The sequence below is a fragment of the Microtus pennsylvanicus genome, chromosome X, assembly GCF_037038515.1.
Source record: "Microtus pennsylvanicus isolate mMicPen1 chromosome X, mMicPen1.hap1, whole genome shotgun sequence".
NCBI classification, from domain to species: domain Eukaryota; kingdom Metazoa; phylum Chordata; class Mammalia; order Rodentia; family Cricetidae; genus Microtus; species Microtus pennsylvanicus.
The window spans coordinates 132,877,362-132,946,016 of NC_134601.1; the positions used below are offsets into that span (position 1 = coordinate 132,877,362).

The window sequence follows — 68,655 nt, forward strand, 5'->3', positions numbered from 1 at the left end:
AAAACAGAAGGTGAAGTTCAGAGTTAGAGTAGGCAATAATTTGACCAAGAAAAAGAGAAAAATTGAGGTGGTTAGAGATTGGGGATGTGCTTAAAAATGCAGATTTTCCAAAAGGAATCCTCTGGACCTTGAACTGTCTTTTAACCTGCAGAGACTCTGAGCATCGATGATTATTAACTGTGTGACCTTGTGCAAGTCACAATCTCTCCGGAGACTCATTTTCCTCGCCCGTTAAAACAGGACTAATAGTCACTGCTATATAGGGATTAAAGGAGAGAACACAGTGTAACAAACACGGCACTCGGCTTGGCAAGATATTATAGAACTGAGTGGTCCTCCTATCCCCAGACCGCTACCTATGCTTTCTGAAAGGACCCTACACTTTAAGATTTACGGATTCCAGCCTCCAGGATGGAATGGCTGCAGGCGAGCTGGGGGGGGGGGATGAGGGGGTACCGTGGTGCGCAGGCGCTTGCCCGAAAGAGAGACAGAGTGAGAGGGGCGGGGCTGCCGCCGACTGGGCTGTTCCGACGATCGCGCGCCGCCCCCGCCGCGCCCCGCGTCCGCCCTTGCTAGCAGGCACCTTCCGCCCCCTGCATTGCTGATGCTGCTTCTGGCAGACATGGACGTGGTGAATCAGGTATGCGCTTCAGCACCATGGATAGAGCCCAGCGCTGGCTGGAGCCCCGGTGGCTATGGCCCTACCAACCCTAAGAGGTGTTGGCCAGGGTAGCGGGATGCGGTCACTGGGGACTAGGATGGAATTGGGGGGTCTGCAGCAGGCTAGGGGAGGGAGGGAGGTGGAGAAAAGGAGTGCGCTTTTTTGCCGCATCGAGGACTATCCTCACTGCCGCAGAGGGGGCCGCCAGAGCCCCATAAGAACTGTCGGTGGGGAGAAAGAGGGGAGCCCGGGTCTAGGAAGAGGGCAAAGGGGTAGGGGAGGGGGAAATGAAAATAAGACTTGGGGGGCTGCAGATGAGCTAGGAAATAGAACGACAGAAGGTGTGGGGGCGGGGTGGGGAAGAGCTGGCATCCGCCCCTCCCAGAGATTTCACCCCGTAGATGACCACCCTTCCGTCCCCCAGCAGATCTAGGGGGACGATCCGATTTTGCCTCTCCAAAGCCCCCAGGCTCCTCATTCCCAGCGCATATCCAGTGAATCCATGCCCCAGCTCTCCCCCACCTTAATCATTCCAGACCATCTCCGCCATCTCCTTCTTCTTCATCGCCTCAGAACTGGCTTCCTCCCTAACCAGTAGCGACCCCTCCCCACCCGCATTGCCTCAGACACAAGCACCATCCTCTGACTCACGTTTACCACTGCAGACCCCTCCCCTATGCTGTTGTGACTCACCTTCATCCCTCGGCGCCCCCTCCCCCACTCGAATGAACCCCATCTTCTTCCACTCAACCTTTTCCCCTTTTACCTTTCTGAGTCACCTTTAAGCAGCTCAGACTCGCCTTCCCTAATTAATCTGGACCCCATCTATTTTCTACCCCCGACCTCTGCCGTGTGACTCATCGGCTCACACTTCACCACCCCTGAACCCTGGGGGTTTTTCTCTGAGACCCTGGTGTTTACTCCTTCCCCAAAGTGTCATTTTCTCCTCCTCACTCCCTCTCCATATGTCACCTACTTCTAGGGGTCACATGCCCTATCTCCAGGGATCAATGCTTGGCAGCCTGGCCCCTCACCTCTGTATTCCCCACTACCTCCCTCCCCCACTGTTTTTCTCCTCAGCTGGTGGCTGGGGGTCAATTCCGGGTGGTCAAGGAGCCCCTTGGCTTCGTGAAGGTGCTGCAGTGGGTAAGTGTGGTCTGGGTTGTGGGGTGGGTGGAGTGCAAGGAGAAAGGGTGGTAATGGGGTCCTGGAGCAGGGGTGCTGGAGGATCAGGGAGCCAGACAAGAACTGGAGTGGAAGAAGATGAGGGAATTGGACTCTAGAGTAAGGTCCCAGGTGTTTAAGGGACAGGGAACAGATAGGCTATGACGTCACATAAGGCCGAGGGTACCCCTGTTGTGGAGTGACAGATTGTGACGTCCTACCTCCTCTCTTGAACTAAAGGAGGGAGGGATGGGAGGTGGAGCCTGAAGCCGACTGCTGAGAGACAGAAAGAGAGAGAGAGAGAGAGAGAGAGAGAGAGAGAGAGAGAGAGAGAGAGAGATATGCAAAACCAGAAAAATCCAGAGACAGTGAAGGAGACAGAGAATGAGAGGCAGGGAATGGTAGAGACAGTGATGTAAATGCCAAGAAAAAAAAGAAATGAGAGCCAGAGAACTGGGCATGAGGCAGAAAAACGTGGTAGGGGAAAGAAAGGCACACACAGATAGATGGACACCCAAAAGAGAAAACAGAGAGCAACATACAGAAATGGGCACAAGGGAGACGGGGAACCATAGAGACCTTGTGGCAGGCAGAGCAGAACAGACAAGCAGACCAAGAAACAAGTGTGTAGAGACATACAGTCATACAGAGTGAAAAGGAGGGGATGGGGAAGAATATGCATAGAAACACAGATACTGAGAGAAAGAGATGCAAAAGACAAAGATGCAATGAGTGACAGAAGAGAAGAGAAAAGGAAAGGGGAGAAGGGACAGGGGGAGGGGAAGGAAAGGGAGGGGGGAGAAGCCAGAGCACCCAGAGGTAAAAGCAGAGACACAAGGAGAGAGAAACAGTCACACCCTTGTAATCAGCTTGTGCTAGGACCCAGTGAACCCTGATTAGGGGGGTGGGGGTGGGGACCTCTCCATCTGCTGCTGTCTCTGCTGCCCCCCTCAATCTGTCCAGAGGAGGGCACTCCCTCCCACATGCATACAGGCTCACTACAGCCATCCCCTTCCCTGCTACCCAAGGTCTTTGCCATCTTCGCCTTTGCTACATGTGGCAGCTACAACGGAGAGCTTCGGCTGAGCGTGGAGTGTGCCAACAAGACGGAGAGTGCCCTCAACATCGAAGTTGAATTTGAGTACCCCTTCAGGTGTGCCCCTGCTCTAGTATCCTGAGACCTGGGAGAGGCAGGGCCGGGGTGAGGGTGGGTCTGAATAATCCTTCCCCATGACCTTTGCACAGCACACACAGGTCATGGCCACTGGGATCACTGCCCGTGTGCTGAACACCTACTGTGTAACTGGCACTGCTCCTGATCTCTAGGACAATGTGATGTGCGAGACAGACACAGGGTGTCACCCTCTCTAGCTATATTCTGGGGGGGGGGAATACAAGACAGGAAATAAGTACGATTCATAAGCAAATGGCAAAGTTGGGGCTGTAGCGCAGTGGTAGGGAGCTTGCACAGCCTTGGCACGGCACTGGGATACAGAGAGAGAAAGAGAGCTACATGTGTATAAACACATATGTGTACGCTTGAATGCGGTAAATGCTCAATTAATGTTCATTGCTGGGTGTGGTGGCAAATGCTTGTAATCCCAGCACTTAGGAGGCTACGCCAGAAAGATTGTGGTGAGTTCCGGGCTACCCTCAGATCCAAAGTGAGGTCTTGTCTCAAAATAAGGGGAGTGCAATGGCTCAGCAGGTAGAGGCCCTTGCCACTAAGCCTGACAACTTGACTTTGATCGCTAAGTCACATGTGGTAGAAAGAAAGAATAGACTCCCTGCAAATCATTCTCTGACCTCCACACATGAGCTGTGACAAACATACACCTACATACATGTGGGCATGCACACACTAAATACAATTTTTAAAAGACATATTTTAAAATAAGGCTAGTTAACATTATTTACTTCTCAACGTGCTGGAGTTTAACCGGGACTAAAGCAGATCAAATTCCCAGTCCTCGTGACTCTCCATTAGAACAAACAAAAGGGGATAACTATTGATGCAGATAAATACTAGAGGCATATCCTCATGCAGGGGTTTGGCTAGAAAATAATGGGGATGCTGTATAGATATGGAAAATCATGAGACCAAATTAGAGGTTCCCAATGTTTACTGAGCCCCGAACATGTGGCAGGCATTGTGCTAGGTGTCAGGTGTACATGTGTATGGACAAGCTGGAGGAACTGCTACATCTTAAGGATGGGGACACAGACCCACAGCTTCGCTTGACTTTCCTTGACGACTGAAGCAAATCATGTCACAGTTTGAGTCTCAAGTTCCTCGTTTGTAAACAGAGATAATAATATTGATGCTCCACAAGGGGATGGGACATCTTCACTAATTCGATACTTGTAAAGCATTCAGTGCAGTGTCTGGGACCAAGAAGTGCTCTGCATGTGCTTGTTAAGTGTAAGAAATCAGATTTAGGAACTTGGCGAAGAATTGGGAGTTGGGCAACACCAAGGGTAAATGGAGGCCTAAAAGATCACACAGTTGGGAGAGGGAAGCCAGCTCGGGTCCTGACCAGTGATAGAAACAGGAGACGGCAGCAGAGCATGACCGAGAGAGACAGAGAGCAGTCAGAGCTATTCAGATTCATGTAAGCCACGGAGAAAAGAGTTTGGGGACTGAGGGTGTAGCTCAATAGCAAAGCACTTGTCTAGCATGCCTTGGGTCCCATCTCAAGTACCTTGGAGAAGGGGGAGGCACACACATGATGTTTGGGGGGTGGGGTGAGGGGTAGTTGGCAGCATAAGAACCAGCCTTTTGGGAATTCCCTAAAGGCCACAGAAGCCCTCTATGAATCCCCCACCCCCACCCCAGCATCTTCTATGCTTGGGATCTCTGCTATAGGAGACACCAGTTCTATTTGTTCAGTCCTGGGAGCCAGTCTCCAACCTGAGGCCAGAGCTATGGGCTCCCAGGCCAGTTCTATTCTGCCCACACATGAGGCTTTCCCCATCACAGCACAGGGAAGGCCTTTGACTCAGAACACCTTCCCAGTCTTCCCTTCACACAGCCTGTTCCAATATCCCTCTACTCTTTGGTCTTTTCCTGTTTCACAGCTGTTGGGCTTCTCTGCCACGCATACATTTTTTTTAATCTCAGGGACCTAAAAAGAATCTCTAAAAAGAGAAAAGCATCAACATGATTTAGGAGGAGATGGGATTCATACAGCAGCTCTGTCCTTCCTCTACTAACTGCGTGACTATACAAGCAAATGCACTTCTCTAAGCCTGTTCCCATCTCCGTGCTTCACCCTAAAAACACTGCTCGAGAACCTAATTGGTGCCAGCACTGTTCCAGACCCTTGGGATCTGTCAGTAAATGAAAAAGGAATAAGCCCTGCCCCCTCATAGTTACAGGGGAAAAAATCAAGGGAAAATAGTAAATCCCGAGCTGGGGAGCTAGCTCTGTCAGAGGAGTGCTTGTCTTACAGGTGTGAGGACTTGAGCTTGACCCCCAGAACCCACATTAAACAAACCCAGCATAATGGCTTGTGTCAGAATCCCTGGCACACCGTGGACAGCCAACTTAGGGTAATTGGTGAGTTCCAAGCCAGAAAGAGACCCTGTTTCAAAAAGAGGGGTGATGGTACCTGAGGAACAACACGTGAGGTTAAAATTTGTCTGTCACAAGTCTGTGCAACTGCATACACACCAACAAATGTGCACCTGCACACACACGCACATCCAAACACAAACACACACATGCATAAGGTCCTATGTTCAATCATCAGCACCAAAAAGGTTTTAAAAGTGTGATGGGGGAAGTCTTTAATGAGAAGGTGATTCTTAAGCAAAGTGTGAAGGAGCTGGAAGAATAAGACATGAGGCCAGGCCTTGGTGGCACACACCTTTAATCTGAGCACTAGGGAGGCAGAGGCACGTGAATCCCTGTGAGTTCAAGGCCAGCCTGGTCTACAAGAGCTAGTTCCAGGACAGCTAGGACTGTTACACAGGGAAACCCTGTCTCAAAAAACAAACATACAAAAAAAAATAAGACATGAAGCTATGTTAAGGAAGGGCATGCTTACATGCTCTTCCAAAGGGCTGAGAAACAACAAGGGGAGAGCATGCCTGTTAAAGAGAGCATGTAGCCAATGCAAAGACCCTAGAGTAAAAAGATATGATACCTGGTATGTTCTAGGACAAATTCAGAAGCAGAAGTGCCTGGGTTGCATGGGGGAGGGATACCACATATCTTACCAGGATGCTTTCAGCAACTAATGGTACATTGTCAATGCTCAGTGCATGGTCATTTCCTCCTCTTCCTGGGACTCGAAACAATCTGGGAGACCCATGGTTGGGAAGGTGAGAAAGGGATTCTTAGAGTCTGGGCCCCACCTACACAACTCTCTCTTCAGGCTGCACCAGGTGTACTTTGATGCACCCACCTGCAAAGGGGGCACCACCAAGGTCTTCCTAGTTGGAGACTACTCCTCTTCAGCTGAATTCTTCGTCACCGTGGCTGTGTTTGCCTTCCTCTATTCCATGGGGGCCCTGGCTACCTACATCTTCCTGCAGAACAAGTACCGAGAGAACAACAAAGGGCCCATGATGGTGAGTCCCCACAGCTGATGCCATACATTGGCCAAGGACATGAGGCTGCATGAGGCTCACAAGCCAAACCGACTCCAGGACAGGCCCATTGCCAAGCAGCCCAACACTGCTGTTGTCTCCATGACTCGACAGTGGGCATCTGGCTTGTGAAGCCATAAAATCATAGAGAAATACACACAGCCCACACAGAATGCCAGGCCGGCCCACAACCTGACCCTACTATCTTTCACACAGCCACAGAGACTAGATCAAAGGAAGTTCACTGTGACAGAAATACATGTCACCCTGCCACACAGACACTGATTCCTACACAGAGATATTCTCACACCCTCATCCCAGACATAAAATGACACATATTCCCGCATGCAAATAAAAGCGGTAAGACACACTTCTCAGAGATTCAGAAACATCCCACAGACTTAGTTCCTCCCTCAACATCCGCACCCACACAGCACACTCCCACAGTTTCTGTATCATACACACTCACAGGAACTCAAGCTGAACACACTGGGAGCTTCCGGGCTGCAAAGGCAGAAGAGAGGCAGGCCTCTTCTAGAGGACCCCTCCCACAAAAGCGTGTCACCTCAAAAGGGCTGGGGGCTCAACTTGAAGCAGTCCATTCACAGTGACATCTTCCTCACCCCTGCCTAGGACTTTCTGGCCACGGCTGTGTTTGCCTTCATGTGGCTAGTTAGCTCATCTGCTTGGGCCAAAGGCCTGTCCGATGTGAAGATGGCCACGGACCCAGAGGACATTATCAAGGGGATGACTGTGTGCCGCCAGGCAGGCACCACGTGCAAGGAACTGAGGGACCCTGTGACTTCAGGACTCAACACCTCAGTGGTAAGGCCTGGGAAGCTGGCTGGGTGGGAAGAGAAAAGCTGAAGGACACAGTCTGGGATGGACAGTGGTGGAGACCGAAGATGAGAGGAGAGTCAGGAGATCCATGGGGGCTCCCAGGAGGAGGCATGCCAACAAAAGCAGGCTGAACAATGATAATCGTTAAGATAGCACACGCTGTCTGTCCCCCATTGGGGGGAACATGAGGCCCTTCAGATTAGGCCGGGACACCTGGACCCAGCCCAGTATGGTTAAATCTCCTGAAACTCAGTATCCTCCCAGGACTTGTTTCGGAAACTGCCAAAGAAAAGACTGTTTTGAAATGGTTCCCGTCTTGGACGCCCCCTACTGGTTAGAATCAGTCTGAACATAGATCCTGTCACTTGCAAGCTCTGTGACCTACGGCTAGCAACAAACCTTTCCGGGATCATTTTGAGCATGTAATTGAAGGCTAATAATGATAGGTCCTGCTCCAAAGCTGAGTTCTCACTGAATTCACACCACACAAAGTGCTTAGGAAATAACCTGACACAATATCGCATCCTATATCACTATTGCAGATGCTAAAATTTGAACCATTCTTTCCTGCCTCTTGTTGTGCTATCTTGGGTAACTTAGCCTCTGAGGACTTGACTTTAAAATAAACATAACAAGGCTGGAGAGGAGGCTCAGTGGTTAAGATCACCGGCTGCTCTTCCAGAGGACGTAGATTCGAGTCACATGGCAGCTCACGCCTGTCTGTAACTCCCGTTCCAGGGGATCCGACACCCTCACGCAGACATACATGCAGGCAAAACACCAATATTCATAAATTTTTTAAAAATTAATTAATTAAAATAAATAAATAAAGTGGACATATCAAGGGTTGAAGAGATGGCTCAATGATAAAGAGTACTTGCTGCTCAGCTGGGCAGCAGTGGCACACGCCTTTAATCCCAGCACTCGGGAGGCAGAGGAAGGCGGATCTCTGTGAGTTCGAGGCCAGCCTGGTCTACATACAGATCGTGTTCCAGGACAGCCAAGGCTACACAGGGAAACCCTGTCTCAGGGGAGGGTTGCAGGAGGATGAGGAACACTCGCTGCTTTTGCAGAGCACAGAGATTCAATTCCTAGCACCCACACTTTGGCTCTGACCCCTCTATAATCCTAGTTCCAAGGAACTTGTACCCTCTCTGATCTTCTCAAGGACCAGGCATGCAGGTGGTACGCATGCTTATGTGTAGCCAAAACGATATATCCCTAAATGAAATTTGAAATCTGGGGCAGGAAGACTGGCGAGAGTTTGAGACTCTGGGATATATAATGAGTTTCAGGATAGCCTAGGCTGCAGAGTAAGATCTTGTCTCAAAAAAAAAAAAGAAAAAGAAACTAAAAATACTAAAAATAAAATGGGATATCCACTGGGTGTAGTGATGCATGTGTGTAGTCTTAGCTACCAGACAAGTAGAGACAGAAGATCAAGCACTTGAGCCCAGGAGTTCTGGGCCAACCTGGGCAACATTTCAAAGCTATCTCAGAAAAAGAATAAAATAAAATGTAGGTTTTACTTCCTGTCCAAACATGGAACTTTAAGTGAACTAATATTGTTTAAGGTACTCAGAAGAGGGTTTGACATAATAGTAAATGGCATATAGCATTTTGTTTTTTAAAGTATTTTATGTGTTTGATATATTTATTTATAATTTTAAATTGTTTTTCTTTAAGAGCATATACTTAGCTAGGCATGGTAGCATATATCTTTAGTCTCAGCATTTGGGAGCAGAGGCATATGGATCTCTGTGAGCTTGAGGCCAACCTGGTCTACATAATGAGTTCCAGGTCAGCTAGGACTACACAGAGAAACCCTGTCTAAAACAACCAAAACAAAACAAAAAAAGCATTTATTTAGAGTCAGAAATGTTAATACATACCTGTAAACTGAGCACTTAAAACACTAATTTTTTAAAAAGATTTATTTTTTACGTATGAGTATTTTGCTTACACTTGTGTATGTGTACCACTTTTATTCTTGGTGCCTGTGGAGGTTAAGAAGAGGGTATCAGAAGCCAGACATAATGGTGCAGGTCTTTACTCCCAGCACTTGGGAGGCAGAGGCAGGTAGATCTCTGTGAGTTCGAGGCCAGCCTGGTCTACAGAGGGAGTTCAGATAGCCAGGGATACACAGAGAAGCCTTGACTCGAAAAAGCTTAAAAAAGAAGAGAGTGCAGATACCCTAAAACTGGAGTTATGCGTGTTTGTGAGCCATCATGTGGGTGCTGGAAATTGAACTGAGCCTAAATCCTCTTAACCCTGAGCTATTATTCCACCCCCAGGGCTAATTTAAAGCCAGACTAGCCTACATAGTGAGCTCCAAGCCATCCTGGGGTAAATGGACAAGCTCCTGTATTAAAAACAAAAATCAAATGAGCACACCATGACTCTTGCACTTTCAAACACAGACACACACACACAAACACTATAAATAAATGAATTTAATAAAAAGTAAAGCCACCAGGCAGTGGTGGCACACGCCTTTAATCTCAGCACTCGGGAGACAGAGGCAGGTGGATCTCTGTGAGCTCGAGGCCAGCCTGGTCTACTGAGTGAGTTCCAGGACAGGCTCCAAAGCTACACAGAGAAACCCTGTCTTGATAAATAAATATGAGAGAGAGAAAGAGAGAGAGAGAGAGAGAGAGAGAGAGAGAGAGAGAGAGAGAGAAGAGAGAGGAATGAAACCAAGGATATTTGTTTAGTAAAAGGTGAAAGATTTATACGATCTGAAGAGAAACCAGAGTATAAGGATATTTGTTTAAAAAGTAAAAGAAAACAGGGGACTGGAGAGATGGTTCAGTGGTTAAGAACACTTACTGCTTTTCCTAAGAATAGCAGTTCAATTCCTATCGCTCGGGAGGCAGAGGCCAGCTCAGCCTGCATAGTGAGTTCCAGGACTGCCAGTAAAACCACAACAACCACAAGAAGCATTTGGAAGGCAGAGGCAGATCTGAGTTCAAGGCCAGCCTAGTCTACATAACAAATCCAGGATGGCCAGAACTACCTAGAGAGAACCTGTCTCAGAAAAATATATAATATATATATATATATATATATATATATATATATATATATATATATATAATATGAGGAAGAGGAGGGCTACTTGTTCGTCCCGCTGCCCAGAACCAAAATAATCACACAGAAACTGTATTAATTAAAACACTGCTTGGCCCATTAGCTCTAGCTTTTTATTAACTAACTTTTTTTTCTTTTTTTTTTTTGGATTTTTCAAAACAGGGTTTCTCTATAGCTTTTGGTTCCTGTCCTAGAACTAGCTCTTGTAGACCAGGCTAGCCTCGAACTCACAGAGATCCGCCTGCCTCTGCCTCCCAAGTGCTGGGATTAAAGGCATGTGCCACCACCGCCCGGCTTATTGGCTAACTCTTAACACTAATTTAACCCATTTCTATTGATCTGTGTATCACCATGTGACAGTGGCTTACCAGCAAAGATTTGGAATGTCTGACTCTGGAGGCTCCATGGTATCTCCCTGACTCTACCTTCTTTCTCCCAGAATTCATTCTAGTTTTCCCCTCCTACCTAAGTTCTGCCCTATCAACAGGTCGAGGCAGTTGCTTTATTCACTAATGGTAATCACACCACATAGAGGGGACTCCCGCATCATATTTTATACATGTACATTTCTAAGTTTTATACATATGCATCTGTGCTAATTTGTACATACATGTGTTTACAAACATCAATTAGTGTTTATTTAAAATGTATACTTATACATTTTGCAAATTTAAGTTTATTATATTTTGTATATGTATAAACATGTATACTTAATAAGTGTGTACCTAAATACATTTTTTAAATTATGTTTTTCTTCTTTTGAGGCAGGGTCTGTCTACATGGCCCTGGTTGTCCTGGAACTCACTCTGTAGACCAGACTGGCCTCAAGCTCACAGAGATCCATCTGCCTCTGCCTCCTCAGTACTGGGATTAAGTCTTGCACCACCCCTGCCCTAAAAATTAGTTGTTTGAGGCTCTCATGTAGCCCAGGCTGGCCTCAAACTATGTAAGGAGCTAAAGCTAGCCTTGAATTGATTATCCTGTCTCCAGCTCCCTAGAATTACAGTTGTAGGCCACCAGGCTCAATAAATACTTGTACATCTAAATTCTAACTAATGTCCCAGTCCCAAATTTTTCTGTACACTGATAGTCACAGAGACTCAGGAATTTAAGCCCTAAAAATGCCCATTCCTGTTCGCTCAGCCTTAAAATCCCGGGGGCTGCCACGGTAATGAATGGGTGAGGGACAACAGTTTGGCCTTGTCTCCCTGCAGGTGTTTGGATTCCTGAACCTGGTCCTCTGGGTTGGCAACCTATGGTTCGTGTTCAAAGAGACAGGCTGGGCCGCCCCATTCATGCGCGCACCTCCAGGAGCTCCGGAAAAGCAGCCAGCCCCTGGGGATGCCTACGGCGATGCCGGCTACGGGCAGGGCCCCGGAGGATATGGGCCCCAGGACTCCTACGGGCCTCAGGGTGGTTACCAACCCGACTACGGGCAGCCAGCGGGTGGCGGTGGCTACGGGCCTCAGGGCGACTATGGGCAACAAGGCTATGGCCCACAGGGAGCGCCCACCTCCTTCTCCAATCAGATGTAATCTGGTGAGTGATGGATGGACGGATGCGGCAGGAAGGGACAAGAAATGAAACTTGAAGGAACCAATAGACAGGCAAAACTACAAAAAAGGGGGAGGGGGAACGAACGCGGAAAATCTAGCCAATGGGCGGAGAGCAAGAGAAGGAAGGGGCAGGAGCAGCGTTCAGAGTAACCAATGAATGGAGTGTAGGAGCACTTGCGCAGTGGAGAGTCACGGAAGTAGTGCAGTTTCCAGGTAGGGAAGGGGAGGTGGGTCTTCGAAATGATTGATAAACTAATAGGAGATAAAGCGGATAGATGGAGGAAGGTAAGCACGGTGGGGTTTGAGGGTTACCCTGCTGCTCCCTCTCTTTAACTCTTGTAGTGAAAGAAACGCTGTGGAATTTCAAATGAAGAAAAAGGGAAGGGCAGGGGCCTTGGAAACATACATAGGCCTTCTTGTTGGGCCATAAAAGAAATGAATGCCTGCCGTGATGGAGCACATATACAATCCCCGCACTTGAGAGGCTGAGGCACGGGGATTGCAAGTTCTTGAGTCCTGCTTGATCTCTATAACCAGATCCTGTCTCAGAGAAAGGTGGCATCACCTAGATGGGAATAGATTTGCTAGTGGGTGAGCCAGGTTGGAGAGTCTTCTAAAGCAGCTCACATTTAATCAAAAAGTCCTTGGCACTGGAGAAACAGAGAGAGGCGGGGCTCTGTAAATTCAAGACCAACCTGGTTTACAAGGCAACAACTTCCAGGTCACTCAGGCCCAGACTTTCCATTTTTCACATCCATCTTCCCTCTTCACAAGAGCCTAGTCTATCCCATTTACAACCTGTTCCACCCGCAGCGTCCACGAGGATTCGGCTAGGCCACTGTCCTCCTAAATTCAGAAATCACTGTCCTGTTTTCAGAAGCCGGTTGTAACATCTCACTAAAAGGCAACAATTTTCCAGAGTGGTCACAAGACCCACACATGCTGCACAGATGGCTTTGTCTTTTCTGTATGGTCGATGTTATTTTTGAGACCAGGTCTCCTGGAGCTCCTGCTGGCCTGGAGCTCGTTGTGTTAGTTAAGGATGACCTTGAATTCCTGATTGTGCCTCCACCTCCCTGTTTTGCTAGGGTCCCACTAATGTAGCCCAGGCTGGCCTCAAACTTGTTTTCCTAATGCCTCTGCCTCCTAAATTTTGGGGTCACAGGCATATACCTCCAACTCCATAATCAGTGATTATTTGTCTAAAACAAATCCTCCTGTTATCTCTCATCACACCCTGTGTTTTTCCATATCACAATTTTAATTGCTAACTTATGGTTCATGACTGTATTCCACTAGATTGGAGGTATAATCAAGGCTCATTCATGCTATACACACATCACTTAGAGCACTTCTTAAAAATGATTTTATTTTTGTTTGATTATGTATATGTGTGTGAGTATGTGCGTGTGAGTTCAAGGAGCCCAGGAGAAAGGTCAGATTCCTTGGAGCTGAAGTTACAGATGGTTGTGACCCACCCAATGTGTGTGCTGGGAGTCAAATGTGGGTCCTCTGAAAGAGTGGCAAGCTCTCTTAGCTTGTGAGCCATCTCTACAGCCTCACTTAGAGAATTTTTTGTTCTTGGGTGACAGGTCTCAGTACATAGCATTGGCTATCTTGGGACTTACTCTGTAGACCAGGCTAGCCTTGAGCTCACAATGATCCACCTGCCTCTGTCTCCTGAGTGCTGAGATTAAAGGTGTGCGCCACCATGCCTGGCCTCTTATCATTTTATATTAGGTGATTCCCTAATACATCCTGTTCATCCTGTGAGGCTTGTCTCCCCTAATAATGATGTAAGCCTCACCAAGATAGGGTTACTTACTTTGATTTTCAACAGTGACTAGAATGGTACTAAAAAATGGGCATTTTGGTTAGGAGAGAGGACCTCAACTGTTCCTTTGGTACCCAGTTTGAGCAAGGTTGGTAATATCTTTGTCGTGAGAACAGCTAGAACGAGGCTGATTCCAGAGCTGTTAGAGAAGAAAACATGCCAGGCAGAAGAAAAAGTGTTGTGGCCCAATCCCTCCCTGGGGATGTCACCCTCACGTGTAGGGCACCACCCTCATCTGGACTTCTCCTTTCTGTGGCTTTTGTCTCTACAGGTCAGTGAAGCCCACGAAGACCCCATGGGTGGGCAAGAGCTCAAGAGAAGACCTGCCCCCCTTCCTATCCCCATACCCTAGGTCTCCACCCCTCAACCCAGGAGACCCTAACTGTCTTTGCTGTTTATATATATATTATATTATATATAAATATCTATTTATCTGTCTGAGCCCTACCCTCACCCACTTCTCCATGCACTAGGGGCCCAGTCCTGAATGGGCTCCTCCCTTATCCTGACCTTGCATTCCTCAGCCCCTCTCTGTTCCCTAGCCCTGTCCCTTGAGGTAAGAGGACTCTAGGAAGGGGACCAGACCTTGGCTGCATGGGGAGGGTCAATGTGACTTTTCCTTTACTTGTCTCCCTCTGCTCCTCCTGACTCTCTAGCCTTGGTTCCTCCAGCATTGCCTGAACAGAAGCTTGAATGGAAATCCAACTCCAAGAGTAGGACAGCAGATTGGGTGGGGATACAGGATATGGGTGAACCAGGTGGAGAGATGGGAGGAGCTCTGGAGAGTCAGCAGAGAGCTGGGTTCCAGACATACTAGACACTACACATGGAGCCTTTTAGGGAAATTGTGTCCTACAGCATTCTGGAATGGGGTTAGAAGGGACCCAAGGGAGCAGTTTTAGGAGGGGCGTGGCTTTAACATCCAGTGGTCTCCAGAACGAGCCAGCTTGGGTTGGAACCAGCATCTCTAGAAGGAGTGTATATTGAAACATGCAGGAGTCTGTGTTTGATTCCAAAGAGCTTGAGCAAGGCTAGAACTGGGGTTCGGGAGTGATGTAGGCTTGAGAGGAGGTCCTGTCAGGGTTCTAGACGGGCATATGAAGGGTATGAGGAGTGTGTGATGGTCTCTGAAGGGAAGCCCTTCCTGTCGTGGGGCAGCAAAGAATATACGTTTTCAAAGGAGTAGGGTTCAAGCAGTGGGGGTGGGGGGGGCATAGAGAGAGAACACACCTGGCACCCTGGGAATTGAGGTAACCTGGGAAGAGCCAAGTTATCGTGGTTTGGAGGGTGAAGGGTGGGATCCAGAGAGAAATGTCCCTTGCTCACCTCCTCAAGAGACAGCTAGATAATCAGAGGACAGAGTCTACAGGTCTGTGGGGCTGACCCACCCTCTTCCCCTTTCTCTACCCTCTCCCTCCACACTCCCCTCTGCCCCGGAATACTTGGAGGCTGGGTCTGGAGCCCCCATCCTGTACCCTCTGCTGTGTCTGTGATGTTGGTAGTGCCTGTGATTGTGTGTTGCCATTTTGTCTGACTGTGGCCCTTCCCTCTTCCCTCCAGACCCCCCACTTTCCTGTGCCCTTCGGTATTGTTTGAAGACTCCCTCCCCAAGGAAAAACAAATATGAGAAATTCCCTTCTCCCAAATAAACTCCTCAACCACCCAGTTCATCTGGCTCTGATTTCTCAGTGCGTCGTTTCCTTTGGGTGCAGACGAAGGAAGAGGAGGCAAGAGGAGAGGAAATCAGAGGAAGCTCAGCCCCCAGTAGCATCCTGCTGAAGCCTTGCCTACAAAGTATTCCGAGTCTCTGAGTTAGCACTGCTTGCTATACCATTGCTGGCCATCTAATCTTTCTAGGGTGTGGTCCTCATGCTGATCCCTTAGCCACCACCCTTCCTGGTCCCAGTGAAGTCTTGTCCTCAAATTCTCAAGGCCTCCGTAACTAGGGAGACTCCACAAGACTTCATCCTACCCAAGCTCTTGTTTGTGAACACTTCAGGTCCTGTGGTAGCTATCTTCTTTCTCTTGCCTCAGTCTAAGGAGGGGAACCAAAGACCTACCAGGTGGGGAGGCTGATTAACTGATGAAGATCCTCCCCTCCCAACCCCAGTTTCTCCCGGACAAGGGTCAGGAAGTGACAGGGTTGTGTGTAATGGGGTTTGGGGGGAGTGGAAGGGAGAGTTCCTGGGCGCCCAAGATGAAAGGCCTGTCTGACCCGTTGCTGCCTCACGCCTAATTAAAGACTTCACTGGGGCGCCTGAGTTCTGAGTTGTGGCTGCCAGTACTTGACCCCTTCCTAGCCCCAAGGCCCAGAAATGCCAAGAGCAGGAAAGAGACCCAGCTCTGGAAGCGAGCTCAGGAAAGGCAAGATCTACCTGGCTACAGAAAAATAAGGGAGTGAGAAGGAAAGCTCTAAGACCTACTTGTTTGGGCTGGGATCGGTAGGCACAGTAGCTGGAGTGGATGCCTTGGAAGGATGTGGAACAGGCCTCGGAACCTGGCCAGTGATTTCACTCTCTTCCACATAAATCTCAGGTCTGTCTCTGAAAATGGAGTAAGTCCAGCAGGACCACGAGCGCCACAGAGCACCAATTAGGACTGAAGATGAGGTTGGGACCATTCTTGTAACATCCATCCTGAAAAAAGGACTCTGGGAAGGGACCAAGAGGTGGCTTTGACCCTGTCCCCCAAAGCTTCCAAGATAAATTGATACTATTCATCCATACAAACACTCCAGTGTACCACTGTAATCATGTCGCTACGTCCAACAGCTTTCAAACTCTAAAGACTGTGACACCGAGGGACACTGGAGGGTCAGCCTCCTGACAGACACCCTGCTCTGGCTCTAGCCCTGGGATGAACTCCAATGGTAGGCTTTCCAGCAAGGCACTCACTCACCTTTCAACTGGGGACAGCGCAACAGTGCCTTAGCTACTACAGGCCAGGGGGGCGGGCCCTACTTGGCGTGCTCCTCCCACCCGGGAGTCAAGTTTACGGAACAGAGCTGCCTGGCCGGACGCGCCTGTGGCCTGGCGGCCCGGAGGACTCCATTCGCCTGACCCGGCTGGGCTTGACTCTGTCTAGGCGCGCCATGTTCGCGCGTGGGTCCCGGAGGCGCCGCTCCGGGCGTGCGGTGAGCAGGGCTCAAGGGCAGTGGTGGGGGTCAGGGGAAAACTGAGGCCCGGGCAAGGGGGCAAGGCACTGGGACAGAGGGGAGGCGCCCCAGGGACGGCCTGGAAATTCCCTTCCCCAGCTTTCCTAAGACTTGGGCGCTGGGACCAAAGCACACCCGAGGATGCAAAAACGTGTAGAAATGGTGGCTCAACTCTCTAACACATCTCACACCCTTTATCACCCGCTGCAATCTGGGGACACCCCCTTTCCTGTGAATTAATCCTAAAGTTGAAAATAGGGTCTTGGGATTTGAAGTTGAGCAGGGACGTCCTGAGCTCTTGAGTAAAGGACCTCATACATTGGGGGACTGTAAAATGAGAAGCGGGGGAATCCTTCACTCGCCAGTACCAAGACTCAGTGAACCAAGAATTGTATAATAAGATTTCCAGGCTTCCTTCGGAGTCTGGACGCTTTTGACTTCCTAGATAGGAGAATTTCCCCTCTTTTCTTTGGAAGATCTCTAACCAAGAAAGGTGGAGTCTGGACCAAAGAAGAGAATAGTCCTAAAGTATGAAGGGTAAAGGCAAAGATGTATTGGGATGGGACTTTCAGAATGGAACAGGGACGTACTGTGGTCCTAAAGGTAGTTAGTTACTCCTCAGTTCCTCAGGTAGGAGAGGTGAAACCAGGGTTTGGGGGAGGGGCAGCAGAACTCCTTAGGGAAGAGCATTGTCCAGAGTTCCTGGGGATCTCCGGGAAGGGTGGGTTCGCAGCCGCCTACTCTGTGGAACTGGTTGTTGAAGGGATCAGAATAAGACTTGAGAGGAAATACCAAGATTAGGGACCCTCCTCTGGTAAGGAGAGGACACTCTGACGGACCTGTCTGAGAACTAGAGAGAGACAGACCAGCCCAGACTGGAGAATTCCCTGAAGGAACATACAGGAAAGTGGTCCCAGCTGCCCTGCCTCTGGTTTGGTTGTTTCCTCCTCCCCCGCGCTCCAGGCGCGGTCTCAGCCTGCCCAGCGCTGCCCCCAGTGAGACAGGCCCCAGCCTGCGGTTGCAAGCCTGGGAGTGGAGGAACGGGCGTTGACGTCTCCCTCCCTACTCCCGCACCTTATTTCGCTTTGCATCTGTCCCCCACCCACTACAGCCTCCCGAGGCAGAGGACCCTGCTCATGGCCAGCCCTGCAATTCCTGCAGGGAACAGTGCCCAGGCTTCCTGCTGCATGGCTGGAGGTAAGTGACCTCTAGCCTTTGTCAGAGCCCTGCCCCAAGGTTTGAGCTCCTCCCACAGAGCAGAGTTGGGAAAGAAACCTAAAAGTCCATTCCAGAGCCCCGCCCCCTGACTCATTCCCGAGAGACCTGTTCCCAGGAGAGTTTCACAGCCCTACTATCCCCCAAAAGCATCTTCTCCAAGTCTGGATTCCATCTCTAGAGAGATCTAGCCCCTTCCACATACTCCCTCAGCCCCCTTCTTAGGCTCAGAACTTTTCTCCTAGGCCCAGTGTTCTCTCCTGGAGCCTTACACCCAAAGTCTAGGAGCCCATAGTCCCACAGACTCACTGTCGTGTCCCCACTCCCTGTACACAAGTTCAGGGCCTCAACACAAGACCTGCCTCCAGGGGTCCCCCCACAGAGTGCAGAATCTTCCCCTAGGAAATTCCTTGATTTGTGGCACCAGTCTGAACCCCAGAGTCCCGCCCCTGTTGCCCAGAGACTCTGACCCACGCACCAGAGCTGGTTGGGTGATGTCCTTCAGACCCTGAAGCCCCACCCCTTAGTATCCTGCACCAGAATCACAGCCCAACCCCCAGTCCTCTAGGCCCCTGTGTTCCTGACCTGTCATCATCCAGAGCCTGGCACAGCCAGTGTCCCATGGCCTGGTCACAAGCAAAGTCAGACCTTGGCTTTAGCCCCAACTCCTGTCAGCCCTGGCCCCAGGCACATAGCTCTGCCCCAACTCTGAACCCTCTAGTGTTAAGCTACATGCCTTGCCCTTCTTCTGCCGTGCCTGGGCTGCCTAGGGAGCGGGGTGGGCAACTCCTTAGTAACTGACTCCTATCCTGGCTCTCACAGGAAGATCTGCCAGCACTGCAAATGCCCACGGGAGGAGCATGCAGTGCACACTGTGCCTGTGGACCTAGAGCGCATCATGTGTCGGCTCATCTCGGACTTCCAGCGCCACTCCATTTCTGATGACGACTCAGGCTGTGCCTCAGAGGAGTATGCCTGGGTACCCCCTGGCCTTAAGCCGGAGCAGGTGACCAAAGGCTGGCCACCCACTCTCCTTCTCTAGTGGGTGCACACAGATGCATTTGAGCGCAAATTTATTTCTGGAGGAATGCGGGAGTGTGGTCCAACTGTCAGCATCTCTGTTCTGAGTGATCGCTGGGCCAGTTCCCCTGGGTCCTGCTCACCTGTTATCCCATGTCTTTTTTCTTTTTTAAAGGTGTGTGTGTGTGTGTGTGTGTAGGTATGCGCGCGCATGCGTGCATCAGGTGTGTATGGGTACCTAAAGAAGCCAGAGAGGGTATCAGATCCCTTGGGAGTGGACTTACGGCGGGGGGGGGGGGGGGGGGGGGGGGGGGGGGGGGGGCGGCTGCCAGCTGTCATGAGTGTGCTGGGAACTGCGTTCCAGTTCTCTGGGTGAGCGTGAGAGCAGTTTCAACCGCTAATCGTCTCTCCAGCCTCATCTCTAGCCTGTCCGGTACTCCAGACTTGATCTCAGCCCCTTATCACATCACCGCAGATGCATCCATTCAGTTATTACTGCGCATTGATTGTATGTCAGACCTGTCTAGGCCCTGAGGGCAGTAAAGAAACCATAAAACAAAGACTGGGGATATGGCTCAAGACAAGAGCATTTGTCCTAGCATGCACACAGCACCGAGTTCCATCCGGCACTAAAACACACACAGAGGCACATGTATGCGGACTCTTATTTTCCTACATGGGCATACCAAAATCCAAAGATGCTCTTCTCTTACATAAACCTATGCCTTATGCAAAATGGCATACATTTGTATAGAACCTACAAGCATCTCCCCATACACTTTAAATCTTCCTAGATTATCTAACACTTGGTACGCTGTAAATGCTTTAAGTAGTTGTGTTATTTCTGGCCTGGGGTTGTAGCTCTGGTGTGAAGAACTTGCCTAGCATGTGCAAAGCCTTGGACTCCTCCAAAACCAGAAAAAATTATGGTATTCAGGAAAAACTAGCTGGATGTGGTGATACATGCCTATAATCCCAGCACTAGGGAGGTGGAGGCAGGATTGCCACAAGTTCAAGGCTGTCTAAAATACAGATGTAGCCAATCGGGGCTATATCTTTATAAGATATATAAGACCCTATCTTTAAAAAAATAGCAACAATGGCAAGAAAAAATCTGCATGTAGGTGTTCTGTTCATATGGATCTTTTAAAAATATCTTCATTTAGTTAAACCCTCAAATATGGAACTCTTAGATGGAGAGGGATGACTTGCGTCAGGTGCTTGAAGGGCTATGGAATAAAAAAAGAAAATTGAGGAGCAGAGAATGAGGGTGGCCAGGACTATAAATAGACTGTCCAGGCAAGCCCTGGCTGAGCCGCCCTGAAGAATAGGAGGCTGTGAGCTTTGCAGAAGTCTGAGGTTGGCACAGGCCAGGCAAAGTGAGCAGGGAGCACAGCGGCAGGATGTGCTTGGCACATCTGTGTGAGGACATGTGAGGAGACCAGTGTGGCAGGAGCAGGCTGCAGGAAAGGTCAGAGGGACCGCAGGTCATGGGGAGAACTCTGTTCTGAATGAGGGGGAAGGCTCCGGAGGGTTGTGAAAAGAAGAGGGACATGATTTGTCCTATTGTGTAACAGTATAGCTGGCTGCTCTAACAGTCTGTAGCGCTGAGGGTGGAAACAAGACAGTGAGAGGAAGCTGTCAACTGTGTGGGTGACTGCAGAGAGAGGCTTGTTTTTGGAAATACATGGAGTGCTAGGAATAGCACACTGGGCCTTTGCACATGCTAGGCAACTGCACTACCACCGAGTGTGGGATCCCTCCTAGCCTCATTCTGAATACATTAGCTGTTGTTGTCTGGGGAGGATTTTCTGAGACGGGGCTTTGTAGCCCTTGATTGGTGTAGGACACACTATGTGACCCAGCCCAGGCTAGACTACTTAACAATGCCCCAGTTACAAGGTCTTTGAGAAAAGAAACTGAGCAAGGCAGACACGGGCAGATCTTTGAGTTCATGGTCAGTCTGGTCTACAGAGCAAGTTCCAGGACTATGCAGAGAAACCCTGTCTAGGAAGGAAGGAAGGAAGGAAGGAAGGAAGGAAGGAAGGAAGGAAGGAAGGAAAAGAAAGAAATTGAAAGCCAGGTACAATTTCACAGGCCTTCAGTCCCAGCACTCAGGATGCTGAGGCAGGTAGATCTCTATGAGTTCAAGGCCAACCTGGTCTACAGATCAAGTTCCAGGCCAGTTAGGGCTATATAGTGGGACCATGTCTCATTATTTACCTATTTACATATGTGTGTGTGTATGCATACATACAGTAATGGTTGGAGTAAGACTGAGTAAAAAGTGAAAGATGAGCTTAAAGATGAGTAGATGAGTTGAGTAGTATAAAAAAAGCCAAGGCAAACCAAGCATGGTAGTACATGCTTCTATTCTCAGCCCTCAGGAAACAGAGGACAGCCTGATCTAAATAGCAAGATCCAAAGCAGCAAGAGCTACATACTGAGACCCCTGCCTCAAATAGGAAAAGGAAGAGAAGGGGAGGGGAGGGAAGGAAGAGAAAAAGAAAGACAATCAAGAGCTTGTTTGAGTAGCAGTTGGTGGTACTAGTTAGATAGCCAAATTACCTAGGACTTGTGGAAAGGTCACAGGGCTGCATGTGGACACCTTAGCCAGCAAATGATAGTCACAGCCATGAAGACACATGCAGTTTCTAAGAAGGTGCATATAGGCACAGGCAAAAGGTCCAAGTGCTAAGCCCATAACCATTCCATATTCAGGGGTCCACTAGTTGAGCAATTTAAAGGATCCGAAGAACAGCCAGTGAGGAAGGAAGGAAACCGGGGCTATGTGCTATTCTGGAGGCCAAAGGAAGAAACTGTTGCCAGGAAGAGAGAGTAATCACCTAGACCCAGAACTATTGATGGTCTGACCAATGAGGACTAAGACTTGAACAATGATTTTTACAAAGCAGACATCCCCAGGGACCTTAACAGTTTTGCAGGTGGTCAGGGCCAGAAGCCGAACTGGAGTGGGCTCGAGATACAATGGGAGCAGAGGAAGTAGATAGCTGGGTTGCACACAACTCGCTTGAGAAGTTTTGCTATATAAAGGGAAGAAGGAAGTAGGTTTGCTCTGTGGGTCACTTCAACCGTTCAGGAGCTTTGGGAAAGAGGATGGCATCGGGAGAAGCGCTCTTTAGATGGTTTTAATTTTCCTATAGAACCAGGGAGCCATGACCACTCTGTCTCCTGATTCACCCTAACTGTAATTGTTTTCTTCTCTCACACTTTCATGTCCTCCCAGGTTTACCAGTTTTTCAGCTGCCTCCCAGAGGATAAGGTCCCCTATGTCAACAGTCCTGGGGAGAAATACAGAATAAAGCAGCTGCTGCACCAGCTGCCCCCACATGACAGCGAGGTGAGGAGTGGAGAAGACAGGATGGACATACCAGGAGTGGGGTACAGCCTGGACAGATTTGGGGCAACTGGAAAGAAATGGGCAGGTTCAGCTAAGAAAAGGTGAGCTGAGCTGAAATGAAAGGCCTCAGAAAGCAGGAGTCAGAAGGGCCATTCCTTGACTAAATGTAGCTGAGCCTTGAGAGACAGGTAAGGAATGGGTATTTCCAGTAGGTGGCACCATATATATGTGTATATGTACATACATACATACATGCCTAGAAGTAAACTCCGTGAGCATGGACGAAGTCTAGTAAACTCCTCCTCTCCCCAGGCACAGTATTGTACGGCCCTGGAAGAGGAGGAGAAGAAAGAGTTGCGAGCCTTCAGCCAGCAGCGAAAGCGGGAGAATCTGGGACGGGGCACCGTTCGAATCTTCCCAGTGACCATTAATGGGGCTATCTGCGAGGAGGTGAGCTACAGAGGACCTCAGCAAGTGGAGGCCCTGAGGCCTACTACTTAACACCCAGTGGGGGTATCTCTGGAGCCCTCTGATGAATAGAGCTTATCCCTTAGACACCACTGTTGGGTCCAAGTTGTCTCTAAGAAGGCCTTGATATATATTTCTGTGGCTTCCTATCCTCCATGCAGAAGGCGTGGAGGAGGGACTGTCGTTTTGGTCTTCTTGTGATCGGGACTTCTTAAGATCTGACCCACATAGCTGAGCATGGGGGCTCACATCTGTAATCTCGACATTTGGGAAGCTGTGGCAGGATTGTTGTAAATTCAAGGGCAGCCAGGGTACGTAGTAAGACCCCTGTCTCAAAGCAAAGAACTGACTTACAAGTCTATCCCCAGCAACACAAATTAATAACAGCAATAAATAATTAACTGATGTGTAGGGTGGAGCCCGAGTCCTGAGATAGAGCCCTCCAGAGTAGGTGGGGTTTGTCTCCAAGGCCATCCCTGGTAGGTGGAAACCTGTCCTTGAAACTATTTGGTGAAGTCCATTGCTTTGATTGAGACCTCTGGGTGGAGATTGTGTCTATAACACCTCCTCTGGACCCAGCTTAAGATTTCCCCCAACCCCTAGAGGACAGCTTGTCTGCCTGTAAGGCCACCCATGATAGCTAAGGTCCTCTCCTTATGGCTTTCCCACTAGCAAAGTCAGTCTCTTATGTGTCCTTCTCCTCCCTGCCAGTGAGAACTATCTCAAATTTATACCATAGGTGGTGCTAGTTACTGGAAAATCAGGAGTTCAAGGCCAGCCACAGCTGTGTATTAAATTGAGAGCCAACCTGGGCTACATGAGATCTTGTCATTAAAAAAAAATTATGCAAAGGTTCAAGTTGTCACACGTTTGGCTGACCCCATCCGTCTGACTATCTTGGTGACTGTGATGGTGTCTGTTATTTGGCAGTGTGGAAAGCAGATCGGAGGCGGCGACATTGCAGTATTTGCCAGTCGAGCAGGCCTTGGTGCCTGTTGGCACCCTCAGTGCTTCGTGTGCACCACCTGCCAGGAGCTGCTGGTTGATCTCATCTACTTCTATCATGCTGGCAAGGTCTACTGTGGGCGCCACCATGCCGAATGCCTGCGCCCTCGCTGCCAAGCATGTGATGAGGTTCGTGCCTCTGTGGGCCAGAGGTGGGAATGGAGGGTGGACGGAGGCAAAAGCCGCTCTTCTAACAGCCCCAGGTGCCCTATGCACCTCTGCAGATCATCTTCTCCCCTGAATGTACGGAGGCCGAGGGCCGGCACTGGCACATGGGTCACTTCTGCTGCTTCGAGTGCGAAGCTTCGTTAGGAGGGCAGCGCTATGTCATGCGTCAGAGCCGCCCCCACTGCTGCGCCTGCTATGAGGCCCGCCACGCGGAGTACTGTGATGGCTGCGGGGAGCACATCGGTGGGTGAACATGATGGGACAGCACAGGGGAGTGTATGAACAGCAAGGCCGTGGCCCCGTCACCGTTCCTATCTCCCTCCTTCTCTTCCCTCCTACCCTCCTGCCCTCCCTCCCTTCTTTTGATGCTGGAGATGGGACTCAGACATACTCAACAGATTTCTCTGCCACTGAGCTATGTTCCCCCAACCATGCCTTCTAAATCCCACCTACACATCAGTCCCCCACTGCACACCTAAATACACCTGCAGCGAATCCTGAGTGTACTGCTCAGAGCTCCGCTTCATTCTTTCCCACTCTCTACCCTCACCCAACCTGAAGTCCTATGTTCTACAACTGGCTTTCTCGGCAAATCCATGCATGTCTCGCCCAAGTCCTGCCTCCACCAAGCAGGCCTCTTTTCAGGTCTTGCCTTCCATTTGCCTTCTACCTGAAGCTGCCTGGCACCTGTAATGCCCGCATATTAGAGCTCAGTACCCATCTGTGCTCTTTTAAATGAGCTTCCTAGGAAAGAAAGAGGAGACGACGGTACCATTGCCAGCCCCTGTCCAAGAGATAAGGAAGATGAGGGCCAAATCTCACATTATCTGCCTTCTCCAGTAAAAGGGCCCCTTCCAGGTGTGGGAAGGAAAATCAGGGTACCCTACCTCAAATCCCCCACCTCTTCCTAAGAGCCCGCTTAAGAGGGGTAGCCTACGGGTGCTGTCTCAGTTTTCTCACTCATGTTGGGTCCCACAGGCCTGGACCAGGGTCAGATGGCTTATGAGGGCCAACACTGGCACGCTTCAGATCGTTGCTTCTGCTGTAGCTGGTGCGGTCGAGCCCTGCTGGGACGCCCTTTCTTGCCACGCCGCGGCCTAATCTTCTGTTCACGAGCCTGCAGCCTCGGGGCTGAGACCACCGCTCCGGGGCCCAGCCGCCGCAGCTGGAGCGCCAGCACAGTCACTGCACCGCTCACAGCTTCTGCGGCTTCTTTCCCGGCTGCGGAGGGGACAGCGGAGACGACAAGCAAGGGCACCTGTACCAAGGCCGAGCCTGGTGAGCCCCGATTCTGCCCTGCCTTACCTGGGCTGCCCAGCTTTGCCCTGAAGCATTCTTGCTCCCATATAGTTGGGTCCACCCTCTTTCTCCGTGCCTTTTCAGGCCTAATCTCTAGTTCTAACTCTACCTATCTGTTGACTAGCCTGGGTCCGCCCAGCACCTGCCCATAGGACACCTCAACTGGTCCCATCTTGAGCCCAAGTACTTCCCTCACTTCCTCCAAATGATCACCCTCCATCCTCTGCACCCAGGCTTCCCCCCATTCCATCCCAAACCAAATCTACTCCAGCCTTTGATATGTCCCCTTCTGGCCAATCCACCTATTCGAGGACCACAACTCAAACACCAAACCTTACGACTCATGCTAATTTACTTCCTACCCTTCTCTCCACCTAAAGCCTGCACCAACAGTCAGACTTTGGAGTATCCCATCCCTGACCCCTGCTCCACTTCCCAGTCCGGGTAGCAGATACCAGAAGTCTTCCATCTTTCTTTTTATAGCTGCAAGCCCCAATGAACCCTCCCGCTTTCTGAGAGGGGCCCCGCACCGCCACTCTATGCCTGAGCTGGGACTCCGCAGTGCTCCTGAGCCACCTACTGAAACCCCTGGACATCCTGCCTTGCACCCAGATGATAATGCGTTTGGCCGTCAAAGTACCCCGCGTGTCAGCTTTCGAGACCCTTTGGTGTCTGAGGGAGGGCCCCGACGGACCCTGAGTGCACCTCCAGCCCAACGCCGAAGGCCGCGAAGTCCCCCACCCAGGGCCCCCAGCTGCCGCCACCGCCGACGTAGGCGCCGAAGCCGCGGGAGCCACCATCACCACCACCATCCTGGCAGACATGGCCACCATCGATGTAACGTGGGATCGGGTTCGGATTCAGGATCCTGTTCCAGCTCACCCTCTAGCCCCAGTTCAGAGTCCTCTGAAGATGATGGCTTCTTCCTAGGGGAACGTATCCCCCTGCCCCCTCACCTGTGCAGGTCCAGGACCACTCAGGACACTGCAACTGAAACCTTTAACTCCCCAGCCCCGCCACTCGTCCAGGTGTCTCACCCAGTGACGCCTCGCCAGACCCGAGACAAGAACTGCATCGTGGCTTGAAGGCAGACAGCTTAAGGGACTCTACTATCCAGTCAGTGTACACCATGAGTCCCCTGAACTAAGTCTTGGCCCGGTTTCCACCCTGTTTGTATTAGTGAAACAATGTAATAGTTGTTTGTTTTAAAAACAACAGGCCTGACTTCTTTGCTCCAATGGCTTCACTGCAGTTTCCCTCTTCCTGATGCTACCATACATTTGAGGAAAAAATTAACTTATTCATTATAGATTTTAACTATCTTTATTATTTATTTAGCCCTTCACAGCTCACCCCACACAGAGAAAAGGTTATTTGTAGTGGGTCACTCATTTTATGGCTTATGTGGGGGAATGGTTCAGCTGCTGGTACTGCAGAGCAAAGGGGGACCTAGGCATACCCGAAGAGGTGACCACACCCAGGAGGGTTGATTGGCAGGCTGGAAGACAACACTCTCCCAACAAAGGCACTTTTCCAGGGGATATACCTCAGTGGAGAATGCTTGCCTAGTATGCTGTTGGCTCTAGGTTCAATCTCCTGTACCATAAGCACTTCAGTGGGGTCAGAGAATTGGCTGGAAGTGTTGTGGAAACAGGAGGAGGTATTTTTTTTGAAACAAGGTCTCACTGCGAAGCCCTGGCTGACCTCAATCTCACAGAGATCCATGCATCTCTGCCTCCTGAGTGTTTGGATTAAAGGCGTGCGCCACCGGACCGGGCAAGAGGAAGTTTTCGGTGGAGGAGCTATTTGCAGGTAGCAGAGATAGATAGATGAGGGTCACGGGCCATCTGTGGGGTCTGCAAAATGAAGAAAGCACTGGTAGATCCATGTGCCCATTTTTAGCAAGAGCAATGCTGACACATTTATGGTGCCTACAGGCACAAAAGTCCTAAGTATAAACACAGGACAGATTTGGCATTCATACCCTTCACTAGAAGGTCCTTTCCCTTTTGTCTTTTCCCTTTTTCTTCTTTTTTCCCTTTTAAATTTTTGAGACAGGGTCTCACTATGTAGCTCTGGCTGTTCTGGAACTCACTATGTAAACCAGGCTGGCCTGGAACTCACAGAGATCCACTTGCCTCTGCCTCCAGAGTGCTGGGATTAAAGGTATTTGTCATCCAGCCCTCCCCCCCCACGTCCCCCCTATTCAGCATGCACACACATGCAAGCATGCACATACACACATATATATTCTCTCTCCCTCTCTCTTACCAGTAGGGGCTGCTGTATGTCTTTGCTGCTTGAGAGGGAAGGTGAAGTAGGCATCACAGCCAAAGAGCAATGTAGCAAATATGCCCAGCACCTGAGAAGACGGGAGTGAGGGGACTGGATTAGAGGATGTACCTACTCAATCTCTGCATCCTGTATCCACCTCCAGGGATTAGCCCACATAGTACAGTGACTCCAGCCCTACGCTAGGAATCAGGGAAAGGCCCCCAAGAGTCTGAATACTTACTACCCCACCGTCTCCCCAGTTACCTCAGCACAGGACAGCCACCCCCATTGCTTCATATGAAGAAGGCCTGCGTCATACTACATTTGAGACAAAGTTCTAGTAGATGGTAGCCTAACATATTGACAAAGGGGCTGCCATTTTGTGCTTCTCACAAAGGTCTGTGTCAGACAAGGGTCAATGTTTTATGGCAAATGATCTTAGTAGATAAAAATCACTGCTGGGGCCAGACTTTGCCACAAGTCCTGAGAGCAACTTTGGCCTGGTGTGGTGGCTCACACCCTCCTGCAGAAGCCCCTAGATCCTCAAACGCTTCTTCCTGTGCTTTGGATCTGCTTCTTGGACCCTTACCCCAGCGGCGATTCTTGAGCCTCCCTTTCCATCTACAAGGACAACAATGGAGGTGATCAGGTAGAGGATAGTTGCGATAAGGGATCGGAAAAAGTCCTGTGGAGTGGATGGAGGGAAAAAAGTCATTTCGGCACCCAGCGGGCTTCAGACCATTCCAACTTCCCAACCCCCAGTCACCCTCTGCAATGCCGGCCCCTTCCTCACAGTCCATGGCCAGTTGATGAATGATATCTTGGAGTGCAGGTCACACATGTAGAAGACAAATAAGACAGCAGCAAAGATCATCTCCACCACCGACAGGGAGGAGTATGCGGGTGTAGAAGCGCTGAAGCAAATCAAAATCACCAGGCACAGTACCTGAGAGGGGGCCAGGGGACCTCAGTCAGTCGGGGGTTAAAAGCAACGGTTTAAATTACAAAAGAGGGATCTCAAACTCAAATGTTTATCAGAAAAAAGAAAAAAAAGGAAATTCACTTCTCAAGACTGGCAAAGTAGCTCTGTTGCCCAGCTTTTGCCTAACGTGTGGGAGGCCCTAGGTTCTGCACACTCAGCAGAGAGAGTTGGGGGTGGGAAGGATAGAAAAAATTCAGTTTCTCAAAGAAGTACCAGGAGTGAGAAAATGACTGCTAGACACCTCTCGCAGTGCTCTCTGTTCTCCAAGCATCGTCCAAGAGTTTTACATGTCTTATTTCATCACAACCATCAAATGAGCTAGGTTCTATTCTATTTTACACATGAGAAATTTGAGTCATAGAGAGGTTAAGTGGCTTGCCCAGGGTCACCAAGTAAGAAAGGAGCAGAATTACGTGCTTCGGTTCCCCTTTCCCTGAGGGGAGTGGCTCTGCCAGGTGTTTTGTGAGCGCTGGTGGCGCCTGCGTCCATGCCTTTAGGGGAGGGACGTGCGGTTCCCCAGGCAACCCCTTTGGGAAGGGGTGAGACAGACACTAGAAGAGCAGGGCTCCGTTAAAGGGGCCGCACCAATTTTATAAGTAACCCAAAGGCAGTGTCCACTGGGAGAGGGATGAAAAACCAAAGTTCCCTATAACCATCCAAAGAGCTAAGGACCTCCCATCCAGTCCCAAACTGGCAAGGGAGAACTGGCGAAGGGTGGAGCGCCCTACCCTAGGGGACTAGTTCTACCCCACCCCAACAGGCCCCGCCTTTGGGCACGTTGCCAGCCCGCCAGCTAGTGCCCAGGCCGGCCACGCCCTGCCACGAGAGGCTCCCACTCCCCAGGACCCCTTCTCCGCGTCCTCTATGAGTCTACGCCCCCGACACCGAGTCCCCAACATAAGTTATAGACTCTTCGCTTCACCAGCGCACCACCAGCTCTCTACTTCGCCCATGCCCCACCGATCCCCTCACCCTGGCTTCGATCCTCCTCCACGAACTCACCCACCTGCACCCCACTGCCAACCAGCCTAGCCACGTCCTCAACACGAGCAGTCCAGTACCGAGCGGTCCTGCCTGCACACCCGGCCTCTGCCCACCCTCCGGCCCCGGAGCACTCACAATCTCAGCAAACAGGAAAAGTCCCTTTTTGGTACGCGAGAAGCTGGTGCAGGCTAACCAGCAGCCAGGGGCTGAGAGGCGCTCAGAGTCCGCCATGGTGTGTGCTGGAGTCGCTGGGACACAGAAGCTGTTTTCTGGCTCACGAGTTCGAAGTCGCTGCACGCCCAGCCGTTTGTCCCGCCGTCTGGCCGGGAAGGGGGCCCCCCGGGCAAAGGAGGGAATGAATCACCGCGCCTAGCTGAAGCGGGCGGGGCCGGAGGAGGCCGGGCCAGGTGGCTGCCGCCCCGGAAGCCCCCTTTGCCCTGCGGCCAAAGACGTTAGGGTACGGGTCCTGCACATACCCGCATCTTCAAGTTGTCAGGCAGCTCCAGGTACCAGGTGCAAGAATACATAGACCCTTAACTTAAAAAAAAAATGCAAAAGCGCTACGTTCCACTCCGAACCGAGCGAATCTGACTTCCTACATTTGATCTTAGCCAAAAAGCCAAGAAGCGAGTGACTCCGTTTCCTTAGCTCAAAAAAAAAAAAAAATGGCCAAGGCCCTGTTTAAACCAAAAATTCCTAAGACCAGGTATGTTTCCTGAATTTGGAGTGCTTTGAATTTTAGAAGGGTTTCCCTTTGCATATATAGCAATGGTTCTCAACCTGTGGGTCACGACTTCTTGGGTCTCAGGATCCTTTCATTGGAGTCGCCTAAGACCATCGTATAACACAGATATTCACATTACGATTCCTAAGACTAGCAAAATTACAGTTAGGAAGTAGCGACGAAAATAATTTTATGGTTGAGGGGGTCACCACAACATGAGGGGTATTAAGGGGTCGCAGCATCAGGAAGGTTGAGAATCACTGATAGATCGTATATCTCCTAATACCCTCGGTTTGATGTGGGTATTAAAACTTAATTACTTCAAGAAACGGTGTAAATGTTCACAATAAGTGAGATGAAGAAAGATTGAAAATTGTTCCTGATTAGGTCAGGTCAGGTCAGGTTCTGTAGTCAAATGGGGTGGAGGGTATGAGCCGGGTTTCCAGAGTGGGAGGCTCTGGTTAGAAAGGACAGTTCAGTGTGAAATAGAGGCCATGGGTGCTGCAAAGTCTGAGTGAGAAGAGGGCCTGCTGATCACCCGGTAAAGAGTAATGATATCAATAATCTGCTTAGAGCCCAGGGAGCCGTACAGGCTTACTCTGTGCCCTGCAATTCCAGGGAAGTCTTCAGCCTTCGTGCTGGCTTCGGCTTTCTGGTTCTGAGAAGAGAGGCCGAGTCAGCTTCAGGTAAAGAACGGGGAAAGCATACATTTTTGCTGAGAGCTGGACAAGGTAAGGGGATGGTTCTTGGAGTACAATTTTGGGTAAGAAAGTTGACATTTTGCACTGTGTTCCTAAGCAATTAATTTCTCCTGGCCTCCTTAGTATTTACACATGTGCCTGGTTACCTAAAAATCAGGACATGCCCCCACACAATGTGTTCTAGACATTTGTTTTTTGGGTTTTTGTTTTTTGTTGTTTTTGCTTTGTTTTGTTTTCCTAGACAGGGTTTCTCTATAGCTTTTGAGCCTTTCCTGGAACTAGCTCTTGTAGACCAGGCTGGCCTTGAACTCACAGAAATCCCCTGCCTCTGCCTCTGAGTGCTAGGATTAAAGGCGTGCGCCACTGTTATACTCATCTCAAGTATAAAGAAACCATTGGAAGGCCCGAATTCAACCTAAGGCCCTGCTTGCTCCCCCAAACATAGGTTCCCTTCCAAATTAAGGGGATCCCTTTACAATTGCCATTGTTGAAGGAGTGACTGAGTAATGGAAAGGTTGAAACTTTTTTTCTCAGTGTTGAATGCATGCATTCAAGGGGTGATAAATACCTGAACTTGTAGAACATGGCAAATTTAGCTGCCTCTGGCCTTTCTACTTGCCATTCCCATTACTAGAGATGCCCTTCCCCCAGCTTTTCATTCTTTTGGCTTCTGGTTTTTCAGGTTCCACTTCAAAGGTTATGTCTTCAGCAGCCCATGCCAGCAGCCCACCACCATCTCCCACAATATAACCCCTCCTTTTCTTTATCTTTCCTTTTGTTTGTTCTTTGAAGCAGTCTCACTGTGTAGCCCAAGATGGCTTACAACTTTTTCCACTCAGTGGAATCCCCTTGTGCCACTCAGCTGCCCACAAGGAGGAATTACAGGTGTACACAATCTCCAGCCATAACCCCCTTTTTATTAGCACTTCTCTTAGAAGCTATCTTTTTATGTATTTTTTTTTTGCATTTTTGAGACAGGATTTCTCTGTGGCTTTTTATTTTAATTTTATCTGCATCGGTGTTTTTCAGCAGGAAGCGGGAGGTCACAGACAGTTCTAAGCTGCCATGTGAGTGCTGGGAATTAAACCTGGGTCCTCTGGAAGAACTGTCAGTGCTCTTAACCACTGAGCCATATCTCCAGCCCTTCTCTGTGGCTTTTTTTTTAGCCTTTCCTGAAACTAGCTCTTGTAGACCAGGCTGGCCTCGAACTCAGAAAGATCCGCCGGCCTCTGCCTCCCAAGTGCTGGCTCGGCTTTCTTTCATGTATTCTTGTCATTCTTGACTGACATCAGTCTACTTTCGCCGTGCTAACAACACGATGGAGTTCCCTGGTATCATCATAGAACTCTCTAGAGCAGGTATACAGTTGAGGTTCAGCTGGTATTTGTCAAATATGGGTGAGATTAAGATGAAAGGTTTCCAAACCAAGCTTTGACTAATCTTGCTTTGAGCTCTCCCCTTCAATCTGTTTGCACTCTCCGGGCCTCATGTTCCCACTTTGTGAAAAGATCTATCAGTGTTGTTGGGTAGGTGTGTAACTAAATGAAAATAAATACTCCATTAAAGCTAGTAGCAGGGATGAAACTAAACTAAGGAAATGGTGGCTGGGGTTACTATATTAGTTCCCTGGGTGTGACTGTTTAGGAATTGTATACTAGAACCTTTTTCCTGACTTTTGGGGAGCCATACTCCCTCTGAACTCTGAGTCATAAGTAGCTGGAAATCACCCCCACACACACACCCACAATGTTCACAGCACTACCACTTCCAAGTGTTCAGTTCTTTATACCCCAGCTGCCAGCTGTCCCTGTTGGGTTTTGCAGTCTGCCTCACCCCAGCCCCAGTGCTACCTGAGACTCCGGTTCTGGTATTTTGCTCCCCTCCCTGCATCCTCGTTATAGGAGCGAAAGTTGCCTGTTTGGACCACAACTTCCCTCTTTGGGGGATGGGACTGGGTGTTCAGGATGTGGTTAACAGCAAAGGTGACTGGACATTTGTAGCATTGGCTAGAGCCTGCTTTGTGGCTACCCAGGGTTGTCTATATAAGCCTTTTGACAGTAGGACTCAACTCCCAGGGTGGAGGAAACTCTAGTCTCTTCCCCAGACCAGGATCACCCGCCCAGTGCAGTTTACCACCTTCTAAGGAAAAGGGGAGGCGGGACCCAAAGACTTCTACAGCCCTTTTTAGCCTGGTGCACCCCGGGCACTGACTCACACCTTCCCCATTCTGTTCCTAAGTGGGGCCCGGGGACCCCAGCCCGCGCCCCTAGGGTAGCAGTCTGCATGCCAGTTAAAGCTAGTTTTTTCAAGCCGGAAGTAGGAGACCGCAGTCTCTGGGTGGAGGAAAGCGCCAGGTTTCTAGATTTGCTCTCTTGGTGACGGCTGAGGGTCTGAAGGATTCCCCCTGAGCCTCCTGGGGCACGCCCACAACTGGCCCACTTTCTGCATTCCCCACGACACATGCAATAATGTGTGAACTCCAAGCGTGAAATAAATGAATAGGAAGAACTGCGGGGGCTAACAAAGCAAAGCAAACTGGGGAGCAAGCAGAAATAATGATCCATCTGGAGGCATGAAGGAAAACACAGCTTTCGGGTGGTTTCAAAAGGCCTTCATCGAAACCAGATCAACCCACCCCTCCCTTCCAGGGTGGACTGGGAATCCTCACCCCGCCTAGAGCACCTGGCAAGTCAGGACTGGATCCAGCTATTTTATTACCTCCCGACCGGGAAGGAACTAGGAGAATCCTAGGCGCGCGGGGGTGGGGGTGGGGGTGGGGGTGTGCGAGCGTTCTGGGCTCCGGGAGGGAGGTCCTTGTCACTGACATCATGAAGGGGTGGGGACCAGTCCCCTGAGCAGTGAGCAATGGGAGGGTACTAGATCAGGTTAAAGCTTAAGGGAAAAGCTAGTGCCTGGCCGTCAGGCATGCTAAAACCAGGTAGAACTTCACTAAGTGAACACAAAGCTGTCTGTTGGCGCTCAGTGCCTCCGCCTTCCAGCTGCCATCTCTTGAGCGAGCTGCGCGCCCCCGCCCCGAACCCCTAGAGCCTGTGAGAGACGGTCCTCACTCGGCACTAGCCAGGGCCCAGGGGTACCAGGGATATGGTCGTCCAAGTCTTCTGTGGGGTGCTCCACTGAGGGAACCACGTGGCCAAAAGCCACTGCCTCTGGACTAGGTTCCAAACTGGGCCGAGTCTTGGACGGGTGATGAACTGGGGAAATGGTGCTGCGAGACTTCGTCATCCTGCTTCCCCTAGGATCTGGGCTGCAATCTGGAGAGAGCAATCCTGAGGGTTAGACAGGGTGGTGCAGTGAGGGAATGGAAATTGGGGCCTTGACTAAGAGTGGCCAGAAAAGCCTCAGAGAAAGTTCTCTTCAAGGCCTAGAAGTGCCACTCCCTCACAAACCTCCAGCCTTACCCCCTCCAGATATACTTCTTCAGTCCAGGACAGAAATCATTGCTCAAAGGAAGCTTTCCTACGTGAGACTTCTGAATCTTCCCCTCTCACTCCTTCTCCCTTGGTTCCCTACCCTTTCACCTACTGATCAGTGCTTAAGCATTTTTGGGCGGTGGGGAGGGGAGTTCACGTATGGAGGTCAGAAGCCAACTTGAGTGGATCAGGTCTCTCCTCCGGCTATGTGGGTCGTCAGACTTGGTGGGGAAAGCATGTTTATCTGGGAGCTGGCTTGCCAGCCCCCTTTCCTCTCTAAAAGGGAGTGTCTGGGAGATGGAATCCACGTGGCTTCTCAGATGGCTAAGCAAACACTGCACCACTGAACCGCATCTCAGACATCAGAGTCCTCCCTCTCTATAGCCTTACTCCATCTTCCTAAGACTTTCCTTCTTAAAAAAAATAAAAGCCTTTACTCCAGACCCTCCTCTCCTAACACCTCAAAAGCATTCTCTCTGAAGTTCCTACCCTGGGGTGATTTGGGGTCTCAGATTTTGTGAATTCCCCCACCCCACCTTGGCACTGGATCTCTAAATCCCCACTGAGACCACCAAACCCTTTCTACGCAGGATTCAGCCTTTCCCCTCTCTGAGCTTCTCCTTCCCCTCTCTGATCCCCGCCTCTCTCCCCTGGGATTATCAGCACCTCACCTCTCTTTTGATGGCCTGCAACCTCCTCAATCCTACTGACGTCCATCTCTTGAGGCCGGCGGAGTACCAGGCAAAGTCGGGGACCTCCAGTGCGTATCCGCTCCACCACCTGGGCATGAGTTAGGCCCTGTGTTGACTCTCCATTAATATTGAGCACGAGATCACCAACCTGCAAGAACACAGTGGCATATGAAGGGCAGACGAAGAACACTTGGCAAGGACAGGGACCATATCTCTGAATGTACTGCTGCTTAGAGCTAACCTGCAAACGACCACATCGCTGTGCTGGCCCATCCTTCAGCAGTCCATGCACGGCCAGTGGAGCATCCCCAGACACACCTCGTCCCCCTTTTAAAGTGAAACCAAAGCCTGCAGGGCCTCGGAGCAGCTCCACGGAAAATCGACCAGTGGCTTGTGGTAATTTCAAAGCATAGCTTGCTTTATTCTGGGTTACTGGAGGTTGCTCCATACATGTCACCAGAGTCTCAGACCTTCGATGCTGGAATAAGGGCAAGAGTATACATGAATTAGCAGGGTGAATATCTTTGTTAGGGTTATTATTGCTATGATGAAACACCATGACCAAAGCAAGCTGGGGAGGAAAGGGTTTATTAGGCTTACACTTCCACATTACAGCTCATCATCAAAAGAAGTCAGGACAGGAACTCAAACAGGGAAGGAACCTGGAGGCCAGCGCTGATGCAGAGGCCATTGGGGGATGTTGCTTACTGGTTTGCTTCCTGTGGCTTGCTCAACTTGCTTTCTTATAGGACCCAGGACCGACAGCCCAGGGATGCCACCACCTACGATGGGCTGGGCCCTCCCCTATTAATCACTAATTAAGAAAATGCCTTACAGCCAGATTTTATGGAGGCTTTTTCCTCAAATGAAGTTCCCTCCTTTCAGATAACTCTAGTTTGTGCCAAGTTGAGATAAGACTAGTCAGCACAGTGTAAAAAGTGAATGCCTATAATCCTAGCACTAGAGAGTCTGAGGCCGAGGGATCACCTTGAATTTGAGGACAGCCTAGTCTACCTATCAAGCTCCAAGCCATCGTGGACTACAGAGGATGCCCTGTCTGAAGGCCAGCCAAAGCAAAGGGTTAGCACTGAACATAGCATTAAGGAGGAGTAGTACCTGGGATCGACGTCCCACAAGAGTGGCATGAGGCAAACGGCTGTCAGTGACTTCTATATCTGCAGAATCCAGGCTGCTAACAGCTGAGATACAAAAGCGACAAAGAGGGATATCAAAAGATGTTGACATGGAAACAACCCAGGACCCCTAGGTTAACTTTATAAAAAATTATTTTTACTAGGGGCTGGAAAGATGGATGGTTCAATGGTTAAGAGCACTGGTTGTCCTTTAAGAGAACCCAGATTCAATTTGCAGAACCCACGAGGTGGCTCATAACCGCCTGCTGACTCCAGTTTAAGAGGGTCTAAATCCTCTGGAACTGGAATTACATCATAAGCCACCATGTAGCCGGGCGGTGGTGGCGCACGCCTTTAATCCCAGCACTCGGGAGGCAGAGGTAGGTGGATCTCTGTGAGTTCGAGACCAGCCTGGTCTACAGAGCTAGTTCCAGGACAGGCTCCAAAGCCACAGTGAAACCCTGTCTCGAAAAACCAAAAAAAAAAAAAGTAATCCTGTGCCATCCATTTGAATACTCCATACCTTCTTCCCAGATGTTAATAACACATGGGCTACATGGATTAAATAGCACCCTAAGTGGCTGGGGTGGTAACAGGACTTCCTAACATGTGGCACATCCTGAGTTTGGCCCTAGCACCTAAAGAGTTAAATAGATAAACTATTTTTAAAAACAACCTACTCAGGCCTTTGGGAAGGTTGCCATTCCAGGATTAGGTTCCCAAAAATCTAGACAACCTCTAATTAGCCTACAAAATTTATTTCAATTCTCACATTTTTTTTTCTTTTTCTTTGTTTCTTTTTTTTTTTCCGAGACAAGGTAGCTTTGGTGCCTGTCCTGGAACTAGCTCTTGTAGACCAGGTTGGCCTCAAACTCACAGAGATCCGCCTGCCTCTGCCTGGGATTAAAGGCGTGCGCCACCACCGCGGGGCTCAATTCTCACATTTCAAGATCTGCCTGCAGCAGACTACAATGCCAGCATTCTAGAAGCAGAGGCAGAGGCAGGAGTGTCGGATTGGAGGCCGATGTGGCCCCTAGCATGAGACCTTGTCTCATGAAACAAAACAGGGACTGGAGAGATGGTTCAGCAGTTAAGAGTGCCCACTACTCCTGCAGAAGACCAGAGTTCAATTCCCAGCACACACATAGCAGCTCACACCTGCCTGTAACTGCAGCTCCAGGTAGATCTGATACAGTCACATGTATATACCTGCACACACACAATTAAACATAAATAAACCAGGAATAGTGGTGCACGCCTTTAATCCCAACACTCAGGAGACAGAGGCCAGCAAATCTCTGAGCTCTAGGTCAGCCTGGTCTATGTAGTGAATTCTGGGACAGCCAGGGCTACATAGAGAGATGCTGTCTATAAAATAAAATGAAATAAAACTTAAATCATTAAACACACACAAGAAACCAAGCAAACAAAAATCTCCCTCTAATATGTCCAGCGCTTCCTTCCACTGATTTCTGGAATTTAAGCTCACCCCTTTGTAGAACTCATCTCCTCTCCCTAAGTGCCACCTCCTTGGAAATGACATTTTGGACAATTTCACACATGTATAAAATGTATTTAAATCATCCTTATTTCCATTATGCACTCTTAACCCTCTCCCACTCCTGCTAACTCCCTTCTTCCCAATCGCCCCCTCCCCCACCCCGGTTTTTGTTTGTGTTGCAGGTAGCTACAGCTACCGAATGTTCAAGATTGCGAATGCCAAGTCGAAGTCTCGCTGACCTTAATAATTACCCAGCCCAGAACTTTCCACAAATGTTCTGAAACTCATCTATCGCAATAACCCCGAAGGAATACACTCCAGTTCCACGAGGTTTCATTCCCTCCTAACCCCTCCCTGAGGAATCACACTCCTTGACAGTTCTCGGCCTTCCGGCAGGAAAACCAACCCCTTCAGCCCGGCCCTACGGAGTCCTTGCACCTACCCTCCTTGTGGCGCAGGCGCAATGTGGTACCCGCCTTTCGTACCAACGCTGACAAGTCCGCTGCAGCTCTGGCCGCCAGGCGGCGCGCGTCCAGACGCTCCAGGAGCTGCCGAGCACGGGGGCCCCCGGACCCAGGTAGGCCACCTCCTGACCGGAGAAGTAGACAAATCGTCATGGTCCCAGAGCCGTGGAGCCCCGACCTGAGTAATTCCTAAGTCCAAAGACCTAGAAATGTCCCTCCAGATATATGGAAATCCCCATCCACTCCTGTAGTTCCAGAGATCGCCGCCAGTCCCCTCCTCTCCTATGACCCCCGACTGCTACAACTGTATACGCTGCCGGCTGTTTTGCCCCATAAAGTCCCTGGAGATAACCATTTGATAGCGATAGACCTGGATACCTTGGAGCAATCAACACATTTCTTTGGAGCTCACCATACTGTCCCTTAGTAACACTAGATACCAAACTTCTCTGGCCGTGACTCTGGGGACCCTGATTCTCCCACATAAGCCCCTCCCTGAGAGCAACTCTGAACGCCCCAATTTCACCTCCAGTATACTAGGCAATCCCTCCTACACCCAGGAGTTCCCCTAAAACAGTGTCCTACACCCAGTGTCCCCTCAGGGCGCAAGCATCTCCAGATAGCCCCTCCACAGATCCCCAGCACACCCTCCTAATCCCCTACAGACTGCCTGCCCTGGCTCAGCAGGTGCCTCCAGGTTCATGTTGCCAGACTCCTGAGCTAGGTCTCTGGAGTCAGATGTGTCCCTCCACCATACACACACACCCCTGAGTCTGTAGGGTAGGAGACCTGAAACACAGTTCCCATCGCTGGGCCCCTTTTTGCTGCCAGGACAGCCTGGGCAGCAAGGCTGATGTTTACCACTTGTGGGGTGAAATGGTTAGGAGCCGACAGGCAAGGAGAGGGTGGCCGGGGACGGCTCCTTCCCTTTCTCTCTACTCCGCCCACGCCAGTACCTCCTCTGCTCCCTCTAGGGTCTGCGGTGTTTCCAGCGCGGGAGTCCATGGCCTGTGGTGCGCCTGCTGGACTCGGGGCAGCCGGGTGATTAGTTTTTAGCACAGGGGCGAGCTCAGTTGGCTCCTAGCCCAGGCCTGGACGTCGCTGTTGTCTGGCCAGTCCCAGGCCTGGCGCCCGGACTGCGAGGTGACCTACCTGGCCGCAGGCAAGGAGGCCTGGTTGAGGGAGCCTGTAAAGTCAGAGTTTAGCCTTTCTCTGCCCCAGGCGCTGCTGCTTTTCTTAACTGGAGACTGGTTAAAACTGAAAAGCCTGAGTGTACCAATTGTTAAACAAGATATGCAGGAAATGGAACTTAAATAAACTGTTGGTATAAAAAGTATAAAAAGGTACACTAACTTTAGAAAACAGTGTGTAAACATTTTCAAAACAATAAACCATCAGAAAGAAAACTAATTAAACATACACATACGAGCCATGTATTCCATTCCGGAGTATTTATCTAAAGGGATGCACACTTTCCATAAAGATGTGAGGATGAGTGTTTAAGAAACCTTTATTTCGATGATTGGGAGAAAGGAAGGTTGGATAGAGGAGCAGGGAATCACATAACTTAATTAAGGGAGCCATCTTAGGGTTGACAAGAGACTTGAACCTAGAGGGGCTCCCAGGTGCCCAGGGCGATGTCCCCAGTTAGTTCCTTGGACAGCTGAGGATAGGGAACCTGAAATGACCCTATCCTATAGCCATACTGATGAATATCTTGCATATCATCATAGAAACTTCATCTGGCGATGGATGGAGATAGAGACAGAGACCCACAATGGAACATCGGACTGAGCTCCCAAGGTCCCAATGAAGAGCAGAAGGAGGGAGAAGATGAGCAAGGAAGTCAGGACCACAAGGGGTGCACCCACCCACTGAGACAGTGGGGCTGATCTATTGGGAGCTCACCAAGGCCAGCTGGACTGTGACTGATAAAGCATGGGATAAAACTGGACTCTTTGAACATGGCGGACAATGAGGGCTGATGAGAATGGCACTGGGTTTTGATCCTACTTCATGTTCTGGCTTTGTGGGAGCCTAGCCAGTATGGATGTTCACCTTCCTAGACATGGATAGAGGGGGGAGGACCTTGGACTTTCCACAGGGCAGGGAACCCTGACTGTTCTTCGTACTGGAGAGGGAGGGGGAGAGGAGTGGGGGGAGGAGGAGAAAAGTAGGAGGAGGGGGAGGGAAATGGGAGGCTGGGAGGAGGCGGGAATTTCTTTTTTTTTTCTTTCAATAAAAAAAAAAAGAAACCTTTGTTTCTTGTCACCTTCTCCTCGGGCAACCATAAGAAAATATTGCAGAGTGGGTGACTGAAACAACACTTTATTTCCTCTTATTCTGGAAACTGGAAAATGAAATATCAGGGATCTGACCAATTTGATCCTGGATGTATGGCTTGTTATTTTCTTCGTTTGAAAGTAACTGCTTGCCAGGAAGCAGTGGTGCACACCTTTAATCTCAGCATTTAGGAGGCAAAGGCAGGCAGCTCTCTGAGTTCGAGGCCAGCCTGGTCTACAAATCAAGTTCTAGGACAGCCAGCGCTACACACAAAGAAACCCATCTCGAAAACAAAACAAAAAAATAACAAAAAAATGTCATAGGGATGTAACGAAACATGTCCTTAAGCCCAGCACTAGGGGAGCAGAAGCAGGCAGATGTCTGTGAGTTCAAGGCCAGCCTGGTGTACTAAGGAGCTCCTGGCCAGCCAAAAGTACATGGTGAGACCCTGTCTCAAACAACAACAAAGATTTAATTTTTGCTGGTTGTGGTGGCACATGTCAGATTTGCTGAAGGAGGCAGAGGCAGGAGGATCATGAGTTTGAGGCCAGCCTGAGCTACACATTTATTAAAAGAAAAAAAGAGAAAAAAAAAGAAAGATTTAATTATCAGGTGGGATGGTGTAGTCCTGAATCACATGTATTTGGGAAGCAAAAGTAGGAGCATCAGGAGTCCAAGGTTATTTGTCTACACAGCTTGTTGGCAGAGAGTCAGGGATATAGAAGACTTTATCAAAAGATGTGGTTGAAGCTAGGGGATGGAGCAGAGAGCAGAGTGCTTGTCTAGCGTAAATATTGCACTGAATACTGCCATCCCCAGTTCTCTCTCTCTCTCTCTCTCTCTCTCTCTCACATACACACACACACACACACACACACAGAAATAGAGAGGTAGATAGATAGATAGATAGATAGATAGATAGATAGATAGATAGATAACAGTGGAAGGCAACTCAGCAACATAAAAGAATTAATAATCTGAACTCAAATGATTATGGTATGGACTGGAGGTATAACTCAGTAGTAGGGTACACGCTTAGCTTGAGGTCCCGGGTTAAGAAATCCACCAAAATAACTATAGTATGCAAAAAGCAAACATATCTGTAAAGAGTACGTGGTATATGACCCCAGTTATATAAAAGTCTAGTAAAAGGCAAACTGATGTACAGTGACAAAAAGTGGGCCAGAGACTGCCAGGAGAAGGGACCAGGGTCAGGAAGGAGGCATTAGAGAGGTAAGAGATGACTGTGTTTGGTATTATGATCACAATAATAGATTCATGGTTATTAGCATACTGTATTCAAAACCTATCAAGCCTATGAAACCAGACATGGTGGTAGTGGTGATTGCCTATAATCTATAGCACTTGGGAGGCTAAAGCAGGAAAATCATGAGTTCAAGACCAGCCTGTGTTATATAGAGAGAGACTCTGTTTCAGAAAAAATAGTGTTTAGGACTAGAAAGATGGTTCAGTAGTTAAGAGTACTTGTTGCTCTTCCAGAGGACCAGGTTCAATCCCCAGCACCCACATGGTGGCTCACAACTGTTTAACTCCAGTTCCAGGGGATTCAGCACCCCATCTGGCCTCTCCAGCATCAGGTACGCATGTGGTACACATACATACTACAAGCAAAATATCCATACACATAATAATTATTAATTTTTTATGATTTATTTCTTCTATGTGCATTTGTATTCTGACTGTCTATATGTCTGTGTGCAGGTATCAGATCCCCTGGAACTGGAGTTACAGGCAGTTATGAGCTGCCATGTAGATGCTAGAAATTCAACCCAGGTCCTCTGAAAGAGTAGTTAGTGCTCTTAACCACTGAGCCATCTCCCCGGATCCCTCAATTTTTAACTTTTAAATTAAAAAATAAATGGGGCCAGGCATGGTGGTGCACACCTTTAATATCAGCACTCAGGAGGCAGAAGCAGGTGAACCTCCATCTGGGGCCAGTCTGGTGTACAAAGGGGATTTCAGGACAACCAGGGCCTTAAAAACAAAGAAATGGTGAGAAGATGGTTCAGTGTGTAAAGACATTTGCTGTCACCAAGCGTGATGACCTGGTTTCAGTCCCCAGGCCCCACATGGTAGAAGGAGAGAATGAGAAGGTCTCCTGCAGATTAGACTCTGCCCTCTGTCTGTGTGCCCTAGCATGGTCATGCCCTTCCCTCAAATACTTTTTAAGTTTTCATTTAAAAAAAAAAGAAGAAATAAAGTGAAACACCTTACAGGGGGGCAGTGAAATGACCAAAAGGACAAGTCTCTGGGACCCAGGTCAATGTGGAAGGAGAGAAGCGCCACATGTATGCCACGCAGGCAACTTAAAGCTGGATTTTCTTGGCAGGTTTACCACATACGTCACCATCCCCACTTTCCACACATACGTCACCATCCCCACCTTTCAAAGGCTACACTGACACTCAAGATGTTGCAGTGGCTGGGGCTCTACTGTCTGTACCCCACTGAACCCTGTAGCATGAAATTTTTCTATTCACCCCACTAATGACAAACCAAAGAAACTATTCCACCAAACCTAGTTTAGGGAAATAATGAGTTTAATCGGGATTCCTTTCAAGTTGAAATTAATGTAATGTGCGTGGGTGTCTTGTTTGCATGTTCGCCTGTGCCCTACGTACATGCCTAGTGCTTACAGAGGCCAGCAAAGGGGGCTGGCTCCTCAGGAACTGGAGTTGCAGCTGATTTGGAGCCTCCATGTGGGTGATGGGACTTGAACCCCGGTCTTCTGAAAAAGCAGCAAGTGCTCTTAATCACCACTGAGTTGTCTTCAATTCCTGACAAGGATTCCTTACAGGAGCGTGGGGAAAAAAGAGTTAGCTTAGTGGTTAAGAGCACTTGCTGCTCTTGCAAGGAACCTGAATTCAGTTCTCAGCATCCGTGTCAGGCAGCTCACGACATCTGTAACTCCAACTCCAGGGACCTGGTACATACGCATGTGCATGTACCTATACGTAGACACATACATAGCCATGCAAATAATTAAAAATAAAATAAAATCTTAAAGAATTGGGATTTTGCCGGGCGGTGGTGGCGCACGCCTTTAATCCTAGCACTTGGGAGGCAGAGGCAGGCGGATCTCTGTGAGTTCGAGACCAGCCTGGTCTACAAGAGCTAGTTCCAGGAAAGGCTCCAAAACCACAGCAAAAACCCAAAAGCAAAAAGAAGTGGGATTTTAAAAAAATAAAATAAAAAATAAAAAAAAAAGAATTGGGATTTTTAGGAATCATCAAGGTGGTTCTTAATAAAGGCAATTGCCCCCAAGGCACAGGACCTGAGTTGTGTTCCTGTGACCTACATGATGTAAGGAGAGAATTGATTCCTTTCCATTGTCCTCTGACCTCCACACACATACAAACTCGAATGAAATGTAGTAAAAAAAAAAAAATTAACCCCTCTCTCTACTAACAGTTGTACAATTTTAAATTCACGGAGGGGGCACGTGTATACAAGACACAGCAAGCGTGAGTTCAGAAGAAAACTGTGAGAATCGTCTTTTTCCCACCAAACTTAGGTTGTCAGGCTGATCACCGAAAGCCATTATCTGCTGAGGCTGCTCACTAGTCCAGCCGTTGCTATTCCTTGGGAGAGCATGGTCTCACAGGCCCCTCTCTCTAGCAACTAGCAACCATAAATCCTAGAGAACTGGCATGGCCTCATAAACCCTCTTCAGCAGTAATTGTTTTTTGTTTTGTTTTTTGTTTTTTTTTGTTTGTTTTTTGTTTTTCGAGACAGGGTTTCTCTGTGGCTTTGGAGCCTGTCCTGGAACTAGCTCTTGTAGACCAGGCTGGTCTCGAACTCACAGAGACCCACCTGCCTCTGCCTCCCGAGTGCTGGAATTAAAGGCGTGCACCACCATCGCCCGGCTTCAGCAGTAATTGTTAAAGTCAACTGGTTCATAGTTTATCAGGGCAACGAAACCGCCGAGATGGCTTAGATGGTAAAGGTACTTTCTGCCGAGGCTAAGGTTTGACTTCTGGGACCCATATAATGGAAGGAGAAAAGCAGCTTCCTAGGGTATCTTCTGAAGTCCGCGCAGTGCAATGGCACATGTGTGCAAAACAATAAATGTAATAAGGTTTGTTTGGTTTTTTTTTGAGACAGGGTTTCTCTGTGTGGCCCTGGCTGTCCTGGAACTTGCTCTGTAGACCAGGCTGGCCTCGAACTCAGAGATCTGGTAAAGGTAGGCGCCACCACCGTCTAACTTTGAAATAAATTTTTAAAGAGGGCAACAGGCTTGTCATACCCAAGGACAGGGTTCCACAGCAACCTCCTCCCTTGCTGATAGATTCAAGTGACACAATCTTCACTCCTTGGTCATTCCTTGACCTTGTCTCCTGAATCTCAGGGTTTTGGGCATCATCTTGCCCAGGAAGTCCTCATCTAGCATCCTGGGCCCCTTGTGTAGTAATTCATCTCTGAGGATGGCCTTGGAACTGCCCGTTCCTTCTCAAGTACCCGTGCCTGAATATCTCCTAGTCTGGACGTAGTTCTCCATTCCCAAACCCTTGAACCGCGCATCTAGTTGGCATGCCCCTAAGGTGCTCACCACTCCCTTCACTGCCCAGCCCTTGGACAATTCCCTAACCTGCAAGGCTCTCACATCCTTGGAGCTAAAAGGATTCAAGCCTCCATTCCTTCAATTACAAGCACCCTGCTACCCATCCACAGGCTTCTTAATGCTCAAGCCCCCTGGCGGGAAGCTCTGTACATCATCTAGAGGTGAACATCTAAGCCAAAGCTGAGCATAGGGACTGGAGAGATGGCTCAGAGGTTAAGAGCACTTGCTGCTCTTGCAGAGGACACATATTGGCCTGTAACTCCAGTTCCAAAGGATCTGACACTCTCTTCTGGACTCTGCAAACACAAACAAGTGACATATATACATAAATAAAAGTAAAGATTTTTTTACAATATAGGCAAAGCCAGGTATAGTGGCATGCACCTGTAATCCCGGCATGCACCTGTAATCCCAGTATACAGGAGGCTGTCAGAGGATTGCTGCCAGCTTGAGGCAAGCCTGAGCTACAGAGGAAAGCCTTGTAAAAGAAAAGGAAAAAAAATAAAAATACCGAGAAGAGTAGCAGTTCCAATGTGTGTTCCTTCACACAAGGTCAGGCCAAAAATGCAGGGCAGGGGATTACAAGAGTGAAAGCAGGGACTGTCCAAGCCCTTGTCATCTGTCAACACCTGGACTCTGACAGCTCAACCAGAGAGGTTGTTTGGCCAGCTAGTATACACGGTAGGCACAACGTGTTCATGCCACATAATAAAATAGTCACCGACCTGTGGGTATAAGCTTATGGAGACCGGCATGGTCCGTTGTCACTGGTGCCCTGAGCAGGTCTATAAGCCACTGAGATTCCCAGTCTCTTCTGTAAAGTGCTGGCCCCTGAGTGCTGGCTTACTGCGATTCCGTTATTCCTTCTCCAACAGTCTCGCTGTGCCCAAGTACACCTTCCAAGTTCCCAAATATGTGTTTGACAAAATAAGAGGGGACCTTGTTCCTCCACTGGTGTTGTCTCATCCCACTTCTATGTTCTCAGAGCTTCCAGGTCACCCCCATCACTTTATTCTTCGGGGGACCTGCCCTACTTCCTTCTTTCTATATTTTTATAATTCATTTATAATTATTTTATGTCCATTGGTGTTTTTCCTGCAGGTATGTCCATGTGAGGAGACCAGATCCCGTAGGGTGGAGTTCCAGACAGTTGTGAGCTGCCTTGTGGGTGCTGGGCATAGAACCCAGGTCCTTTGGAAGAGCAGCCAGTGCTCTTAACCTCCATCCCCCTACTTACTTTTTAATTCTCTAGCCCCATGATGTTCAGGACCCTCAAACATCCTGTGGCCTCTAAAACTCCAAGGGTACTCCTCACCCCAACTCTACCATATTATTCCAATTCCTGAGTAGAGACCATGTTAAGCAAACTTTTACTGAGTGCCTACTATATGCAAAAATCTGATGGAATGTTGCAGAATGTCCTGATAAAATGTGGCCTCCAATTTTGCATGCCAATTTTTGGTTCTCAAAGATCAGAAAGTGCTCTGACTTCTCTGTATCTCAGGTTTTGCCTCCTGTGCCCGGAATAACAGCATCTCAAGAGGGGAAAGAGGAGTCTGATCAAGGCTTCTCAGTTAGTGGGGGTTAGCACCTGAGGCCAAATGAGTCCCAGTGTTCTAACTGGCTCCCACACAGGTCTCCTTGTTGGCAGCCAGGTAGGACATGGGACATCCCAGCCTCAGTGTCTAGACCTGAGCAGATTACCAGATAACTACATCTTTTCTCAAAACATGTCACGGGTAACCATATGTCCACTGGGGAGACTACTGTCACATATTCCCATGTATCCCCCTGCAGGAGGTGCCAGTGCCTACCTACAATGAGCAGAGGAGCTAACTGTGTGGACCTGTTGGACCCTGGAGTCCAATTACCAAGGAGGAGTTGCCCCAAGAAAACACTCTCACACCGCAGTTGATGTAAAAGCAAGAGGATTTAATTAATTCTGTCATGACAGGGTCTTTCAGCATTCAAAAAGCCAGAAAGACCCCGAATAGCTGGCAAGGCTACTTTTAAAGCAAAAAGCCACAGAAACAAGGGGGGAGTTTGGAGGTTGTTTTTCCAACTATTAGGATTGACTGATTCAAAGCAATGATTGTTCTAAGCCACGGTGTGGTTGCTAGATCAGGCGGGGTAAGGGGGAAACATCTGTGAGTCATTCTAAACGTATCTGAGGAACTGAGTCAATATCCCCTGACCAAGGCTGAGGAACTGAGTCAACATCTAAGAGTTATCTTGCCCCAATTTCAATAACTGAGTTCTATCTGGAGAACATCCACAAGGACACAGAGAGATGGAAAATCCCCAACATTCCAGTACGTGCATGTGAAGTTGTTAGGTCCTTGGTTCCCAGGGGAGGGGAGAGCACCACTGCTGAGAGGCCTCAGAAATGGCCTCAGAGTTGTCAGAAATGGCTTCAGAGTTATCCTAGAGTTTTACAGACCAGGGAAAGAAGAGGGTCTGTCCCCTACCACCCTTGCCCTGACTGACCTGTGTGCTATCACCTTTTCTGTTCTACAGGTGGCAATAGAATTCTGTTGGCCAAGCAGCAAAGGCAAGGGCAGGTGTCTAGCCCCAGTTGCTGAGCTCCAGGCCTCTTAACCACACCAGAACCCACACCCAAGCAGAAGAATGTTGCACAAAACAAGACAAAGAGGATAGGGAAGAAGCTCTAGTCCCCTGGAAGATAGATGTTCAGAGAGAGAGACCTGCCCCAGGTCACTTTGGATATCAGGACATGAAGGGTCTGTAGTGAATTGGTGGAAGAATTGAAGGCTTCTATACTCCTGTGGATGGGGAAATTTGGAAGTACTTGTGTTTTGTGGGGGAAATGAGGCCTCTTAGGGAACTTCTGGGGGTAAGCAGGGGTTATTAAAAATATCTGAAGGAGAGTTGGAGAGATGGCTCAGAGGTTAAAAGGTCATAAGTTCAATTCCCATCTGTCAAGAGATCTGGCACCCTCTTCTGGCCTGAAGGCATACAGTCAGGCAGAACACTGTATACATAATAATAAAAAAAAAGAATATCAGAAGCACTAAGGAGACAGAGCCAGGCAGATCTCTAAGTTTAGGGCCAGCCTGGTCTATAGAAATAGTTCCAGGATGGCCAGGGTTGTTACACAGAGAAATTCCGTCTCAGGGAAAAAAAGAGAAAAGAAGGAAGGAAGGAAGGTAGGTGTGTAGGCCCAAAAATGTGAGCCATTTCCACCTTGTCCAAAGGCCAGAAAGTTGGAGCTTACCTCTGTTCCTTCAAGGTTATTGTCTGTTTTTACCTCAAACAAAGATCTCACCTAGATTTAGACCAGAGAGTTCTGCTCTCAAGATTATTATCAACAAGTGTTGACAATAATACCCAGACCTTGTATTTCAGGAATAGAAAAGTAAGTATGTTTCTACTCCAAACAAAAGTCTAAGGATCCAACTAAGTTCTCACTCCCTTAAGGAGATAACAATGGATTCCACCCAGGGAGTGGTTTGTCTACAGAATGTTTTAGTCTAGGGTGTGAATGTGACTTGTTTTATTCTAGGAACAGAATGTTTAACTATGAATGTGACCTGTGATGTTTAACTGGTCTGCTCATTTCCTTGTATCATGTTAATGCAGTTTTTTATCTTGCTCCTACCTTTTGGCGTCAGGGATATTTTAAGCAATTGGAAATTAAACATGGGCGATTTCAGTATTCCCTGGAACTCCCTCCTGGTATGATTCTTGTTTCTGTTTTATTATTTTCACATGCATCTTCATATTCTTTACTTATTTTTCTGATCCCCATGCCCCTACCTTGGCAAGAGGTAATTTTGTTAAGGCTGGTCCCTGACAGGAAGGAAGGAAGGAAAGAAGGAAGGAAGGAAGGAAGGAAGGAAGGAAGGAAGGAAGGAAGGAAGGAAGGAAGGAAGGAAAGGAGGAAGGAAGGAAGGAAGGACCCAAATCAAAACAAAACAAAACCATCTGAAGGGTAAATCAGGGATTTTCCAGACCTGGAGAGGGTGGAGGTGGGTAAGCCCTATTTTCTGGGACTATCTGGGCGAAGCAGGTTCCCCCAGGCAGAAGCAGGTCCCCCCTAGGTGGAAATCTAACATCTTCTAGCTATTCAGGAACAGAGAGGGAGCTCCAGAAATAATTAATTGAATGTTAAAGTTGCCCAAGTTTGTTTTTTTTTTTTTTGAGACGTCTCATATAGCCCAGGTTGGCCTAAAACTTACTATAGAGCTGAGGAAGGCCTAAACTTTTGAATCCTCTTCCTCTGCCTCCCAAGTGCCAGCATTACAAGATGGTACTGGTACACACAGTTTTATCTGGTCCTGGGGACCAAACCCCTGTTACTCTGCATACTAAGCAAGCACTCTCTAGAGCAGGTGACCATTCCAACCCACGGGCTTCCAGATTTGCTGGGTGTATGCAGTCAGGCAGTCAGATGATGTGGGAGGTCTTTCTGTGTATGTGTTTCTTTTATTTGTTAATGAATAAAGAAGTTGCTTGGGCCTATGGTGGGGCAGAATAGAGCTAGGCAGGGAAAACTAAACTGAATACTGAGGGAAAATAAGTGGAGTCAGAAGATGCCAGGTAGCAGCTGAAGGACACAGATGCCAGGGAATCTAACTGGTAAACCACAAGCCTCATGATAAATTATAGAATAATAGAAGTGGGTTAATTTAAGATATAAGAGCTAGCAATCAATACGCCTAAGTGATTGGCCAAGAATTGTTTTAATTATACAGTTTCTGTGTGATTATTTTGGGCCTGTGTGACTGGGAACAAACAAGCAGTCTCCATCTACAGTGGAAGGTTTAGAAACTGGTAGCTGTTAGATGTCATATTGCACCCAAACCTCAAATAAGTATGGTGACAGGGATAGGAGCCTCTCCTGGGTCTGGGTCAGAGTAGAAGGGCATTTTGTAAATGAAGACCCATGATTGTTACGTCCCTAGATGAGTCAAGGGGATGTGATTTGGGAGATAAAGCTTAGGAGGGGTTTTGAAGGGGAGAGACCTTGGCGTTTACCCTAGTGTATTCCACATATTCCTTAGGATTTCTGTGAGAGGGGATCCTCAGAACATTTGTTGAGCCGGGTGTTCAAACCTGTGATTCTAACATTCAAAAGGCTGATGCAGGAGGATGGCCGCTAGTTCCAAGGCATCCTGGGCTACAGTGAGACCCTGTCTCATAAACAGGAGGGGGGCAGGAAGGGAATTCATTGTGGATACCGGGCCAGATGGTGATTCAAGTTAGTGGGGCATCACAGTCCTGCGTGGTAGCCACACTCCTGTAATCTCAGCACTTGAGAGGGTGATTCAGGAGGTTCCTGAGTTCAAGACCAGACTGAGCTAGATAGTGAAAATCTGTTTTAAAAGAAAAAAGAAAGTGTAGCTACAAGATGGTCACCCAGAAAAGGCTCTTGCCACCAAGCCTGACAATCTGAGTTTGACTTTTGGGACCCACGTGTCAGAAGAAGAAGAAAAAATACACATACTGTGGCATATGCCCATACAGATATACATGTGCCAAATAAATAAATAGAATGTGAAAACAGCAACAACAACAAACGGGGTGGAGGGCTTCAAATGTCATTTCTGAGAGTCAGAGTCTGGAAAGGGGGAGGGTTGGATATGTGGCCGGCATTGTGAGCAGAGCTGGGGGGCTGACCTGGATATTCGGGAGTCCAATACTGAAAGAACAACCCCCAGAGTTGGTCTTAGTGTATTATTTGAGGGAGGGGTCTGGGTCTTACTAGGGGAAGGTAAGAAAGTCTGGAGGATTAGTTCCAGAGCTGACCGGGATTATTTGTGAAGAAGACAGAGCAGTCAGAAACTGTGGCTCACACCTGTAACCCTAGCCCTTGGGAGGCTCAGACAGGAAGATCAGTGCAACTTCCATGCCAGTCTGGGTTACATAATGAGTTCCAGGTGAGACCAGCTCTCCAAAAAAAATGAGGAAGAAAACCAAGAACAAGAAAAAAGCAAAGAAAGAGAAGAGGAGAAGGAGCTTTGAGAACGATCCAGCCTCGGTGTTGCAGGAGTTTACCAGTGTAGGAGACCTCAAAGTGAGCAAGCAATATAGAAGAAGAAGAAGAAAAGACGAAGAAGAAGAAACAAACAAACAATGAAATAAAAAAGAAAAGGAAAAAGGCTGAGAGCAGAATGTTATTTTGATCCTAGGACCTCCTAAAGGCTTCCTTGGTCTCTTTGGCCACTCTAGACACTACCATGCTGATCTCTGAAGGACATTGATGGCAAGGATAGTGACCTATCCCCCTGTCTCAAGACCCTTCTGCCACTCAGGCAGAGGTTCTGGGACAAGTAAATACTAATACCCACAAGGCATGAAAAACCTTGATTGTGTTTGGGAGGTGTTCTCCAACAGTTCCTGGTTCTAGAGGAGGCTGGTGGAAGAGGATTTGAGTGGAAGGAGGGTCCTGGACCTGGCCAGACTGGAAATCACCACAAGCCCTGAATTCACACGAATCAGATAGCCATGTATAGTAATGCAAGCCTGTAACCCTAGCACTCAGAAACTGAGCCAAAAGAGTTAGCAAGAGTTGACGGCCAGCCTTGACTACACACGGAATCTGTGTCAGAAAACAAAAAGAAAAATAAATAAGAAGAAACACTTTCTCAATATTAACAACTATGAAAATTCTTGACTGATAAGTAGAGAGTAGCCCTAAGAGTCTCTCTAGCATTTAATATTTTGTTTTTTGTGTGTGAGTGTTTTGCCTGCATGTATGTATGTGCACCATATGAATACCTGGTGCCCTTGTAAGTCAAAAGAAGGAACTGGATCTTCCAGAACTAGAATAAAGATGATTATAAGCCACCATGTGGGTGCAGAGAACAGAAATTGGGTCCTATGCAAAAGCAACAAATGCTCTTTAAATAAACCATCTCTCCAGCCCCATCTTTAGTGTTGTTGATTTAATTTAGCTATTTATTCATTTGGCATGTGCTTATATGTGTGTGTTCATGCTATGGATTCCCTGTGGTGTTGAGAGACAGCTTCCAGGCGTTGGTTGTCTCCTAGCACCATGCTGGTTCGAGGGGTCAAACTCAGTTGCTTAGGCTTGGAAACATGTAACTGAACCATCTTTCTGAACCTGTCACTAATATATTTTAAAGATTTCTCAATGTGTTAGGGATACAGTGTTCTGCCTGCATGCCAGAAGAGGGCACCAGACCTCATTTTAGATGTGGTTGCTGGGAATTGAATTTAGGACCTCTAGAAGAGCTGCCAGTGCTCTTAACCTCTGAGCTATCTCTCCAAACCCCACTAATATTATTTAAGAACTGAAACAAAGCCAGGCAGTGGTAGCGCACCCCTTTAATCCCAGCACTCAGGAGGCAGAGGCAGGCAGATCTCAGTAAGACAGAGGCTAGCCTAGTCTACAGAGTGAGTTCCAGAACAAGCTCCAAAAGTTACAGAGATACCCTGTCTCGAAAAAAAAAAAAAAGAACTGAAACAAGCTGGGTGGTGGTGCATGCCTTTAAACCCAGCATTTGGGAGGCAGATCTCTGAGTTCAAGACCAGTCTGGTCTACAGAATTAGTTCCAGGACAGCCAGGGCTACACAGAGAAACCCTGTCTTCAAAAAAAAAAAACATATTATGTGTATGGTTGTTTTGCTCCTTGTATGTCTGTGCACTACTTGTGTATATGCCTGGGGCCTGGGAGGGAGGCCAGAAGAGAGTATCTGATTGCCTGTGTGATGGCCACTCTTGATGGTTGTCAGCTTGACTATATCCGGAATCGACTAAAACCCTGGTGCTGGTGCACACTTGTGAGGGGGTTTTCTTTTCTTTTCTCTTTCCCTCCCTCTTTCTTTCTTTCTTTTTTGTTGGTTGGTTGGTTGGTTTTTCAAGACAGGGTTTCTCTGTGTAGCCTTGGTTGTCCTGGCACTCACTGTGTCTACAAAAGCTAGTTCCAGGACAGGCTCGAAAGCTACAAAGAAACCCTGTCTAAAAAAACCAAACCAAACAAAAAAGAGTTTGAAGAGAAGTACTCTGCATTCATGGCTAATTCTGCTCCCATAGTTCATAAGTTATTAAACAAAAATCCCACTGCTAAGTAATTGTTTCTATCTGCAGGGAACATAGATCTTGAGGGGTGGGAAACCAATCACTGTTGTTTTTACTGAATGGATATGTTGTCAAACTACTTATTAAATATATATGCTTATTTTTGTTTATTTATTTGTTGACATGGGCTTCTCTATGCAATCCTCACTGTCCTGGAACTCTCTATGTAGACCAGGCTGGTCTTGAACTCAGTGGGCAGTGGTGAATGCAGAGATTCAAGCAAGTCAAAGTGATGAGATTAAGTGACTGTTGAAAATTCAATCCTAAATGGGATGCACACACACAGACATGGAACATCATTGTGGAAACATCATGGAAGAATGGAAGATCTTGAAGGATGGGGAGGATGTGGTGTAACATTGTCTTTTGGACATGACATGACTGCAGTACTCATGAACTCACATGCACAAGACTGAAAATGTTAATAACCCATCATAGATGTGGAGGAAGCATAGTAGGCCCCATCCTTCCTTGGGAACTATAGGCAATTAATTGTTGGAAGGGGAATGGGTGTTACATTCCTCAGTAGTGTCGCTACCTTAAGTTGCCCTTGCTCAAGTAAACCACTCCTGTCCTCACAAGCAACCCTAATTAAATGCAGGGTGCAATGGAAGCACCTAAAGAGTTGAGCCACACTGAAGATTTGTGGTCAGAAAAGTCCTTTGACCTGTAACTTTATGGATATTTTTCTATTTTATTCTCTTTGTTTCTTACTTTACATATAACTAGATAAAAGTTGTTTTTCATGTTTTTTTTACTTTATTAATTTGTTTCGTGTTTGCATGTATGTGGGTGAGTGTGTGTATTCCATCCTGTAGCACTTGTATGCCTGGCTGTCTGTCAGAAGACAGCTAGTTCAGAAGACAGCTAGTTCAGAAGACAGCTAGTGACAGTCAGGTTGATCTTTTCTTTTTTTAAAGATTTCTTTATTTTGTGTATATGGTGCTCTATCTGCATGTATACATACCTACATGCCAGAAGAGGGCATCAGTTCCCATTTTAGATAGCTTTGAGCCACCATGTGGTTGTTGGGAATTGAACTTAGGTCCTCTGGAAGAGTTGTTAATGTTCTTAACCCCTGAGCCATCTTTCCAGTCCCATCTTTTCACTATATAGGTTCTGTGGATTGAACTCAGATCTCCAGGCTTGACAGCAGACACTCTTACCCATTAAGTCATCTAGTTAGCGCTGAATTAAGCTTTTCTGTGGGGGCCCACAGAAGTGGGTCCATTCTACCTTGACTACAGGTCAAAGAATTCAAGCCTATTCCTGCTCCTTCAAGGATATGACAGAAAGTGTGACTCAAGCGGTGGCTGCCCGGAGGATGCTTGGTCTAAGGTGTATGTCCTGCCTAAGCAATAGAATGCTTAATTTGGGATATAGTTGCTTGATGTTTCAGGTATTGAAGAGGTAATTCCTCTGTTTGTTCTTTGTATCATGTTGAAGCAGTCTTTCGCCTTTTTCACCCCCACCTTTTGGATTGGGGTCTATAAATGTATGGAAAATAAATGCTGACAAATCCAGCCCTCCAAGTTCTATTCTGTATCTCTGTTCCTTTTCTTTCGGTATCTCTGTTCCTCCTGACTAATATTTCTAATCCTCACACCCCTACCCTGGAACATGTGAACCCTGTCAAGGCTGGACCCTGACACTTTCAAATGCCAATAACCTATGCACCAGAAAAAAGTCTCAAATTTTTCATTATTCACAATAGGTATGGTATGTACCTGGTCTACAAGAATCTTCATTTTAATCTGACACAGTCTTTTACATTAGATTAGATCATCTCAATATTTTATTGATAAGACTAATTAGGATCACACTTCTTCTTTATTTTATTTTCTCTGGCTATCTGACCATAGTGAGGCTTTGATATGTTTGCTCTGTACTGCTGAAAACATATTTTAATATTGCTAAATGTCTTGATCAGTTTTATATTGCTATGAAGAGGCGCCATGACCATGGCAACACCTACTAAATGAATGCATTTAACTAGGTCTTGCTTATAGTTTCAGAAGTTTAGTCCATGGTCACCAGGGCAGGAAGCATAGCAACATGCAGGCAGATACAGTGCTGGAGAAATAGCTGAGAGTATCGCATCCAGATAGGAAGACAGCAAGAAGAGAGAGCAATTGAATGTGACTTAAGCATTTGAAACCCCAAAGCCCACCCCCAGTGGCACACTTCCTCCAACAAGTACACGCCTATCCAACAAGGACACATCGCCTAGTCCCTCTCAAGTAGTGTCACTCCCTGACGACTAAGCATTCAAATCTACAAGCCTATGGGGGCCATTCTTATTCAACCACCACCCTGAATGACTAACTTAAATAAAAATACTGAATTTTTCTGTGTAAAAAAAAAGTGATTATGAGCCAGGTATGGTGACAGACGTCTTTAATCCCAGCACTTGGGAGGCAGAGGCAGGCTAATCTCTGTGAGTTTGAAGCCAGCCTGGTCTACAAAGTGAGTTTCAGGGCAGTCCTGATACATAGAAAGAAATTGTCTTTTTAAAAAAATGATTATTTCTAAGACTAAGATCAGAGCAAGACCTTTTTAGTAAGGTTGATTTATTTAATTGTTGTTTCAGTTGTTATATAATTGTACATACTTAGAGAATGTATGTTTGCAATGCTGGGCAAATAAATAAATAAATAAAGCAAGCTAATTAACAACCAAAAAATGCAGGATTCAGACCTGGTGTTGCATGCCTATAGTCTTAGTATTTGGGTGGTGGAGGCAGGAGAATCAGGATTTCAAGGCAAGCCTCAGATATATAATTAATTCAAGGTCAGCCTGAGTTAAATGAGACCCAGGTGTCAATTTTTTAAAAAAATTCAGAAAAAAATTAATAAAAAATATTAACATTGTCATAACTCTGATTCATAATCAGAGGGTGCATCATCTCTGAAATTCTTTTTTAATTTAATTTTATACATATGAGTGGTATGCAGTTGCACCATGCATGTGTCTGGTGCCCATGGAGGTAAGAAGAGGACCATGGATTTCCTAGAAGTAGTTAGCATGGTTGTGAGCCAGTATGTGGGTTCTGGGAACTGAATCCAAGTCCTCTTCAAGAGCAGTAAGTGCTCTTAACTGCTGAGCCATCTCCCTAGCCCCATCTCTGAAATTATTGTCCCAAACTCATAACCTCAGTCTAATTGTGAAAAGTCATCATTCAACCCATATTGACATTATTTTCTTCAAAATAACTTCTCTCTCTCTCTCTCTCTCTCTGGTTTTTGCTTTTGTTTTTCGAGACAGGGTTTCTCTGTAGCTTTGGAGCCTGTCCTGGAGCTACTGAGCTATACTTGTCAAAAGTCAGTAAAGACAAGGCTATCATGGATTGCAGAAGACGAAGGAGGCATACAATTATATTGCAGTGTATGAGATACTAGACTGGAAGGGGAAAAGGACAATAGTTCAGTGAACAGAATTGCACCCAAAGCTAGAGGTGTGACTCAGTGATTAAAAAGAAACAGCATTACACAAATGTTAACCTCAGGTTTTTGATAGTTTATAATACTGTTATGGAAAATATCAGTATTATTTAGATCAAAAATATATGGTGGCTGGTGTGGTGGCACATTCCTTTAATCCCTGCACTTGGGAGGCAGAAACAGGCAAATGTCTGTGAGTTCTAGGCCACTCATAATGAGACCCTGTCTAAAAAAGGGGAGGGAGGAATTTCAAAGACTAGATATTCTGAAACACCCCCACCAAGCACCACCTATTGTTAAGGCTGAACTTGTAACAACAGTACTGCCAAGAAGAAAGAGAGAGAGAGAGAGAGAGAGAGAGAGAGAGAGAGAGAGAGAGAGAGAAATAAAGGAGGAAGAAAGAGAGAGAACTAAAGAGAGAGAGAGAAAGGAAGGAAGGAGAGAGAGGGAGGAAGGGAGGGGGAGAGAAAGAGGGAGGGGGAGAGGGCACCCAGGTAAAGAGGCTCCAGCCTGGAAGGTTCCCTGTCCTTTGTGGCAAAGATCAGAAGACACTGCTTCATCCAAAAACTCAAAAGGGTCAGAAAACTGCAACATAGAAAGCATGTGCTCCAGGTCTGGAGAGGTGGTGCCATGGTTAAGAGCACTGGCTCCTCTTCCAGAGGACCCAGGTTCAATTTCCAGCATCCACATGGCAGCTTACATAGAGTTTGCCTTAGACCTCCTCCTTTGTAGCTCCAGTTCCAAGAGCTCTTACACTGTCACACAGTGATACGTCCAGGAAGAACACCAATGCACATAAAATAAAAAGAAATAAGCCTGACATAGTGGCGCAGGCTTTTAATCCCAGCACTCGGGAGGCAGAGACAGATAAATCTGTGTTTGAGGCCAGTTTAGACTACCAAGCGGGTTCCGGGATAGCCAGGGCTACACAGAAACCCTATTTTTTTTTTTTTTGTTTTTTCGAGACAGGGTTTCTCTGTGGTTTTGGAGCCTGTCCTGGAACTAGCTCTTGTAGACCAGGCTGGTCTCGAACTCACAAAGATCCGCCTGCCTCTGCCTCCCAAGTGCTGGGATTAAAGGCGTGCGCCACCACCGCCCGGCACCCTATCTCGAAAGACAAAATAAATCAAAAAAAAAAAAAGGAAAGCATGTGCTCTAAAGACATTTGACAAGAAAGTATAAGAAGATGGGAAAAGGAAAAAAAGGAGGAGAAAAAAAGAGAAAAGAAATTAAATATATGGGCTGGAGAAATGGCTCAGTGGTTAAGAGCATTGCCTGCTCTTCCAAAGGTCCTGAGTTCAATTCCCGGCAACCACATGGTGGTTCACAACCATCTGTAATGAGGTCTGGTGCCCTCTTCTGGCCTGCAGACATACACACAGACAGAATAATATTGTATACATAATAAATAAATAAATTTTTTTAAAAAGAAAAATTAAATATAGTTTAGTGGTACAGTGTTTGCCTAGGCGAGGCCCAAGGTTTAATTACCATCACTGCAAATTGAACCACATCCCTGACACAGTCCTGTGTTTTCTCCTTATGACACTTCCTACATCAGTAAGGTATATATTTTGGATGCTCATATGTATTTGTCAAACAAGATCTATTTATTTTGTGTATATAAGCATTTTGCCTGCATTTATGTATGTGAATCACGTGTGTGCATGGTGCCTGCGGAGTTTGAAAGTGGGTATCCGATGCCCTAAAACTGCCTTACAAAGATTTGAAAATCTCACAAGGACCGAATCGATCCTCTAACAAGAACTACACTGAGAACTACATTTCCCAGAAGGTTTGGCGCGGCGCGTTCCTATGACGTTAGGCGTTTAAACGCAGGATCGTTTTTTTCCCACGGCTTCAAGGCCGGCCTAGAAGCATTGCATTGTGGGATAGGTTGTTCTTTTGCTCCTTGGCGGGCCCCTAGTGTATTGAGCTTAAACTAAACTTCCCAGCAAGCAGCGTGCTAGCCTGGGAATTGGGACAAGATGGCGGACCCAGAAAGTGCACGGCCGGCTGTCCCTTCAGCGGCTCCGATTTCTTTCGGTTTCACTCGCACCTCTGCCCGGAGGCGACTGGCAGACCCAGGAGTCGGCGAAGGACGGGCCTCAGAGGAGAAAGATTTCTTAAAGACTGTGGAAGGGAGGGAGCTGCAGAGGTAAAACACCGAGTCTTTCACGTTTTGCATTTCAGTGCGGTGGACGTAAGCGGAAGGCCAGAATATGAGTTGTCTTGGTGACAGTGACTTGGAAAGCCTCAAACACAGCCGTAAGAAATTTATGGAAGCATCTAGAAGTGGCGGCAAACGCCTATAATGACAACACGTGGGGGGCTGATGCAGGAGGCTCGAGATTTGAACGCTGGCCTGGGCAATATGAGAGCCTATCTCAAAAACAAAAAAGCAGAAAGAAAAATAAAATTTAGTTTAATTATTATTAAATTTAATAATTTAAGGGCAAGAAGGAGGAGGTTTGTTAGAGAGGGGGGTGAAATGGGCGATGGCCAGAGGCAGAGGTATATATTCTCAAGAAGTCGTTGGGACTTGAGGACATGTGCGTTCGGAGAAAGGGAAAGAAGGGAGAATGATAGTCTGAACTATTTGGGAGCTTTTCCGATTTGGAGAACAAGGCAAAATCAGGTTTTGGGAGGCATAATTAAGAAACTGTTCTGGGGCTGGAGAGATGGCTCAGTGGTTAAGAGCACTGACTGCTCTTCCAGAGGACCTAGGTTCGATTCCCAGCACCCACATGACAGCTAACAACTGTCTGTAACTCCAGTTCCAGAGGATCTAACACCGTCACACCAATGTACATAAAATAAAGTTAAATAAATTATAAAAAATATTTTTTTTAAAAAAAAAGAAACTGATCTGGAATTCCAAAGGGAAGACAGCTGTCTGGAAAGCAGTTTGCTAGCCTGGAACTGGGGAGAATCTGTAGGTCGTTGTGGTTGAGAACCTAGGAATGATTTCCACAAGTCACATCGAAAGCTGGGGACACAAGGAGAGATGATGCACGCTTGTAATTCCAGCACTAGGGGGCTGCACAGGTGTACTGAGTTTGTAAGACCATCCTGGGCTGCATAGTGAGATAGTGTTAAAAAAGAAATGTGCGTGGGGGGCGGGGACCTGTGAAAAGTAACCCGTGGAACGTGGTTCATAGGACTGGGTTGATATTTCTGCTTTCCCAACCTTTTCTCTCTCTCCCCACATCAGTGTGAACCCTCCAGAAGCCCCCAAGGAACTGGTCATTCCATTGATCCAGAATGGCTCTCGCAGGCAACCACAGTCCAAGAGCCCTAAGCCATCCTCAGAAACTAGGACTGAGTTGATGTCAGATGGTGTGCTGTCCCTGGCTGTGAAGGAGCTCATTGAGGGTAAGTGAAACCTTCCCACTTTGCTCTGCCCCAATGCAGATAGAAGAGGGGGAAGTTGGAAGGAGAGAGTATGGCCTCATTGATCCCTCCCATTCTTCCTTAGAATCCAAGAAGTCCCTGGAGGAGAGGGAGAATGCAGGTGTTGATCCCACACTTACCATCCCTATGATCCAGAAAGGATGCAGTCCCAGTGGGGAAGGAACAGACAGCGAACCTCAGGCTGAGACAGTGAGCTGCCCCTTTGCCTCCTTCCTGCATCATTCCCTCTACCCTGTCTGCCTAGCCTCTTGAAACATCGCAGGGTGTGTGTGTGTGTCCGTCCATCTGTCCGTCTGTCTGTCCGTCCCAAAGCCTTGCTGATTAGCCTTTCTTCTTTCCACCCTATTAGCAGTGTAACAAATAGATAGTGTTTTTAAAAAGTGCTTCCGTCAAGGTACTACACACTCTTTAGAACCACATTTGTTTGTTTCCCTTTTTTTCTTTCTTTGTTCTTTTTTGTTGCTTTGTTTGTTGTTGTTGTTTTTTGAGACAGGGTTTCTCTGTACCTATGGAGCCTGTCCTGGAACTAGCTCTGTAGACCAGGTTGGCCTCGAACTGAGAGATCTGCCTGCCTCTGCCACCCGAGTGCTGGGATTAAAGGTGTGTGCCACCACTGCCCAGCTTCTTTGTTCTTTTTTAACCTGTAGTACTTAAAGAACACTAAGGAAGCTAGTGTGACTGGATTGGAATGAATGAGGGGTCAGGCCATAGATAAAGGTGGGGGGGGGGGCAGATGAAAAAGGGCCTTCTGAGCCACAGGGAGGAGTTGTCTTTTCTGTGAATGAACTGAGAGCTGTGGGAAAATCCTCAACAGACAAGGGTTGTAATAGGATCCCTCTGTTTTCCATGACCAAGTATGACTAATAAGTGAAGGTAAGGAAGGAAGCAAGGATCATAGTCCAGGCAGAGGAGTGGCAGCAGTGACGCCTGGAAGGTTAGAATCTGACAAGGAAAGAAAGATCGGTGTGAGCATTTTGGGGTTTTTTGTTTGTTTGTGTTGTTTTGTTTTGTTTTTCGAGACAGGGTTTTCCTGTAGCTTTGGAGCCTGTCCTGGAACTCACTCTGTAGACCAGGTTGGCCTCGAATTTACAGAGATCCACCTGCCTCCGCCTCCCTAGTGCTGGGATTAGAGGTGTGTGCCACCACCTGGCCTAGTGTGCGTATTTTTAATGGCAGCAACAGCCCATTAAAAGCACACTTGTGGTGTTCAATCAGTGTGTTATGTGTTGATCTGAGGCAACTTGCAGTGTATGGGGTAGCTGTAAAAGATAAAGCTTTATTATTCAATAACATTTTTGAGCTCAGCCTTTTAGCTTTTATTCATAATTTTTTTGTAATACACCCTTTCTTTCACCTGAACCATTATCACTAGTCTTCAGATATTCTTTGGGTTTCTTCTTTTTGAGACAGTTTTGTGTAGTTCAAGATGGCCTTGAATTCATTCTGTCGCCAAGCATGACCCTGGACTTCTGGTTTTCGCATCTCCACCTCTATCAGGCTTTGTGTCCATCATAGTCCCCTGTCCCTGCGTCCCCACTTCTTTAGATACTCTGTATCCATGGTAACTGTGAGCTGCCATATGGATGCTGGGAACTGACCTGGGCCCTCTGGAAGAGCAGCCAGTACTCTTAACCCCTGAGCCATCTCTCCAGTTCCCTTGTTTGTTTGTTTGTTTGTTTAATGTACATTGGCATTTTGCCAGCAAGTATGTATGAGGATGTTGAATCCCCTGGAACAGGAGTTACAGACAGCAGTAAGCTGTCATGTGGGTGCTGGGAATGAACCCGGGTCCCCCGGAACAGCAGTCAGTGCTCTTAGCCTCTGAGCCATTTCTCCAGACCCCGCTTGGTTTTTTTTGGGGGGGGGGGGGGGAACAGGGTCTCAGTGTGGAGTTCTGGCTGGCCTTGAGCTCGCAGAAATCTGCTCCCTCCTCCCCTGGGGCCTGTGCCTCCAGGCCCTGTAGACCTTTACTTTTTACAGCTGTGTCTGTTCAGAGCAGAGCACCCTTCGCCCTAGCCTCACTCCTTCTCCTATTTAATCTTTGATTAACTGTCAGTGGCACTCTTCTCTCTTTCTATTCCCTTACCCAATTTTTTGTTTTTGTTTCTGAGATAGGGTTTTACCGTGTTACCAGGCTGGTATCAGATTCTTGGCTTTAAACCACATTCCCTCCTTGTCTCAAACATAGTTAGGATACTGGACAGTGCCACTGTGCACATTACTGCTTTGTTTTTCTTTATAAACTGTATCACCACCTGATATATCATGTTTTCGTGATTGATTTATTGTAATGTCTTGACAACTAGAACATAAGCCCCAAAAGAGGTTTTCCATTTTATTAGTTCCTTATCCTCAGCACCTAAAATAGCACTTTGCACAAAATAGTTCCTTTAAAAAGTTTTAAGGAATTAATATTTATTTTTAGTTCATGTGCATAAATGTTTCCTACATGTAAGTATGTGCAGCATGGCTCTTAACCGCTGAGCTCTTTCTCCAGCCTCTATAATAGATTCTTTTAAATATTTGTTGAGAGCTGGGTGTGGTGGTATGTATCTTTAATCCCAGCACTCGGGAGACAGAGACAGGTTGATCTCTGTGAGTTAGGGGCCAGCTTGGTCTGGTCAACATAGAGAGTTCCAGGACAGCCAGAGATACACAAGGAGATCCTGTCTCAAACCATTAAAAAAAAAACCACCCCCCCCCAAAAAAACAACTGGGGGATAAGGGGTACTAGAGCAATGGCTCAGAAGTTAAGAGCACCTGTTGCTTTTGTAGAAATTCTGGGTTGAAGTCCCATACACCTATACCTCCAGTTCTAGGGCATCAAGTGTTCTCTTCTGACCTGCACTGAAACCAGGCACACACGTGATGTTCAAGGGCCAGAGGTGTAGGAAGTCATCTCATGAATGGCAGAAAATACACTGCAAACAGCCCATCACAAACAAAGCCTGACTTCCTTTTCCTGCCTGACCAATAGGTGCCAGAGGAAGCTGACTATGAGGCAGTCCCTGTGGAGGCCTACGGGCTGGCCATGTTGCGGGGCATGGGATGGAAACCTGGCAAAGGCATCGGCAATACTTTCAGTCAGTGAGTTCGGTGGGGGGTAGGGGTGGACAGTGGGTATGAACAAGATCCTGTGGTTAGGTTTAATCTAGAACCTTCCAGGTGGTGAGGGAGATCATTATTGCCCTCACCAGTTCAATAGTTGCCCACTACTGTTTCAAACTCTGGTTTCCACAGAACCTAGGTTCAAGTTTGTTGTTGCAACAGAATAAATCAATAATCAAATGACCTCAGGGTTGCCTTCAAAACAGTAAGAAAGATCCCACTTACATAAAGTTTCCTCTTTGTGGATCAGTTTGCTCATCTGAAAAATGCAGGCGATAGTGCTGCCTTCACAGGTTTGTTGCAAGAGCTAAATGAAATTATACTCATGAAGTGCACATGGCAGACCTTAGTCCCTAGAAAACAGAAATTAAACATGTTTACTCTTACTTCATAGAGTTGTAATCCCTTTGTTGGGCTTGTGTATAGCTCCATGATAGAGGCTTGCCTGGCATGTAAAAGGCCCTGAGTTCCATACCTAGGACTGAAAAACAGAATCCCTTCACAGATGTAAATCCCAAAGAATTCCTAAGTCATTTGGTAGTCAAATAAGACTGTATGGAACTGTTTCTGAACTGTTCCCCTTGCTCTGTATACATATCACGTGGTTTCTTCTATGGAGATAATGCTATATTTGTTTATACAAACCTAACTTGGCACTTGTAGGTAAGATATAATAGCTAGTATGCCCAACAAGTTAATTCACTTGAACCAAATGCAATTGCTATTTTGGGGTTCTAAGAGTGCACCTCAGTATGCTTGTCATACTTTGAGGCCTTGGATTCAGCCCCTAACACCAAAAAAGAAAAGCTGGCATTTTTATAGCTCAGAAAGTTCTAATGTGATATCAAAAAGGGTAATCTAAATAAAGCTGTGGAGGTTGGGCGATGGTGGCGCATGCCTTTAATCCCAGCACTTGGGTGGCAGAAGCGGGTGGATCTCTGTGAGTTCGAAGCCAGCCTGGTCTACAAGAGCTAGTTCCAGGACAGGCTCCAAAACCACAGAGAAACCCTGTCTCAAAAAAAAATTGTAAATATAGCTGTGGGATTGGTAAGGTAAACCTGACAACCTCAGCCTCACATGGTAGAAAGAGAATAGACTTCACAAGTTGTCCTCTGATTTTCACATGTGTGTCATGGTACACAAACATACACACATAAATACAAAAATTAAAACTAAGTATTTCTGGGGTGTGTTTGGACACTGGCAGGAAAGTGTTGAAGACTTGTACTCCCATAAGCCTGTGTTCTTTCTGCAGAGTAGTGAAGCCCCGAGTCAACTCTCTAAGGCCCAAAGGCTTAGGGCTAGGTGCCAATCTGATGGAGGCCCAGGCCTTAGCCTCCACTGGCTCTCACCACCCACCAAGACCAGATGGGGATCGAGAGAAGGATAAGGAAGGGCAACCTCAAGGGTTGATTCCTGGAGGAGCAGTTGTGGTCCTTTCTGGCCCTTACCGGGGCCTCTACGGGAAGGTAAGAAACCAACATATCCCTGAAGCCATTCAGGTAGAAGGGAAGATTGCATTGAGGGCCCAAGTGAGGAAGAATTGTGGATAGAAAGGCTGCCAGTCAAGCCAGTGTCGTACATGCTTGTAATCCCAATACTCCAGGAACTGAGGCAGGGAGATGACAAATTCAAGACCTGCCTGGGTTACATAGTAAGTCCAAAAGCAGCCTAGTAACTTTCTAAACTAAAATAAAAAATTTAAAGGCATAGAGGTCTGGGTCAATAGTAAGAAGTACCTAACAGGAAAAAAATAAAACCACGAGAAAGAAGCAGGCCATAGTGGAACATACCTATTATACTAGCACTTAGGAGACTGAGGCAGAAGAATTTCCAAGAGTTCAAGGCCAACCTAGGATGCAAACAAGACCCTTTTACAAAAATAAATAAACCAGGGGCTGGAGAGATGGCTCAGTGGTTAAGAGCATTGCCTGCTCTTCCTGAGTTCAATTCCCGGCAACCACATGGTGGCTCACAGCCATCTGTAATGAGGTCTGGTGCCCTCTTCTGGCCTGTAGGAATACACGCAGGCAGAATATTGTATACATAATAAATAAATATTTAAAATAAATAAATAAACCACAACCAGTCAAAATACAGAGTTGTGGAGCCCAGTCCCAATAGCTACATCTACAAAACATTGCTGCACCTAAAGTTCATGAAACATTGCAGAAATGGGGGCAGAAAGTAAGACCAAAGGATCAAGGAGGACTTTGCTATAAGATTGCTGTATCCTAGCCAAAAGTGGGAGGGGACAAAAAAAAAAGATTGCTGTATCCTAGCAACAATCAGAAGCTACATCCATAAAATCTCACCAAGCACGAGCTGAACAAGGATGGCATCAATAAGCATGCCAGACTAGATGGAGAAAAACCCATGAGACCTCAGCCCCACACAAAGAACTACAGGCAACCGAGGAAAGTTAAATGCCAAATAGCCCTGAAAACACAGGTAGCATTATATGGACTGAGCAGGTTATATTTAGGGATGGAGATATATAAACAATTAGTAAAAATGAGGCCAGGAATTTGAAAGAGTAGAGCAGGATCTGTGGGAGGGTTACACACACGCATATAGCAATAAAACGAGCTCTGGTAGTTTTATTTAAAAAGAGCTTTTCTGGTTTACTTTTCACCAGTCTCTTTTGGCATGCTTCTAATAATACCAGAATGACCTAGCCAGCAGAATACTCTGTTGTACTTTCCACTTGCTATGTCCAATTCAGTGTTACTGCCACTAGTTTTGGCATAGTATTCTATTTCAGATTGCCTCAAAGCTGGCAGGTGGTGGTGAGAATAAGCGATGTTGCTTTGCCCCGTTTGATCATCTTCAGAGTGTCCTTGTATCCTAGCATCTGCTTTTCACTTTTCATAACAAATTGGAAGCAAGAGTTGATTGTCTCCGAGACCTTGCTGTCTTTGTGGCCATCATCTTTCTATCTTATGTTCAGGGCAGCCCCCAACCAAGAGCAGTCACCAAAATGGCCAGGAAGTGAGAATGGAAGGAACTCGCTCAATCTAAAACTCTTCATGGCACTGTTTCTTAAATTATGTTAATGTGTAGCCAGGCATAGTAGTATATGCCTTTAGTCCTAACACCCAGGAGGCAGAGGCTGGCAGATCTTTATGAATATGAGGCTAGCCTGGTCTACATGGTGAGTTCCAGGCCAGTCAAGATTACATAGTGACCTCTTATCTCAAAACAACAACAAAAACAAGTGTATGTATGTGGGTTTGGATAGGTGAGGACACATGCTCAATATTGGGTTGCCCGTAGATCTGGATCAACAAGTGATTGTGAGCCACCCAGCATGGATTCTGGGGACTGAGCTCAGATCCTCTGCAAGAGTTAGACTTGTCCCAACTGCTGAGCTATCACCTTCAGCCCTGTAAGTCCTACTCTTGCAGGCCTGCCTGGTTCACTACTTCGGTAGGTACTCCAGAACAATTTGCTGGGCCTTTTTGAGCCTCGGTTCTCAACCAAAAGGGAGATGTATCCTACAATGTCCTTGAAACTTAAGTACTAGTCTAGCCTGGAACCTATCTTGAAAAAAAGTGAGAGGCGGGGAGATGTCTCAGTATGTAAAGTGACTGACTCTCATGCAAGTATGAGGACATGAGTTTGGATCCACACAAAAGCCAGGCACACATGCCTCTATAACCCAAAGCTGGGAAGTAGAGACTCTAGGTGGATCTCGAGCTCATTGGCCAGCCAGCCTAGCTGAGTCAATGAGCTCTAGGTTCACTGTCTCAGAGAGAGAGAGAGAGAGAGAGAGAGAGAGAGAGAGAGAGAGAGAGAGAGAGAGAGAGAGAAAGAGAGAGAGAGAGAGAGAGAGATTGATTGGGAGACTGGAGATATGGCTTAGCCATTAAGAGCACTGGCTCCTCTTCCAGAGGACCCTGGTTCAATTCCGAGCACCCACAAGGCAGCTCACAACTGTCTATAACTCCAGTTCCATAGGATCCTGCACCCTCTTCTAGGCTCAGCAGACACCAGGCACACACATGACATGGTGTACAGACACATACATGCAGGCAAAATACACACACATATAAATTAGAAATTTCAAAGGAGTAAGGTGGTTTATACCTTTAACCAGCACTTAAAAGACAAAGACAAGCAGATTGTAGAACTTTGAAGCCAGCCTGCTAATATAGTAAGTTCAAGGCCATCCAGGGCTTAGTTACATAGTCTCAAAAAAAAGTGATGGGCATTCAAGGAAGACACCTCATGTGAACGTCTGTCCTCCACACACCACATATACACACAAAGAAGTCTTTGTTTTACATTTTGCTAAGGGAGACAGGAACATATGCCTAGTCCCACTTCTTAGGAATCATAGTTTAGTAGAAAGGAAGCATGCTTGGTCTTAGGCATCTAAGGCCACGGCCTCCAGTTGAACATAGTGGTATACACCTTTAATCTGAGCACTCAGACACTGGTGGATTTGAGTTATGGGTCAGCCAGGGCTACATAGTGAGAGCCTCTATCCAAAAACAAACCAAACAGATGAACAAGTCACAGCAAGGTAAGACAGACACAGAGAGCTCAGACCATTTGGAGGTAAGGGCTAGACATTTTAGACCTAGCAGCTGTAGTCGATTTACCCCCTGCCTTATCCCTACCTCCCACCTTAGGTAGAAGGCCTTGATCCTGACAATGTGCGGGCCATGGTTCGGCTGGCAGTAGGCAACCGCATTGTGACTGTTAGTGAGTATTGCCTACGGCCTGTTTCCCAGCAGGAGTTTGATAGCCATACCTCACAGCCAGGTGAGACTCTTACAGCTGGAAACTCGGGGAAGCATGGGAACAGGCAGGCTCTCTCCGGATATGGATGGAAGAAGAGTAGTGTGGGACTTCCAATCAGAGGCCAAGCATGAGAAGGGACAAAAATAGTTCATTTAATTTTTGTTTGGTGGTGCTAAGAATAGAACCCACAGTTTTTACAGTACTGAGTGGACTCTTCCCATGGAGCCATATCCCCAGCCTAGTTTGTTCAGTTTGAGAAAGGGTTGATGACCTCATCCACTCTAAGCAGCAAGAAATGGGCATGGAAACCAGGAGGTCCTTGTGTCTTAAGAGTGATGATCCTTTCTTTTGCTAAATATGAGACTCGGGACGCTTAGGGTGTGCGCAAAGGAGAGGCAAACAGAACAGTAATGGTTGTGGGGGGCAGCTTAGAAGTCCCTGCAGGTCTTCCACTCTGTCATTAACACTAGGCAGTTGACTTTGCTGTGTCTTTGCTGTGGGCTGGCTGGTTGAGAGGAGCTTCCTGAAGGAAGTGGATAGGGAATGGGGCCTTTGGCAGGAGAACACTAGCCCTTGAGAAGAAATGCCAGTAAAACTTTCTCCTTGATGTCCCTATACCCCCTTGACAGGCCATGTGAGCAAAACTTGCACAGAGCAGCAGAACAGAACAACTGGAACAGCCTTGTCATTGAAGGCCCTC

The 68,655-nt window shown here is 47.7% G+C and overlaps 5 protein-coding genes across 6 annotated transcripts in view; 3 read left to right on the forward strand and 2 right to left on the reverse strand.

The window, feature by feature from the left end:
• Nucleotides 1–508: 508 nt before the first annotated feature.
• Nucleotides 509–15,406, forward strand: Syp (synaptophysin). The gene is made up of 7 exons (XM_075957242.1): nucleotides 509–640; nucleotides 1,742–1,807; nucleotides 2,854–2,978; nucleotides 6,205–6,400; nucleotides 7,052–7,243; nucleotides 11,563–11,887; nucleotides 14,010–15,406. Exons 1-6 carry the CDS (start codon nucleotides 605–607, stop codon nucleotides 11,881–11,883), a joined length of 936 nt encoding a protein of 311 aa, XP_075813357.1. The 5' UTR covers nucleotides 509–604; the 3' UTR covers nucleotides 11,884–11,887; nucleotides 14,010–15,406.
• Nucleotides 15,407–16,737: 1,331 nt separating this feature from the next.
• On the forward strand, nucleotides 16,738–26,643 carry Prickle3 (prickle planar cell polarity protein 3). Its single transcript, XM_075957067.1, has 9 exons — nucleotides 16,738–16,871; nucleotides 18,004–18,089; nucleotides 18,930–19,113; nucleotides 22,375–22,488; nucleotides 22,801–22,938; nucleotides 23,887–24,090; nucleotides 24,186–24,372; nucleotides 25,108–25,407; nucleotides 25,912–26,643. Exons 1-9 carry the CDS (start codon nucleotides 16,830–16,832, stop codon nucleotides 26,511–26,513), a joined length of 1,857 nt encoding a protein of 618 aa, XP_075813182.1. The 5' UTR covers nucleotides 16,738–16,829; the 3' UTR covers nucleotides 26,514–26,643.
• An 89-nt stretch (nucleotides 26,644–26,732) lies between these two features.
• Nucleotides 26,733–30,052, reverse strand: Plp2 (proteolipid protein 2). Its single transcript, XM_075957070.1, has 5 exons — nucleotides 29,804–30,052; nucleotides 28,496–28,648; nucleotides 28,292–28,387; nucleotides 27,700–27,790; nucleotides 26,733–27,284 (listed from the first exon to the last, which is right to left on the reverse strand). The coding sequence occupies exons 1-5, from the start codon at nucleotides 29,897–29,899 to the stop codon at nucleotides 27,265–27,267; spliced, it is 456 nt and encodes a 151-aa protein (XP_075813185.1). The 5' UTR covers nucleotides 29,900–30,052; the 3' UTR covers nucleotides 26,733–27,264.
• A 2,004-nt stretch (nucleotides 30,053–32,056) lies between these two features.
• Nucleotides 32,057–39,361, reverse strand: Magix (MAGI family member, X-linked). Of its 2 annotated transcripts, none has more exons than XM_075957069.1 (6): nucleotides 39,271–39,361; nucleotides 38,293–38,439; nucleotides 36,333–36,415; nucleotides 35,458–35,694; nucleotides 35,196–35,364; nucleotides 32,057–34,365 (listed from the first exon to the last, which is right to left on the reverse strand). In XM_075957069.1, the coding sequence occupies exons 1-6, from the start codon at nucleotides 39,317–39,319 to the stop codon at nucleotides 34,073–34,075; spliced, it is 978 nt and encodes a 325-aa protein (XP_075813184.1). In that variant the 5' UTR covers nucleotides 39,320–39,361; the 3' UTR covers nucleotides 32,057–34,072. The 2 variants fall into 2 exon arrangements, with proteins under 2 accessions (XP_075813184.1, XP_075813183.1); XM_075957068.1 differs by having other exon boundaries at nucleotides 33,933–34,380.
• A 19,267-nt stretch (nucleotides 39,362–58,628) lies between these two features.
• Nucleotides 58,629–68,655, forward strand: part of Gpkow (G-patch domain and KOW motifs) — a 14,328-nt gene continuing 4,301 nt past the window's right edge. The window contains exons 1-7 of the mRNA XM_075957204.1: nucleotides 58,629–58,842; nucleotides 59,899–60,059; nucleotides 60,163–60,287; nucleotides 63,076–63,185; nucleotides 64,462–64,675; nucleotides 67,844–67,976; nucleotides 68,585–68,655. The exon at nucleotides 68,585–68,655 is cut by the window's right edge and continues 68 nt beyond it. Of these exons, the coding sequence (XP_075813319.1) occupies nucleotides 58,673–58,842; nucleotides 59,899–60,059; nucleotides 60,163–60,287; nucleotides 63,076–63,185; nucleotides 64,462–64,675; nucleotides 67,844–67,976; nucleotides 68,585–68,655 (984 nt within the window). The 5' untranslated portion in view covers nucleotides 58,629–58,672. The remainder of the gene's footprint in view (nucleotides 58,843–59,898; nucleotides 60,060–60,162; nucleotides 60,288–63,075; nucleotides 63,186–64,461; nucleotides 64,676–67,843; nucleotides 67,977–68,584) is intronic.

What these genes read in the sequence shown, in the direction of transcription:
- Plp2 (XM_075957070.1), bottom strand. Translation starts at nt 29,899, where the DNA reads ATGGCGGACTCTGAGCGCCTCTCAGCCCCTGGCTGCTGGTTAGCCTGC. An exon ending in TCATCAACTGGCCATGGACT is followed by an intron (nt 28,388 to 28,495) that starts GTGAGGAAGGGG and finishes TCCACTCCACAG; the next exon opens with GACTTTTTCCGATCCCTTAT. An exon ending in GCTCAAGAATCGCCGCTGGG is followed by an intron (nt 27,791 to 28,291) that starts GTAAGGGTCCAA and finishes CCGTCTTCTCAG; the next exon opens with GTGCTGGGCATATTTGCTAC.
- Prickle3 (XM_075957067.1), top strand. Translation starts at nt 16,830, where the DNA reads ATGTTCGCGCGTGGGTCCCGGAGGCGCCGCTCCGGGCGTGCG. An exon ending in GCTGCCAAGCATGTGATGAG is followed by an intron (nt 24,091 to 24,185) that starts GTTCGTGCCTCT and finishes GCACCTCTGCAG; the next exon opens with ATCATCTTCTCCCCTGAATG. An exon ending in CTGTACCAAGGCCGAGCCTG is followed by an intron (nt 25,408 to 25,911) that starts GTGAGCCCCGAT and finishes TTCTTTTTATAG; the next exon opens with CTGCAAGCCCCAATGAACCC.
- Magix (XM_075957068.1), bottom strand. Translation starts at nt 39,319, where the DNA reads ATGGACTCCCGCGCTGGAAACACCGCAGACCCTAGAGGGAGCAGAGGA. An exon ending in CCCTAGAGGGAGCAGAGGAG is followed by an intron (nt 38,440 to 39,270) that starts GTACTGGCGTGG and finishes TTCTCCGGTCAG; the next exon opens with GAGGTGGCCTACCTGGGTCC. An exon ending in TTGTGGGACGTCGATCCCAG is followed by an intron (nt 35,695 to 36,332) that starts GTACTACTCCTC and finishes CCCTTATTCCAG; the next exon opens with CATCGAAGGTCTGAGACTCT.
- Syp (XM_075957242.1), top strand. Translation starts at nt 605, where the DNA reads ATGCTGCTTCTGGCAGACATGGACGTGGTGAATCAG. An exon ending in GAATTTGAGTACCCCTTCAG is followed by an intron (nt 2,979 to 6,204) that starts GTGTGCCCCTGC and finishes CTCTCTCTTCAG; the next exon opens with GCTGCACCAGGTGTACTTTG. An exon ending in ACAACAAAGGGCCCATGATG is followed by an intron (nt 6,401 to 7,051) that starts GTGAGTCCCCAC and finishes ACCCCTGCCTAG; the next exon opens with GACTTTCTGGCCACGGCTGT.